Consider the following 72,089-nt stretch of genomic DNA (forward strand, 5'->3'; position numbering starts at 1 on the left):
AGAGAAACTTTGAACTCGATTTTCTAATTTTTTTTCCTTGGCTTTTTCAGTTTGGTGGATTTATTGCCATTTTTTTTATATGTTTAAGGTTACTTTAGATTTATCTTTCAAGGTTTTGGAACCCCTTGAAATGTCCACCCTTCCCATGATTATGATTACAAAGTTATTTCGTTTAATTATTGACATCTAGAAAAAACGACTCGGAAACGAAACTGTTTTGCACTAGTTTCCAGGTTGACGGTTCGACTGTATGGTTTGAACGGATGGCCCATTTTGACAACAAAAATTAAAAGTAAAATAAAATAATAAAAAATGGATAAAAACCATTGAATGGGTCAACAGGTCGTTGATTGATTCAACAATTTTTTGCTAGGGACCAGGTTTGGAGTAAAACAAAACTGATTGCTTGGACAGTTCTCGTGCCAGACGGTCCTACTGTTTGGGTCAATTGGGAGTTCTCGATGTGAAACAAAAGACAGCTATAAAGTAGAACTCAGAATTATCACTATATGATCATATTCTTTTATATGAGATACTTTATTAAAGCAATATTTAAAAAACGAGCACATGATGATCTCTTTTAAGTCTTTATATGAGTTTCAAGAATTGACTATTTATAATTGCAAGTTTCTTAATATAGAAAATAGCAATATGAGTTTCAAGAATCTCTTATAAGTCTTTTTAATATAGAAAATAGCAATATTACAATTCCATTCCAACCCTTACGGAACAGGGGCCCCTATGCTAATTCTTAAAAAAAATTGACACCAATTAAGATGGCACTAAGATGGTAAGGTCCATTGCCTGTTCTTTTATTAGTTCTCGGCCCGAGCTTTTAGGCTGGGCCCATTCAAAGTTTAACAAATTCCCAACCTGGACTGCCCAGTTGCATCCCTTTAATTGGGATATCCTACCAAGAAAGCACGTTTCACCCCTATCAACATAATTTATACATCTCATCATAAGACTTAGACCCACCATAAAAGTAGAACCCTGTCATATATGAGATGTGCGGTGTCAAATTATCTTGATAGGGTTTTAGAACGTATTTTATTGGCAAGTGATCCGTAAACGATCAGATATCGCTATTCCTTATGCAGGCAAACTGGAGTTTATATCCTCTACAGTTGTACTAATAATACTAGGTTAACTGTGATGCATTGTATCACATCAGCTCTACATACATGGGACCTACCCATCAGGATAATCAGGACAACGTGGCTGGTAAAGATTGGAGAAGTATCCCCCGGTTCTGATAAAGGATTTCTGCGTGATATACTTAGAGGTGCGGCCCATGTTGGGTCCTCACTCCTCAGGTCCATATCCATACATTTGAAATATCCTGCTTATTAATCAAAATTCCACATTAGATTACACAGCTAATCTAATGAAGTATTTATTATAGAGGGTAAAGCCCAGAAACTATCAATTAATGTAGCCCAAGAATAATGATAACAATTCTTCATCAAACACAGCAGACACATTAGGTAAGGGGTGATGGATTAGTTTATGGATTTCCGGCATCAAGCCTGTAAACTTGGCCAGATTTTTACACTCAAGATTTCGCAGATAGTATTAATGTCATCGTCATCATCCAAGTAAGGTTTTCCGACATGGAGTCTGTAAAGTCTTTTCTCTACTTTATTATTCAACTTGGCCTGTTGGCCATTCATCTGTAAGGTTTTCCGGCATCAAGACTGTAGAGTTTTTTTTTTCTGGCGTCAAGCTTGTAGAAGGTTTTTCTGGCATCAAGCCTGTAAATTTCTTTAGAGGGAAGCATCTACAACTTTAGTAGTGGTATGCAGAATCCAAGTGAAGTTGTCGTCGTCTCCAAGTCCCCTTGAAGAACAAGCTTCAGCCAAGAGGAAAGGGTCGGTAGTGAATCCGAGTCCGACTCGGAATGCATCTGGCATAGCAAATTTCGCATGTTAAACAGGTCACTAACATGCACTTGCCTATCTCAACAAGTAGTTCTTGAGTTCAACACGTGTTGCATTGGTACCTTGCTCCAATTTCCTTTTACACAAGTCTACTTGAAGAAGGAAAGAAATTACAATTCTTGCCACTTTAACTTCAAACTCGTGATTAAGGAGAATCTCTCCCATGACTCATTTAGCAATTTCACTCTCTAATACAAGCTACTCTCGACCTATCTTTTTTTCTTTATGTTATATATCATGAAATTTCTTGTGTGGAATTGTCGATGATGTAATAATCCTCAAACACAAAGCAGCTGTGCAACTCTGAAAATCCAGAATTAATATTCATTTCATAAACAAAATTAACTTTTGATAAAAGCCAAAGACTAGCTAGAAAGTTAAAGGTAGTGTAAGCAATTGGCCAATCAGGGGGTCTCTTTTGTGCATGGAAGGAAGATTTGTCGTGCCAAGTTTATATATCCGTGTCATGGAACCTACTTCTTGTTTATGGTTGCCCTTTTGGGCACAAAGATGGGCTTTTTGGGAAGCACCTAACAGATGACATATGACACTCCATGGATATTAATGGGCGATCGTCTGAATTCAAGTTGCTCAGCGATGCCGACCATCAAAAGCCCTGCAAGCTTTCTATCTCTACTTTTACTTTTGGGCTTAATAACTTTCCCCTTGACCCCTTTTGGATTCGATTGATTCCGTGTCAACCCTGAAACAAACCAACGAGCCAGTCCTCGGTTGGTATTTATTAGTGAAAAAAAGAAAATTGATTGCAAATATTTTTTTACCCCACACCAACACCAATGATAGTGTATCCATGTGCAGAGAGCTCCTAACCAGCATGGGCTGTTATTTTTGTAAAACAAACAACTAGATTAAGGGATGTAGTGGTAAAAGATTTGGGCGGGGATTGGGCAATTTCAAAAGGGAGAGAATACCAGTGGTAACAATCATGAATGTCTCCCACTATTTGACTAAACTAAACTAAATTAGACTACTTCCATTTCTAGTATTCGTATTTGATTTTTGTTTGTTTTCAAGAATCTCTCTGTTTTATGCTTTCAACGCTGCCAATAATGTGCAGAAAATAGTTTGTAGCCAATCAAACATTACAGCATAAATATGAATATTAGAAATGGAAGTAGGCTTTTACTATCTGGAAGATTGGTCCAAACCAGCACCTTAATTTACGGTCCATCACACGTATACATTCTGAGTCCTGACCAAAATTGGTTTGGAAAATGGATCTCAAAGAACCAAGTGATGGTCATTGTGCCACAGATTGTGTCTAGCTTGTGATTCATTGGGAAGGGATGAATTCTGAAATGGGATTTGTTCTTAACAGAGCGTATATCTCACACCCCCATCTTGACTTGTTCACAGTGGAGCGCTATTACTTAAAAGGGGCTGATCGGTGGTTTGATTATTATGTTTGTATGTGTGATCTGTGCTGTGATGCTTGGGTTGGGGGATCCCGTATCCTATATTCCTATGTTATGTAGCGTAGCCCTCTTTTTTTTTTTTCTCTGATCCGGGCTGTAACTGTGTAAAGGTAAAGAAAGCTGTTGCGCCTCAACTCAAAAATCAAAATTTATTTGGCCCAAGCCTGGGCGGGCATACTTAACTGTTGTATCTGACTGAAAGAAAGCCCATGATCCAGAACAACAATAATAAATAACTTATTAGAAGAAGATAAAAAGACAGTTTGGACCGCTGGACTTTCTAAAAGTCTTACACTGTACAATTTCTTCATAATCGCCATTCGCCAACAACTGACCACTCCCCCATCCCTTTACTTAAAACCTACTACACAAAACAAAAGGCACACTGGACGTCTGGACCGGACAAAGAGTGCGCAATCAACAAACACACTTTGGGCCCCCCCACCAACCCACTCCACTAGTCCACTTTCCATTGTACTCCTACCACCATCTGTGTTCAACCCTTCAATCAAGGAAGAAGAAGACCCTGCGATTACTGACACTCGCTACTACTCTTTAATTCTTTATACACACACATCCAAACAACAAAAAAGAAACCTTCATACGTGCAAATGAAACCCCATTAACAAACAAAAACAGATAACAGACCACTCCATTTCAATCTTCTCTGAAGAATTAAAGCATCGTCACTTGGTCCTGAACGGAATTGCCCTGATCACGATCTGATGGTATAAGGCTGCAAGTGCCGCTCCAATGAAAGGTCCCACCCAGAAGATCCACTGCATCATTTATAACCCAAATTTTAATCAAACTAATGAAGAAAGAATCATGATTCACATGGCCACCATTACAGAAACAGAAACAACAAGATTTTTCAATTAATAAAGCAAGTCAGCAGCTTCTTACGTGGTCATGCCAAGCGTGGGCCTTGTCGTAGATGATAGCAGCACCCAGACTCCTAGCCGGGTTGATACCGGTTCCCGTGATTGGGATGGTCGCCAAGTGCACCAGGAACACTGCAAATCCAATCGGTAGCGGTGCCAATATCTGCTCCATTTCATACAATTCCACTTTCATTATTAACATCTATTCAATAGTCCCAACCATTCATCACAAATACTGATTAAATCGAATCCAATGGCTCCAGATAGCCGGCTTCTAGAAAAAACCGCATATGAACCGCTTAAATCCTGGCTCGTCGCTCTCTTATCGCGACTGAGGAGCTGAGGACTGAGGATAATCCATTAGTCCGGTTATTTAAACCGTTAAAAAGCTCAGGAAACCGAGTCCACTCAGCCCATCAGAACGATTTTTTCTAGAGAGAGAGAGAGAGAGAGAGAGTAGGCTTACGGGGACATGGGAGTCTCTGGCGTTACGCTTGGCATCGGTGGCGGAGAAGACAGTATAGACAAGGACGAATGTACCAACGATCTCGGCTCCAAGGCCGTCGCCCTTAGTGTAGCCATGAGCCACGACGTTGGCACCACCACCTAACATCTCGTACTGGGTCTTCTGGAATCCCTTGACGACACCGGCACCGCAGATGGCACCAAGGCACTGCATCACCATGTAGAACAGAGCCCTGGTCAATGACAGCTTCCTTGCCAGCAGTAGCCCAAACGTTACCGCTGGGTTTATGTGACCCCCTGCCAAATCATCGGTTAGATATGTATGCCGAGTTTAACGACCAGGCCAAATTGAACTTGGAGACACAAGTAGTACCTGAGATGCCAGCAGTGCAGTAGACGAGAGCGAAGATCATGCCACCAAAAGCCCAAGCGATGCCCTGAATTCCGACTGTAGCACACTTGTTAGACGACCTCGACACACCCATCACGGTCAAGATGGTGATGTACAAGAAAAGGAAAGTGGCCATGAACTCGGCGATGCCGGCCCTGTAAAAGGACCATGATGAGAGCTCGCCGGGCTCGAACAAGGGCGCCGGTGGTGGCTCCTTGTAGTCCCTGTCGTCACTCTGAGCAGCCGTTCCGATAGGTTGCTTTTCAGAGTATTTATTGGCTCCAACTCGGACATCCTCTTCTTTGCCCTCCATCCCTCTTGCTTTCTTGGTTTCTCTGATCGGAGTTAAGAAACAGCTCCTCCTTCCTTCTACAAGCTTCCAGTGAGTGAAAATTGAAAAGTAGGAGATGGTCTGGGTGAAGGAGAAGACCGGGTTGATTTATAGCAGAAAGCTGGGATAGACGAAACAGAGATCGGACCGGGCGGAAGGTGGGGACCAACAATCCTGCACTTATCCATCATGTTTTATTTAGCACATTTCCACGACCGACCATTTATTCAGCTCCTTTGGTTCTTCTCTGTTTTACTAATAATTAAATTGTTTATTAATGTTTTATTATTTATTAATCACATTTCAAACGAAACTTTGTCTCCTTCTTAAGTTAAGAGGAGATGCTCCTTTTAATGGTGGATACTAAGGCCATGTGTTGCCCAGAAATTTTGACTGGACGTGGTTATTTTGTCATGTCGCCGGTCATGATGTAAAAGGATAGCAAGTGAGTTCACCGAAATGTCCCCATTTTTCCATTTTTTTTATTGTAAACACAAAAAACAGGGACAATTCATTGAAAAAAAAAAGTCAAAAAATAAAAGGGTTGGATCTATATATATATATATGTGGTTTAGAGGTGTTTAGTTGCCAAAAAATGACACATACAAATAGGGATAGGAGTGGGATACAAGTTCCGGGCAATAACAAGGGTGCGCCATGTGTTACGCTGATCACCACACAACATTCAAAATGTAAATGTTGGGTTAGGGCCCGCAATGGATGACCTTGTCGTATCTTTTATCTATCTATAACCTAACCTTCTTCCTTTTTAGGTTAATAAAAGGGTAAAAGACTTAAACCTGAAACATCCTTTTTAAGTTTGGGAGAATGACTGATCAGTCCAGGTCAATTTTGTACCTCCACCGCACCGGGGATGAATCCTACCGTGAATTGGTGCCAAATTTATGTGTAGAGTGCGGTTTATAGGGGCTATTAGTAGAATATAGGGAGCTGTCATTCAGAATTTTGTATTGGGTTGTGAGAAGATTTGAGTGGGATTGGAAAGTGTAAAAACTCACATTTTCATTGTTTGATTTTTTTTATATATGGAAACATAATAGGAAAAACATTGTAACGGGCTGGTTCTTCACCGCAGTTTAAAAAACAAATCTCCATGAGTTGCAGCGGCGAGAGTTGAGAAAGCAGATTTGGTGATGACAGGAAGAATAGGAGTACTGAAAAAGCAGATTGCCATCGCCAAGATTTGCAACAACGATCAGAGAAAGGGAGGACAACGGGAATAATAGGAAGAAGAAGATGATGAGGGAGAAGAGAGAAGAGGAAGATGGAGGGAGAGACAGTATATAGCGAAGATCACCGCTGCCCCTCATAGAAGAGAGAAGAGAAAGGGAGGAAGACGGGAAGAATAGGAAGAAGAAGAAGGTGAGGGAGAAGAGAGAAGAGGAAAATGGAGGGAGATCGCCGCATATCCCTCACAGATTGTCGCTGCCCCTCACATTGGTGAAGAAGGCCTGTAACAGTGGTTCTTTGCCAGTTTGATGGTAACAATAATTTCTTAAGTTTTTCCACTGGAGTCGTACGATTTTGGTGCGACCTCAATTCCACGATTTTGGGGTCTGACATCCCACATTTTTCTCATCCCATCCCTCTATTTCCCTCAAAACAAATAAGAGAAAAAAGAATATTTTTGAAATATTCCATTTTTCTCATCCCCATCCCACAAACCAAATGGAGCTTTAAGTTTTAAATCAGACTAAAACATCCCTTATTGAGTGAAGTCACTGGATAAATACCTCTCCTCCATTAATACTCCATCCAGATTCGTTTGAACATCACATTATGTACTGATTAATTTTTTCAAAACTCAAGTTTACCCATCGCTAAACTTAATTCTGGCATCAAAAAACCTTAAAAAATCAAAATAAATAAATACTTGAATTAGAATTATAGTTGGAGGATATGATAGTGGTAAAGATGTAAAAACAATCAAAGAAAATAACATGATGTTATTTCATCAAATTCGCCATGATTAAATCAGAAGGGCGAACAATGGACTAACATGCCTGGTTTTGAAGTAATAGAGGCCATGACATAGTTTATAATTCAAAAACGCTTATTTGATTCTGATCTCTCAAAACATATGGAAGCGTTGGTCGAGATAGATGATATTCTCATTGGATTTGTAAGCCTTATCCTTCTTTGTTATGTCCGGTATTTTTCCTTAGTTACAGTTGGTGGTTTTCTTTAAAACTTAAAGGGCAAAGAAGGGCAAAAATGTTATTTTATTGAATCTGTTATATATAACAGCATATCTTGTTGACAGAGGAGGTCTAAGTCCATTCAGAAACCATAAACCATAGGGGTGGTATAAGTATTTATTTTAAACCTTAAGGGAGTTTAAGTCTTTTACTCTCATTAAGAGAGCTTTGGACCCTACATCAAATAAAATACAAACAAAATGCTAGCCCTTCGGTAAAGGCATATGGCCATTTTTTGCTGATTTTTTTTAGGGTAGATTACAAATAGGTGGCGTATACATGGGATCGTAGTCAGGGTTTTCAAAATCAGATTGGACCGGAAAAATCAGGAACCAGTTAGGTGATCGGTTCTGGTTATCCCCAAAACCTGATTTTCCTTTAAAACCGTTGATTTTAGTCAGCAAACTGCTGATTCGGGCAGTTAACCATTCAAACTGTTTGAACGGTTTTGACCGGGTTTTCATTTTTTAAAAATTTTTTTTATTTTTTGTCAGAACGGGCTGATCGCTTGAGTCGAACAATTGGACCATTTGACCTGATAATCGGACTCCTCACCAATTTGATCTTCGGGTCGATTTTAAAAACCATGATCATGATAAATAAATACCTAAATTTTTATATGCAACATTTGAATACCCTATTTTTAGGGGGTGCTCATAAAAAACCGAAACAAAAAAAAAATCTGATTGATAATATATTATAAATTCAAAAATAAAAATAAAAAACCAAAGAACCAAACGGTTCAACTGCTGATTGGTTTCGATTTTAGGTTATCCAAAAATCAAAAGACTAGTTTGGTTTATAAAAATGGCCTCTGGTTTTGTTAGCCGAACCATATGAGCACCCTTACAAGCCTAATGGCTAGGGGTGGATACCAATCAAGCCGGCTTGAATTTGGACTCCAGTTAGCTTTGAGAATACGAGTCAAGCAAATTTCAATTAGGATTTGAATGAGAGATACTAATTCGAATTCGATTCCACTCAAAAAAATTCACATATTAAAGCTTCATTTGGTTTGATCTTAATAGTAAGCCAAATTTTATATAAAAGTACAAAAAATTTCGACTTACGAACTTACAAGTTGAACATCATTTTATTTGAGATCTATTCAATTGCAATTCACCTCGTATATTGATCTCAAATAACATGATTGTGTCCACCCCTACTCATAACTAACACAAAAAGAAGTTAATTAATATTCTTTACCGAGAACAAAAAAAATAATAAATAAAATTGAATTCTTCCGAAAGCGGACCGGAATGGGTAGGCCTTTGGTGATTTGGATGTTGTACCAATACCAAGTACAAATGAACAAGACGTTAACGGGGTATCGATCTCAATCATTCGGGAAGATATCAGCTGCTGCTGGTAGACCATTAACGTGTTCACGCTTCATTGGTTGTCGTAGCCGTCCATTGTCTTATTTTGTAGGATATCCGGAGTCTGTTGGACCAAATGTCCTCCTTTCCCGACAAACATATATGGGGCGGTGGTGAATAATACTACTCTCTCTCTCTCTCTCTCCCTCTCTCTCCATTTTTTTTTTATTATTTTTTTTACGTATGAATTTGTCTCTGGTCCTTTTCTTCTTCTTTTTTTTTTTATAAATTTCCACCATTATTACCATCTCAACAAACAAAAGAAAAAAAAAAAAATTAATAAGGCTGTTTGTCTATGCTGCATGGCCTCCTCCAGGTCAGCTGAGTTATGGTGATAAGATAAATTCCATATTCTATTCTATTCTATTAAATAAACAAATTTGATTCAACAAATCTATTAAGTAGATAAACTAATTTAATAATTTTCCAAAACAAGAAAATATAGTTTATTAGTATAAAAAAACTGCTCCTACCCGAACTATAGTGGCCACACATAAATATTATGGAGAGAGCTTACAAAATTTTCTAATAGGTCGGTTCATTCATAACCAAGAGATAAGAATATTTGACCAGGTATCCCTCTGAATTTGCCATTTTCATACAACTCAATTTCTCATACTCAATGTTTAAAATATGGGCATCGGGAACAATAATGATAATGTAATTTATTAATCATTTGGATAGTAATGAATATGATGGGAGAATTTAGGATACAGGGAAATTCATAGAAGTTCCAAAAATTCATCAAGAACATTAAACCTTATGGAAGAATTAAAATGTTGTATATGTTTAAAGAAATAATTATACATTTTATTAATATTTATAAAATACTGGTTTGATGAATGATTATTAATATAATTAGAGTTACCATTGTGGCCATCCACAAACTTGATCTCCGTTCTCATGTTTGTCGGTCCCAGATTTTACCATCACATCTAGGGGTGTACTGCTTTTGGGTTGGAGTTGGACCAATTTAGATGGATTGGACAGACCAACAAGACATTGTATTAGACCAATTCAGACTTCAGGGTCTAGAGTATTTATTTGATTGGATTGGACCTGGTCCATCTGCAATAGATTTATATTGAACTGGGTCGGATGATCCACTGATAGAAAATAAGAATACAGGTGTCAATGGACCATGCAGGTTTGGATTGGAACCATTCTAAACTAAAACCATCTTGAACAGATTGATTGGATGGTCCAGAAACCATCTTGAATAAATTGATTGAATGGTCCAGACATTGAATTGGACAGATCCAAAATGGTTCTGAGTATTGATTGGATTGGATTTAATTTGTTCCATCTGTAATAATTTCATTGGACCCAATTAAACTTGATCAAATCTGGTCCAATTGATACCCTTAATTACACCAAGTAATGGCCCATAAAATCAATATCATGCCTGTAATTGCACAGAATGTCTCAGAGGGAGGTTGGAGCTAGGTTGAGAATACGACCAATGCATTGTTTTAAGTAAATGTTTATAATATCCTTGATGAACAAATGATTTAAAAATTAATTAATCAGGTTGGTACACTGTGTAGGGAATAATAATTGAGCATTGGCGTATTTATTTCAAGGTCCAGCTCACTCTCATTTAAACACAACCAAATCCATTAAAATTTATATGAATAAATAATTTAGTCATGGTAAGACTGAAGAAGGAAGCATGTAATGATGTGTACTAATCTGTGGTAAGTGAAGGAATATATTATACTATTACTATTTATTATGTAGTGGAAAGGGCTTTGATTTGTCTTCTATGTCAACCAAATTCCTCTCTCTCTCTCTCTGTGCTGGGAGTCTTCACTCTCCAGCAATCAGCAATGGGTGGACGACTTCAAGTTGATGACATGTACAGTTAGTTGTACACTGAATCGAAGCATTTATGGACCGACTTTCACCGTCCAAACCAAATTCTATTCACCTAGTGATGTAAATGCTGATGTTTAAGCTTCATCTCAAAATTCAAATTGATTTATTATTGGGTTGATGACGCAAGTTGAAGTTGATAATGGGTGGGCCATCAAACAATGACCATACAACTCGTGGTAAGATGGGCGGCTGTTATGACTGTTGATATTGACTTTCCAGAAAACGGGAACTTTGAACTATGATCAACATATCTAAGGATGCAGCCCAAGGTGATCAAAGCCCATTGATCCATCGATCCTCTTTTTTAGTTAAAAAGAAAAAAAAAAAGAAGATAATGCTTAGAACCATTTGTAATTTGCCCATACCTCGGATTTGCAAATTTGATCAGTTTATTTATTTTATTTTTATTTTAACTAACTAATAACCCTTCTTCAATTTGAGGCAATTATTCATATTTTATACACGTATATTTCATGTGATATCCGACTCTGAGCCTGCTGGGTTTTTTATTTTATATGGGCGACTAAATTAGGTCTGATTTGTGATTATAAAAGAACCATCAATACTGCTGGTATACTTTTTATCTGAGAGTGGGGAAACTTAGCCATGTGTGATGTGTCTGCAACAGCCCACACTCAACTTTTATATAAATATATAAGCCAAGATATATTTTGTCATCCATCTTCAAAGTTCAAACTACTGCGTTTACTTTGGGGCATTTAGATTATCTTGAGTGGGACAAGTGGTGTGAAATAATGTGTCAGGTCTAGAATTTGGAATCCCCATCCTTGTACGCCAAACCAGTCATGTTGATGGTTGAAGACTTGAAGGGCCCTTGCTTGATGAATTTCTCATAACACCTGTGCAGACTGCAGAGACCATAGTCCATAGGTTTCTCCTCTCATCTAAGCCACACACAGCAAGGTTTAGCCCATCTTGTGAAGGGAAGGGAACCCACCGACCCAGATCCAGGGGTGTTCTGGGGAGGTAATCTCAGCTGCGGGAACCAAGTAAAGGTTCACAGTTCCACATGCTCATTTTCGAGATTCTTCTTCAGCAAATACCAGGTACCCAACATGTAGAGTGTAAAACCTTTATTTTGTATGTATTTGTACTCTTCCCAGCCTTTACAAAATGCCATCTCTTGTTTTTTTTTTATATTTTATAAAATGCATGAGAGAGGAATGGCTTTTATTCCCAAACTTAAAGTAAAAATTATATTGCACTCCATCGCAAAAATCTGAAATTACAACCCCCAGTCTATCTGCCCGTAGATTTCGCATCAATCCACTATCAAGATTCATCCAACCTAACGGTCGGTGGTATTAAAAATTCTGGAGTGGGCTGAACAGTCATTCTCCCAATTTTAATAAACCCCCCAACCCTATCCGTATCAGGTGTATCTATACTATCCATTTCGGAGTCCACCAATACACAGATACAATACGCCGATCAATATTTTAATCCTTGCTCATTAATGTGTGATACTCCATCAAATCGTCAACCACTCAACCCCCTATATTTATATTTTTATCAAATGTTTCCCATGCACGGCCATTCATCAGAACACTTTAAAAGGGAACAATCTTTAAACATTATTATCTTCTCAAAGGCTTATACAGTATTAGGATAGCATCCACACAAGCCACGATTTTCTTTCCCTGTTTTTTGCTATGTCAGAAGAATGTTAATTTGATTCGTTTCAAAAATATTTGCAAAACGAACTATGCAAATGAAAAAAACAAAAAAAAAAAACAACAAAGATGGGAAATGCCACCATATTTTGCTTGAAATTGAAAGATCAAAAGCAAAATAAATACTGAACTTGAAATAAATGAAAGTGTTCTCTCAAAAACAGAAAAAAAAAAAGAAAAAGAAAAAGTGGGAACACAATACTACCAAAATTCCAAATGGGCATCCCCGGTGAATTTCTCTGCTTTTTCTTCTTTACGCAATAATAAGAGAACCTCCGTTCACTGCAGATTTGTGTTTCTCTATTGATGAGAAACTGCTGTTCATAGCAAACCCAACAAACTCCAGCCCATTTTCGTGAGACTCTAAAGACCAAAACCATCTAATACAGTATGTGATCAGATACACATGCACTATGTTCCCCCTCCCATCATCCTCTAAGTATCATCCATCCAGCACCATCTCACTTATCTGAATTTAACACATGTAAAAAGGTTTGCACTAGGATAAATAACTGAACTGACTATATATATAAACTGAGAAAACTCAGTTACCATGTCACCACTAGGTGATTATATTTAGATCATAACTCTCAGGTTCAGAATTTGACTCAATTCTGCATGATATAGTCAGGCAGTCATCAGCACCCATTGGATTTGCCCAGACTGATAAAATATTATTGCATCATGATCTATAGCTGCAGAGCATGGGGTGTTTTGGAAAATCAACCACTTGTCTAGCAATTCTCATGGTCATAGGAGAATCGGATAGTTTAAGGCTTTGAAACACTATTTTTTGAGGTGGCTTTTAATAGTCACTTTGTTATTTCCACTTTAACATATAAAATTGATCTGAAACTGATACTTAAGTTGCAAAACTTGCAAATACATGAAAAGAAAAATATATTTGAGAGAGAATAAAATACATTATTCTATGATGATGACAATAGAAGCCGTGCACAATACACAGAGAATCAATTACCTTTACAAGGAACAAAACCAATCCACCCTACAATTCCATTCAATCTCAGTATGTAATGTTACAAGGAAAATAGCCATTTACTTCCGCACAATCCTCGTTTTCACACCTTCTGAAATTTAAAAATATCAAAAGCCTTAGGAACTAGGAAAAATCAACACTCAAAATCTATCTTCATGAATAAAGCATATCACGTAATACAAACCTTCAACTTCCTCAAATTGAACTTCCTTGACCAGTACAGAAGAAGTATTGTATTCAAATCTACAGATTAACATGAAAAATTAGGTAGCTAAACAAAATCATTTAGCAAAATGTCAAGGGAAAATAGGATAATAAGGAAATAGTAATGAAATCATTCTTTATCTTATCAAAAACAAAAAACAAAAAAAAAAGAGATGCACAAAATAATGGAATTAATGGGCCAATTGACTTGGTTTATTTAATTCATTCATTTTTTACGAAAAGTAGGGAAATTTATTGATAGAAGAAAACATGGTACAAGTCTTACTCTACTAATGGCCTCATATTGGAAAGTATGCACAAATAACTTGATTTATTACTGCTGAAAAGTATCATTTGATTGTCATTCAACAAATCCAAGATCATGCCAATTAAGAAATATGTAACCAAATTATGGATACGTTACAAATTGATGAACCATATTTTTCTAAGTTATTTCATTTTTTAAATTGATACTTGTCTAACTAAGGAGTTATTTAAATTGTTTCTATTTTCTAATTGAGACACCATTTTTTAAAGTGGTCTTGAAGAATCTAAGTTAGCTTCTGAAATTATGACACCCTTGTTTTTATTGACAGATCCCCTCTCTTGTCTTTAAACAATGGTATTACGTATGTAATTGACATATGTAAGAAGCTTTTACTTGATGAACATGGTATTATGTACCAATTTCTATGTATAAATTCTTGATGCTGAATATTAATGGCAAAGACAACATTCTTGTAGCTATTTCTTATCCAATATTAGAGGGCAGATAATGGGAAAGAAGGATTAAAGAAAAACAATAAACCCGGTGTTCCAACAAATGGGTAGTATAATTTTTGAGCTTTTCATTGACTAACATAGAGCACTATTTTACTCACCAATTAAATGTAGGCCACTTCAAAAACCAGAGTGGGATTTCATTTCTCCTGAAACAAATGGTTTCTACAGAGAAGAACATAGTGTATATTTCTAAGAGGTTATGATTGTTTAACCATGTCACTCATGTGAAGTGTCTACATCTTTTGACTTGTTTGGAAGGTTACCTAGGGCTATATTGGAGGAAGATAAATGGCTTTGGAGTAAGATGCTAATGCTGCTTTAAGTTGTTGGATAGCAGACCAATCCCCTGGGACCTAATAAAATGGTATTCTTGATGTGGTGTGCTTCCTCGAACAAAAATACATAGGTTCAGTACCAACAACCAATAAGATGATCATCAATAGCTGCATCTTATGTTTCGAAAGGGCAGAAACCACAGATCATCTATTAAATATGATCTTTAGATTATATCATCTGAAACCAGTATTTTCATAATTCAAGAAACCATTCAATGATACCAAGAAGTTATACGAGCTGACCTTGATTTGATAGAGCCGAAAGTTAGCCTTGAAAGAAAAATTATATGGTATCTATTACCATTGTCAATTAATTTGATATTTTGCATTTTCTATAAAAAATAAATATACATGTTTAGAGATCACATGTAAGTTGGATGTCCCCCTTCATGGTAATACAACATTTTACTAAAAGAACAAATGAACATGGCACTAGCAATTGATATTAACTCTTGAACATCATTATGTTTAGATAGCTCAATATGCTAGAAAGTATCTACAATTAAGTTTTGTAAGATTAATTAAAAATTTGACAAGCATCCCTGAGATGATCGCCATTTCACTTTTTATGCAGGGAGAGATGGTGTTCTGACTGGCCACTGTGTGAAGATTTCCCATCACTTTATGGCATTGCTACTAACAAGGGAGGCACCAGTTAAGAACTATATTGACTTATGTAACTCTAAGCTGGTGTGGTGTCATAATTTTAGAATACATTTGAATGATTGGGAATTGGAGATGCTTGAGGAACTCTTGAAAAGACTGAATGGAGTCCATATGAATGTCCATTTTTCCGAGGCTATTGAAAACAGGTCTCATCTTCACTAAATCTTGTTACAGAGCTCTAAGTGGTTTCTCCCCTACAATCCCTTGAGCTTGGATTTGGAAGGTTCAAGTCCCTTTGAAGACAATCTTTTTTGTGTGGTCTGCTGGGTGGGATGTGGGAAAAGATTTAGACTGTTAACACTTTGCAGAAAAGGGGCATGAAACTGGAGAATGTTTGCTGCTTGTTCGTAGAGGTGCCAGAATCATCCAACCATCTGCTCATACATTGTCCTGTATCTCATATGATTTGGTGCCAGTTTCTTCGGTTGTTCCACAGACAGTGGGTCTTTCCTTTTTCTATGGCTGATCTGCTGTCTTGTTGGAGGGTGGACAATTTTACCTTCCATCATTTGTTGGACCATTTGGAAAGAGAGAAACAGCAGAATGTTTGAAGCTAAGGCCTCTACCACAGAAGCTATTATCTGTAGAATTGAATGAACCTAGATGAGATGAGCCAAAGCACTAAATCAGTTCTCAGGAGTTACTCCTGTTTGCTTCTGGAATGAATGGAGTTCCATCATTTTTTGAACATACTGTATATGTCATGCAGATATCATAGTCACACTTTTTGTAAATTCTGAGGGTTTCTCCCTTTTTACAGTAATACAATATTTTTTTGCTGCTTATAAAAAAAAAATCACTATCTTCTTACATTTTTTGATAGGCCACTATCTTTTTACGTTTTTTGATAGGCCCAATGTTTTAAAATTGCAAGGCGCAAAAAAGGTGTAGGGGTCAATTTGCACTTGAGGCACACGGCACAAGGTGAGGCACACGCCTTTTTAAGCAAGGCACAAAAAAATAAAAAAAATATATTAAACATAATATTGATAAAAATATAAACTTAAATTTTAAAATAAATGTTTTAAAAAACCTATTATCTAAAATTAAAATACATAAATATAGCATGTAAAGCATATTCAAATGAGAATTTAAAAATAAAATCAAACATATAAAACCCACAATCTCTTTTTTCTCAATTGCATTACTTCAAGTAGCTAATGTGATGTAAAACATATTACATTCCTTATTCTACGAGCCTCCTTTGTGCCATGCCCCTCGAAGCAAGCCCAAACAAGTCCACGTTAGGTCTTAAATTCTTAGTTCTCACATAAAAAATAATGATTTTATAGTTTTAATTAGGATGAATCAATGAACAATATTACCAAATAAAGCAAAAAAGTGTCAATTTTTCAAAAGGCACACGCCTGGGCTGAGGCGCAAGGTGCACTAGGCACATGCCTAGGCGCACCAGGCGTGTGCCTTTTGAAAGGGCTGCGCCTAGGACCTGGGCGAGGCGCCTACCCTAAAATGCGCCTTTTAAATCAATGGCCACTATCTTTTTTTACATCACAGTTTCCCCTGCCCCAAAATAAATTCTCTGTCCACTCCTTGCCGAAGCATCTATCAATCTGTTAACTGATCTATAAACCCAAGTTGCATATACAATTCTGTTTCTTTTGATCTCATTATCTCCCTCATAATGTTGCTATACTGCTAAGGAGTTCTTTCTTCATCCTGCATCCAGCCCATCACCAATTGGGTTCTCCCTTAATTTACAATTTTGTATAGTTTAAGTCATTTTCCAGCCTAAACCTTTGTAGCACTGCTAAAATCTCTGCCCCTGTTGAATCCCATGGCCTGCTGGTTCAGAATGAGGATCTATTCTACTTTGTATATGGATAAAGCATGTATGGACCCACAGTATAATCAATCAATTAGGCATATCTATGGAAGTTGTCCTGGTCAGATATTCTTTTACACGAGCCTGAACCATCTTCACAATTTTGCTTATTACCTAAAGAAATACAAAAGATGGGAGACTACATGGTGTAGGTATTTCCAAGTCCACAATTAACAATACTCAACTTTGGACAATTCAAAGGGGTTCCACGAAATAAATGGTAAAGGATCCAGTTCGCATGGCCATGCCACATATAGAAGGACAATTTTAGCCTAAAAATGAAGAACATTTTTATGGAAATATTAGGACGTGAAAAAACAACATGAGTATCAATTACCTATTGGAGAAAGCCACCTCCAGTTCATACTCTGATGTGCTCTTGGTAACTTCAACTAACATTGTTACAATCTCTGTTTTCCTTGTACTGGCCATGAGACAATCATACTCGCTTGGGATGATAATGGCAAAGAAGTTATCGTTTAATTCACTCAAACAAAGCTTTTCAACAGCTGCAAGTGCTATACGCCGCTTAAGTGAGCCAGTTTCTGGGTCAACAATGTAAATGGCAAAGTCGGTAATCAACAAAATACGCCGTCTCATCTTCCCTGATCCAGTGAACTTCAAAACCCTATCAGCAAAGACCACTTGGTTATCACCTGCAGAAATTGAAGATATCCCATTAGCATATACAAATATAGAGCGTGCATCTAACATTCTTCATTTGGTAGATCACACCTACAAATTTTGTTGCCCAGATACTACAGAATTGGTTTCATACCCATCAGAAAACTTCAATATTCAGTACAAGTTCTAATTCAAAACTCAATCCATGACATGACCACTCTGTGTATACAAGATAACCTAGAAGAGTAGTAGCGGAAACTGATGTCACGCAATCTGGCAAATTACCCCTCATCAGAAACTGTCCTGCTAGAACATATAAACTATCTGATTCGAGCTTCTCTGCAATGGTTAGTAAGAAACTACACTGAACCTACAAAAATGAAAAGTTTCTTATCGAATGATTAGGGTGTTCTTGATAGGGTTTCTCCTCTTTTCTGTTTATAGGGTGCCAACATAATGCCAATAGTTATATACTTATATGCCAAAAATAAATGGAAAAAAAAAAGAGGAAAACGATTTCTAACCAAGCAGTAAGCATGCATCCTACAAGTTTGAGAAGCATTCATCAATCATCTACTAGGATATAAATTAATAAAAATATTCATCAACATTTCGTTCAACAGAACCAACTCGAAAAATAATGGAACTAAGACGAGAAAGTTGCATTGATGGGAGATGAGTACCACAATCAAATTATCATATTCCGATAGTCAAAAAGATACGAATCTAGAAGAGAAATCGTATCTTTTTACTGAAATCTAATAATCTAAGGCTTTTAGGAAAAAAAAAAAAAAATAAACATCAAGTTGTAGATTTTGGAGCATGGAATCGTTATTAAAGTAGTGGAAACTCGAAATTTTCTAGAAATGGCACAACTTATATGGAAAAGCATAAACTTCGCAAATTTGAGCTAACGATTGGAACTTAGAAAAAAGATGGATAATACAACAGGAAAACGTTAGAATATCAAATCTCTAGCAAGGAATCGAATTTTCAGATATACTAAGAAAGAGCTAAAGCAAATTTCAATGAAATAAGCGCACAAGCATATACCTTGTTTCTCCAAGATCTTCATGAGGTAAGGTTGCGAAGGAACGTCTAGATAATCCCCTTTGTAGTCTCTGCGAAACGAAGCTCTTCTTCGGACTTTGACACCCATAAAAGGTTCTTGCTCTTCCGTAACGTTCTCTGAAGGCTTCAATCGAAGTCTTTCGTCTTGGGGAGCTAGGGTTTCTGAGGCATCAAACTGGATATGGATTCTTCGCGATCTCAATCGCTCCATGCTTCCTGCTTTCGGAAGCTTGATGAAATGGATCGTGTACCAGAGAGCTCCGAATAGAAGAGTTGCAATTTGACGACGCGTCTCCTTGGAAAGGAAAGAAGCCTTTTAACTGTGGAATTGGTGTCAAAGGAATAATGTGAATGGATTCCAATCGAACGGTAGAATAAAAAATATGACAAGATTGACTGGAGGGGCCCATGCCAAAAATCAATCCTATCCTACCTGCAAGAAAGAAAGAAATTTATTTACAAAAAACGGAAAAAGATGAGGAAGTAGAAGGTAGCCAGCTGGTAGGGGTGGATTCGAGCCGAAACGAGTCGAATAATAAATAAAAAATTATATATAAAAATATTTTTTATTTGATATTTAAAATATTAAGAATTATAATAATTAATAATTATAATATTTTTATTATACATATATTATTTTTTATAATTTAATTATATATATCAAATATCAAATAACTCATGAAAAACTCGGCTCTTTACCACCCCTACCTACTCCTAGAACCAATTTGTAGTATTGGTTTCGTTTTTAATAAGTGTCTTTAAAAGAAATGCTGGGATCACACATTCACATTAATAGGACAATAAGCAATTGATAAACTGAGAAGTAGGGACAAGTTCAATGCAGATTTCTGATTTTCACTACAGATCTATAAACATTCAAAATGTCAATAATTCACACTCTATGCATCAATGCACCTACCCCAATAATACTTTGACCCAACAAATTCTGACCCTAGACTGAACTGTCATTCTCCCCCTTCTATTTTCAAAAAAAATCGATGGAAAGTATTAAACCTATGATATTTTTTTAAAATACCTATTTTACCCCTGTATGAGTTATTGTATACCTATTTTTACTAAAATACCCTTTGCCCTCTCTTATTATCTTGGTTCCTCTTTTATTACACTAGTTTCATCCAGGTGGGACTCGAGGTGATTGGGTAGAAAACTCTGGTTCAAGCCACATAAGAGAATGAGAACTAGAGCTCAATCTACCTCTCCAACCTTCTACTTTTGATGCAATTTTAAACCTTTTGCAATTACTTTCATGATGAATCGACAAGCTATGTAACATCAACATCCTGCTGCATGTAAAACAAAATGCTTGTGGCTGAATGGCTCTCTTCTACTTCCATTGATGATGGCGAAGAGAGAGAGAGAGGGCAGAAAAACAATGGAGATCCCATCCTATCTTTGTGAAGTTGGAGCGGATCTTCTTGTTTTTAAAGAGAAAAACTCAAATAGAAAAGCAAAAAAAAAAAAATTGAAAACATAAAAAGGCAACAGAGAGAAGGGGAGAGCTCACCGTGGTCGGAGATGAACACTGGAATGGAGGCGGGAAGCTCAGACCAGTTGTTGCTCAAAGAGATTGGGGCACGTTTCCGTCGAGAGCCCTCACAATTTTTGTTTCTTCTCTCTACGGTGACGATTTGTCTGTTGCAGATTGTGACGAGATGCTTCTCCTACAACCATTCAACTAGAACTTTTTAGTTGGAAAGATTGATCGAACAAATCGTTGAACAGTCAGGACTATTATAATTCCGATGAAGAATATTTCGAACACTACAACAGCTACAAACTAAACGAAAGGGAAGTAGAATATTCCGGTGAAAAAAAATGAACTCTAATGAAGAAACCGGCCAACAAGCAACTGTTAGGGTTAGGGTTCGAGTGTTTCAATAGTACAGGGAGTGTAGTGAGTTGCTCAAGTAAGGGCAAAAATGGTATTTTGTAAATAGCTCAGATGATGTTTAAGGATAAAAGTGTAATTCTATACGTTTTCTGTCTTGATTATTGAGAAGGGAGGTTTTTATCGATTTTTATAAAAATAAAAAAGAGGTTTTTGTTAAAGTTAAACTATAGGGCAAGTTTTTATGATTATCAGAAACTTCAGGGAAAATTTTTGTATTTTACCCTTCAAGAAAGCACTTAACAAAAAATAGGTTTAAGGTGGTTTTTTCTAATTACTTATTATCAAAAATTCTGGAGCGGTTCAGTCCCTAAAAAGTTTTCTAATACCCAAGCTACCCCGCGAATGGAGTAAACCCTTGTCTTCTCCATTCGCCCAGTTCGAATAGGGTAGTGGCAGCAAGAGTTTGGAGGGCGACTGGTGACGACTTTAGTGGCATGAAATCGACCGGTGGGTGGGTCGTTTTGCATTTCCAAACGTTCATCTTCGTTCAAAGCTTGATTTTTCTTTGTTTTTTTGAAGTGTTTTAACATTTGAGTTGTTGCTTGCGTGATTTCTCTCAGATCTGAAATTTTGGACAAAAACCCCACCTGAAACTCGCATGCGATCATTTCCTAATCCTACTACTTTGGTCATTTCAATGTTTTTTACCTTTTTTTTGTATATTTTAGTGAAAACCATTTTTTTTTCAATTTTTCAGTAATATATGAACTAAAAAATGATGTAATGTTGTATGTGTATTTGGTTTTATAATATTTTGTATGAACAACTACAATTTTTTTCTCGTTCTTGTTGAATATTACATGAATAATAAGTAATTACTGAATTTTCTTTTGTCTCGTTCTTGCATATTCCGAATTTTGCTTATTTTTTGGAATTTTAATATGAATAATTGGTGATATTTTTTTTTAATTCTTATTGCATTCGTGTGGTGTTTCTAGTATTTTTTTGATCCGTTTTTGTTGAAGATTATGTTAATAATGTGCTCAAATATGTGATTGATGACTTTTTTTTCTTGATTTTTAATATGAACAATAATATGCTGAAATAAGTAGTATTTTTTTGGTTGTGATGTTTTCTACATTTTTTATTAAACCAAAATTTCATTTATTTTTTATTATTAATATGAATAATATGATTAATAATTTATTTTTTGCATGAATACTAATAATAATTTATTTTTTATTATTAATGTTTTCTTCAGTTTTTGCATGAACAGTAATAATTTATTAATATTAAATCAAAATTCCATTTATTTTTTATTATTAATTATATGAACAACATTACGTGATTGTAACAAGTGTAGACATAGGTTGCCATGTGTTTACCATGAGCCTCTGAATTTTGAGTAGACATAGGTTGACGTGGACGTTTGAAGTAAACATATGGCAGATCAAGTGTATTGGTAGATGGCATGTGGCAAAAATAACAAGGTAATGCTAATGATGCCTCACTTATTATAAGTTTTTTTATTGGTTACTCGCCTTTACCGCTGGCCGTAATTGAATTTTCCGGCATAGTAAAATACTTTTTCTACCAACATTAACAATGCTTCACAAAGGTGACGAGAGCTGCTATACACTTGGACTCAATGAATACTTTGTTAAAGAGATCAGACTAAATTCGATTTAATATCCTATGGATGTGTAAAATATGGATTCAAATTCAATTTGTTTAATATTCAAATATCTGCAAATTTATATAAAATCGACATAAGTTTATTAGGCTTCAAAAAATGCATAAATAAAAGTATATATTAAAAATAAAGAAATCTAATCTACTATATATATCAAAGTTGGATGGGCCTTTGTTAAGGCGGCGTGGCCTTCTCTTCCCGCAAGAAAAGGTATTCATCATACTAAAATTGTTTTTTTTCATGCGAAAATAGCAGGATGGGCCTTCCATATGATAAAACCGAATAGTCTGATATAATAAGACAAAAAACACATTTTGGAAGACCACCGATGAAACCAAAGCCCACAGAAGAAGTGTAAATGAATCTCAAAAGACTATGAGAGGAACAGAGAATGAAAACCTCTGACCGTTGATCGCAAGTAGTATTGGCATCGCATTGCTTAGAAGACTCTGCTTCGCCCATTTATTCTTAACATCAACTGTTCACTTGAAAGTGAAAAGGGTTAAAGAGGACAAAAATGGAATGATGGATGTTGTAAAACCCATACTTCAAAGAGAGAAGACAGAGAAATGAAAGAAATGAAAAGCAGAACAAGACAAGTGGATATTGTGAAAAGCTACAAAAATTCTGCTATTACCAAATAATTTTCTTTTGCATGTTTAAGCTGGTTGGATTATATGCTATTTTTATTTCATTTATACAGGGTTTATTTTACAGATGTCCTAGAGGTTTCTCGTTTGTGTGTTCAGGTATGTTGGTTTTTCTTTACAAACTAATTTTGTTTATTGCTTTATTTGTTCATGTTGTTTTTAATTTCTTGATATTAAATTTAGGTTGATGTCTTTGTTTTGAAAAATTCAATGTTATTCATGTAGGACATAAATCAAACCCGAATTCCTATTATCCATCGTGAATTCATTGGATTTTTTTGCTACTTTGGATTTCAGACAGTGCTCATACTATCGTTCAGTTTTTGTTCTCTTTTTTGAATTGCTTATTATTCAGTGTAAAGATATGTAACTGCTTATTATAAATTTGTATAATAAATTTTATACAATTTAATTTTTTTGAATAATCTGAATTTTCATTTGTTAGTTATTATTAGCATTAATAATAATAATTAGGAAAATTCCCGATAGATACCCTATACTTTAGGTCGAGTGCCATTTTAGTACCTGAACTTTAAAACGCGACAATCTAGTACCTGTTGTTAATAAGTTCTACGGTGCTACAATTCTTCTTCGCTTGTAAATAGTAGTTTGTACGCTCCACCAAGTGGTTGGGACAACCTCAATTGCCCTAGCATTCTATTTCTTGTTCGTGACAGGAAGAAACCATCAGAGACTGTGCACTAGAGGACTGTCGCCAATGTCAACAATGGCCCTACAAAAGTGTAGAGTACACAACCACTGTGCTTGCTCCTATAGGCGTATGGATCGTCGTTGAGCCATTGGCACTCAAATTCTCATGTCAATACAAGAACCAAATCTTCAAGGTAATAGTGAGAGTTCCAGCATGTGGAAGCTGAGACCCCACCCGCTCACCATCGGTAATGAGTGGGGTGGTAGGATTTCTAAAAGACTCGGTAGGTGCCAAGCCTACAACAAAAGTTCTACTAGCATTATGCTTGGCAGTATGCAATCGCCACGTGGTCGTGGAGGTGGGAGTGGTTGTAGAGGTGGTGGAGACGGTGGCAGAGCTAGAAGGATCGACGATGGAGTGGGCGCTAGCTACGCTAGAATTTCTGTGTACGGTCCTAGTGGGAGATGCGGAGCTGAAGGCCCACACCTTGGCCATTCCAATACAGGTAGAGATGGTAACGAAGATGGCGGGAAGAGGGAAGGAGCATGGGAAAAGTGCTCTAGTAGTGTTTTTGGAGGGGGTGGCTCTACCGAAGGAGGTTGGTCGAGTACTGGTGCTAGCGTTGTAGGGAGAGTGCAGCGCAAGGGCGAGGAGAAAGGGGGCCCATATTCTAAAGGTGCTTTCAAATACATGTAATTGAATTCTATGATTTTAAGTAGGGGTGATAATGGGCCAGGCCGGTCTTTGCACTTATGATAAGGGTTATAGCTTAGGCCCGAGCCCGGCTCGGCCCGGGGTTCTAGGCCTAAAACATAGGCCCTAGCCCAGGTCTATACGAGCTCGGGCTGGGCCGGGCCTGATTCCAGGCCAATGTCACTCATATATAAAACATTACATATCTATATATTAAATGACATAACATACATATAGACATATTTTATACATTATATAATATAAAATAGTACATGTAATATAAATTATACATGTCATGTTATAATATTTATATATAAAATATATAATATAATGTAAAAGCATGTATACATATGTATATATTATACACAAAATGTGTAAGTTTAAATATATGTAGGCTGGGTCGGGCTTAAAGTATTAAGCCCAAGCCCGGCCTTAAAATTTGTGGGCCTGATGTGGGCCCCGGCCCAGGCCGGGCCTGAACACAAAACCCAGGCCCAAGCCCGGATTATCTGGACCAGGATTGTGCAAGCCAGGCTGAAATGATCACCCCTATTTTTAAGTACAACCAATACTCAGTTCAAGAAATTTTTTTGTTTGGAAAAACGGTCAAACAGGTCTTCTGCGTTCTAATATGAACTATTTCTCATCTGTGTTCTTTCCACTTGCTTCTTTCTAAGCTTGCACCATAGATAGTTTTATTTTTTTTATTTTTTTTGATAGATATAACAGATTCGGACTCTAAAAGAAGTTTGGGTTTTAAAAACATGGGTTTGTCACTTCCTTTATTTTGGGCTCTTGGAGGATAGCGAGTGGGGAGCCCTTTAATTTGGGCTCTTGGGTTTTCATCATGAAATGATGGTTCGAATTGTTGAGAGCTTGGGCTCTATTTCATTTTCTTGAGAAAGAAGATGATGAACAACATGTCTTATTTCCAAGGGTAATTTTGATATTTTTCAAAAGTCTTAATCGAACATGAGGTCATGCGATATACATAACTGACAGTCCATTAAGTGTAGGTAGTAGATTGTCGCATTTTGGAAGTTCAAGTACTGGATTGTCGCATTTTAAAGTTTGGCTACTAAATTGGCACTCGGCCTAAAGTAAAGGGTACCTATCTGGAATTTTTCCTTATTATTATTATTATTATTATTATTATTAGGGTAAAATACAAAAACCTCCCCTGAAGTTTCTAATAATCATAAAAATCTCCCTTATAGTTTCACTTTAGCAAAAACATCCCCTAGATTTTTAAAGAATTTGATAAAACCCTCCCTTCCATCAATGTCTAAGATGGAAAACACTAAACGAAAGAATCAATTTTTCTAAATACCTAATTTACCCTTTTGCAAATTAGTTGCATCTATTTTTAGTTTTTTACTGAAATAATACCCTTGCTGACATATTATACTCTTTCCTCTCCTGCCGACCTCTTTACCCCTGAACTCCACCATTTGAAGAATAGGAAGACAACATTCATTTCACCAATCCAAACCCATTATTCAGCTCTCTTTTCTTCTCCTCCCTCCTCATTGTCCCTACATAACACACTGAATTGTCCTCGGAAGCTCTCTATGGGGGTGGTTCGGTGTTGTATTCCAACGCATGAAATTAATCCACTCTCTCTTTTAAACCATGAGAACATGAAATTAATCCAGCAGTATTCCAAGTGAATAGAACATGGAATCTGATGAATCTTTGATTGAGATTTGAGGGACCATACACTACTATACTAGAAAAGCGGAGGTTGTAGGTTAACCAGCATCTGTCCTGCAAACTGCAATGAAGATTGAAGAATGATCATAACTCATAACATAACATGACCTCTCTCTTTCTCTCTCTTCGTTTGACGTTTGAATCTGACCAATGATCATCACCATCGATCTGAGTGTAAACTTGATGGCCTGTCTTCTTCTTTAGATGACACTTGGTTGGGAATGGCGACCACCGTGCCTCCAACAGTGGTGTTATATTTGCCATGGAGATTCAGGCTGTGTGGAGGCAGTTCAATGCTGTGTAGGGACAATGATGAGGGAGGAGAAAAAAAGAGAGAGATAAATAATGGGTTTGGATTGGTGAAATCAATGTTGTGTCCCTCCTCTTCGGACAGTGGAGTTCTTTGCTGACATGCATAAAGTATAGTAATGCAAGAACTAGTTTGTTGCTGCTCAAAAACTATGAATCTTGATATGTTCCTTCTTTACAATTCCGGCCTGAATGAGGAATGTCAAACATTTTTCTATTGATCACCTTGAAGTTTAATAACTTGGCCTAGCTTTGGGTCCTGGACAATAGTACCATTGCAACAAAATTCCTTCTTCATATCCTTGAGTATTTTGAAATAATTGAATTCCTCCCTCAAACCTTGCACTGTTAGGATGTTCCAACCATTTCTCTGCTATATATGCACATGCACATACTCCTTTGCCATAGCACCTCAATCCTTAGCATTTGCCTCTATAAAGGGATGGAAGGTTGTAGGAATCTGGATGTCGTATTCAGACATGAACCTTGGACGTTGAAAGTGGAGGACTACAAATGGAGTTTCAAATGTATGACTAGTTGAAGAAGAAAGAGATCGACGGGAGAGGAAAAGGGGATAACATGTTGATAGGGGTAAAATAGGTATTTAGAAAAAATGATTAACCGATTTAACGTTTTTTGTCTTGGTCATTGACAGAAGGGAGGTTTTCATCAAATTCTTTAAAAATCTAGGGGAGGTTTTTTCTAAAGTGAAACTATAAGGGAGATTTTTATGGTTGTCAGAAACTTCAGGGGAGGTTTTTTTATTTTACCCTTATTATTATTATTATTATCATTATTATTATTATTATTATTATTATTATTATTATTATTATTATTATTATTATTATTATTATCCATGTGGAACTCCATGTGTGGGCCTACATGAGCTCTCATGTGTCATGATGTGGTGATATGGCGATTTTTCATTGAAATGTATATTATAATTATATAGAAAGCATTGTTTATATGTATGAGTAAAGCGGGGGCTAAAAGTGTCATTCAACATAATCACTCGTGGGAAAAGTAACTCACCAAACATCCCCGCTTAATACATGCTTAAAAAACACAATAAGTGATAACACAAGTGGATTGCCAAACACCCTTAAGTGGTTATTAAAAGAAACACTTCTAAAAAATACTTGTGCAACAAGTACTTCTTTTAACAATTCACCAAATATAGCCTAAGTCATGCCAAATGTATATTCTTAGCTATTCTGATTAAAAAACAGGAAGAAAGAAACAAAGAAGTATATGTTTAACTGTTCAAAGAGGATGGAAGCGGACAGCCCTTCAAATCATCAAATGACTCACTGACACCCAAATTTTGGCTCTCTGGATTTTTCACTAAAAATATATTATAAGTGGTCTATGTGGCAGAAAATAATTGGCTCCTACTCCAATTGGAGAACATGCATCCTACCCAAGGCATTTTATACAGTAAATTTAAAGTTTAGGGTTACGGTTTAGGAGCGACTTAGGGATTTAAACTTTAGATTATAAGGTTTAAGGTTTAGGGTTAGGGTTTAATAATTTAGGGCTAAGGTTTTTGGGTTTAATGTCAGGATTTAAATCTGAAAAATAAAAAGGTGGTAGGAGCCAATGTGGCACCCACTTTGCAAATCCGTAAGCCACTGTTGTTCAGCCCTCCCAAACGGGCACTCTAGAGGTTTCTCCAGAGCAGATCAATCAAAGCTTCACCCATTACTGAAGCATGAGAAGCAGTGATGATTCGACTTCATTCATGTCTATTTACGCTCTAGCATAGTTAATGAGTGGCCCATTAATTCCTCAGTCTGGAAGGTTAATTTGGTGCACCCACAGAGTTTCATGGGTTACCCACTCATTTACTTCTTGTAAGGTAATTCTTTTGATACCCCCTTTTTTTGTTAAAAAAAAAGAAGAAAATAAAAAAGAAATTCGTTAGAGAGGGAAGTTTTTCCATTGTCTAATTAAGTTTAAAAAGAGATCAAAGATTGTCGTTGTGGACTCGTCATTTAATGGCAACCTATTAATAACAGAAACATGGGCTGTAAAAGATCAATTATGGATTTCCTGGGATGGAAGTATGGAATTACTACTAGTCTTTCTGGATTTCAGCTAATTCACGATGTGGACTCTGGTTTCTGCTGTAATCGAGGCTTTCCATTAGCCATGTCTTAATGGGATAGACTGTTTAATTAAGTCGAGCCTTCTCACACTCACTTAAAGAAGCTTTTCATTGATAGAGTACATACTGGTTGTTAGTCATTATTGATTTCTTGGGAGAAAGGTAGATACATGTAGCCATGTAGGGCTGTCAATGCATGGACCGGATCGGATATTGGTCCAATCCGATTCTACTATATATGGAACAACCTGCACCTCCTAGTTAAAATTGATTTTAATTTTTAATTTAGATTGGGTCAATTCTAAATCCGGTCCATTGACATCGATCCGTACTCTTATAGTCTTATCTTATGTTAATGGACTGGATATGGATATTGGTTCAACCTGACCTATTCTAATATAAATCCATTACAAATGGACCAGTTCCAATCCAAATTGATTTTGATTTGGACAGGGTCCAACCCAAAACCGGTCCATTGACACCCCTAACTCTAGTGTAATCTGAACTCAGATGTTGCCACGTTGGACTCGGTAAAAATGTAAAATCAAGAAATGCACAGTAGAGTACACTAATTTTCTCTGTCAACCCTACCAAAAGAAACTTCTTTCCATTTCTTCAAATACCTGCCTAATTCAATCTATAAAACACTCTCAATAATTAACAAAATGTGGTAAGAAATCCTTATTTAGAAACACTGATGATGAGTGATCTAAACATCAAAAGCTACTGCTACTGCTCTGAGAGAACTGAGAAGATACCATCTCTATCAAATCCATCTCTTTCTTGCCATCTGAAGAAGATTGATTCCTCAGCAGGTCTATGTCTGGGTTTTCGAAATAGTAGTTCTGACTCATGGAGGATGAAGAAGTAGCTCCATTCAGGAGATAGGAGAGGTAAAGATCTGAGTACAGATGTGATGTCTTGGTATCTTCTCCAGAGATGTTATCAACGTACGCGTTTGTGATCGGGGTCGTGGAAGAGTAGCCACTACATTCATCCGCCTCGATAGATGTCTGAGAGTCAAAAGGGAGAGGATTTTGGAAATCCCAACCATGACCTGTATCTTCATTTGTAGACTCCACAATCGTACCATCGGATGACTGTTCATAGATGTTCTCAAAGAATTTTGTGATGAAATGCAATTCCTCGTCGTATGTCTGGACAATCAATGTCAGAAAATCCTCTGTGAGGGTGGATTCAGATGTTTCTGGGAGTGTAACACTTAACTGTTTTGATGGGGTCGTGGGGAGTGTGGAATCAGTGGCCTTCGTGTTAGTGGGAGTAGTCGGGGTTTTATTGGTGGAGTTATCCTTCAAAATCTTCTCTATGTACTCTTGTAGTAGAGATGGCTTTGATTTTCCTCCTTGAATTGCTGCTTTTTTGAGCCTTCTCTTTGAATTTTGCCTTCTTTTCGTAGCATTCCAGTGGTTCTTTATCGCATTTTCAGTCCTTCCAGGGATTCGCTTTGCGATTTCTGCCCATTTGTTTCCAATCTTCTCATGGGCTTCAATCAACAATCTCTCTTCTTCTTCACTCCATGCATCCTTCTACAAAAGGTAACGAAAAGAAGATGAAAGAACAAACATAAAGCATGAATGGCGTTTTCTAGGAAAGCCCTTCAATATCACATGAAAATGAAGACTAAACTGAAAATAAAAAAGGAATGTGAGTGAGAGATGCTAAACAAGAAATGAAGGCTGACCAGAGAATTGTCGGGTTTACTATGGAAAGTTTTAAAATGAGCACACAAATTTAGAGGGGTATGCTATGATTAATATTTTATAAATAAATAATATCTAATAAGAAAAAAAACTTGGTTACACAGTTGATAACGGTACTATTCTATCATATGAATTCTAGTAATGATTTTTTTTTAAATCTGTATATATATTATTAGAAATTAGAATGTATTTTCTACATAAAGTTCTGCATATATAACATATGTGATGCATATGTATAAGAATTATAGAAAAAAGAGAAAAGTTTTTAAACAATCCAATTATGTTGTGTTTGTTTTGTCTCCCGTTTTAAACTTGATATTACTATAGTGTTTTGGAACTTGAAAGAGGTTATATTAGTGAATATAGTTCTATAAAGGAGAACAAAACTAACTTATCTTTCGTATTTGCCTTATAAAAGCTGTAAATGGAAATGTAATGTTTGCACAGAAAAAAAAACAATATTTTTTCTACAGTTATTACAACTAGCTAAGAGCCTCTACTAACTAATAAAATCTCTTTCAACCATAACTGTAGGGCCTATTCGTGGAAACATTTCAATATAACTGGATGACATCTCTTACAAAGTAATAGGGTTTTCTTTTATCATTGTATAACCTGTAAAAAAAAATAATTATAACAAACTAACCAAAATGCATAACTTCTTGTACATAAGGATATCAGTTGTTGCAGAAAATCAAAAACCTACATGTGAAAAGGAGCCAGGATTTCATGAAGAACTTCAGAAACAAAGCCCAGATGAAAAAAAAAAGTTGTGATGGAAACCTTATTCAGATCTCATGATCAGTGCATACAGGAAAGAAAATACAAGGAAATAAAATGAACATGTACAGAAAAGAAAATAAATATGCCCACGAAAATAATGAAGACAAGCAGAAGAAACCTTGATATCAGGGCGGAGATGATTATGCCATCGTTCTCGACACTGCTTCCCAGCCCGACTAACCAACTTCTGAGCAATATGAGCCCATTTCTTCACACCATATTGCTTCACCAATCTTATCAATAATCTTCAGAAAAAGAAAAAAAAAAACGTACAAATTAATATTAATCTTCAATTCAAAACAGACTTTTTAAGTTAAATGTGTATCAAATCTATATAACAGTTTTGAGCATCACCTGTCTTCTTCATCCGTCCACTGTCCTTTTATCAAATTAGCAGAAGATCCACCCTTGGTTCTCTTACCTAAACTCACTGCTTCCTTCTCTCCCAATGTCACCTTCTCTATTACACCCAACTTTTCGTGATTCCTGTTCTCACTCGTCCAGTTAAATGAGTCTCCATCTACAAATAACCCATCTACGAAGCTCATATTTTGAAGATTAGGCAACGAAGCTCCAGTAGAGTAACCATCGGTTGCACCACTAGTAGTTGAAAGATCAACGAACCCATCTGAAGAAACGAGCGTCTCTCCCTCAGTTACATTTAACTCGGTCGGTTTCTGTGATAAATCGCTTGGACTCCAAAGAAACCTCTCAATGGCTGTTAATGGAGTAGTACTAAGCCGAAACAAATGAAGGTTCTGTTTCATGACGGCAGCTTGAAGAAGATTAAAATTAGAAAAGAAAATTGCTTCTCAAATTACCTGCATCAAAACTGCACTCGATTTGGGCTGGCTTTTCCTTCTCTTCCAATCCATGTAAGAGAACACGGTTATACAAGACAGAACTCTTTATTAGTCATTTGATAAGCCACACTTGGGCTGGTTTTTAACAACCATCGATCTTGGGTGCATCCAACGGCTGAGGTTTGACAGCGTCTGTAACGCCTCAGCTTCCTTTGGGACAAAAGCTGAAATTAGAGGTAGGGGGGTTAGTCATTAGTGGGTTCATTTTTCATTATATTAAGCACGTATTTGATTAATTTATTTTGAAATTACAAAAGATGAGGGAGAAATTGGAAACCCTTTTAGCTTTTATTAACTAATAAAGTTTTAATTATGAGAAAAGAGTGAATTCAGGGAGCATTTCATGCTTCATCATTAATCATTGGATTAGTGCTGTATTAATTTCGACTGTGATATTACTGATATACCCCTAATAGTCATGCTGCTATATTTGGAAACTGTCCGAGTTTGAGTAAATCATGGATGATAACGAAGCCCAACTGGCGTAATTCATGAATCATGACTCAAGAAAGACAAACCACTAGTCATTGCTCTGAATTTTTTTCTTGTGAGCTTCTCATAAGTCGCATACTTTAAGGTGGAACGATGAGTTCAAACAAGAATACCATTAGGCTATATTTGATTTGATAAGCAACAAGCAGAGGGAGTTCAGGGAAAGTTTTTGAGTAATTTCACAAAATTTCTTAACAACATTCACCTCAAAATTCTCTTTCTCTCTTATTTTCTACCAACCAAATACAGCATTATTGTCACATTGTCTAATTAATTAATTAATTAATGTTGGACCAGGATTATAACCCTAATCCACTCTACATGCTTAAAGAAAAGGAACGTTAGATTTTACAATTAAATTGGCGGGTAGACCAGCATTTATTACTTTTGAAAATAGAAAAAAGAGAAATAAATATTTCATAAAGGAGCATAATTAAACTGCATTATCGTTATTGCAGTAAGATAGATGACTGACTATTTTTTTTCTCCCTAACGACAATTAGCATTTAGCAGGTTCAATTTAGGTATCTTTGTAACCGATTTTGTACAAGCATAAATAAATACCATGCGCTTTAAAGATTTTGTATTAATTAGTAATTAGAATTTTGACTAGTTCGTCGGTCATCTTTCTTATGCTTATGCCTTGTGGGAATTCCCAGGTGTCTTTGTTTAAAGCTTTAGATATTTTACCCCGCTACAGTTAGGGCTGTAACTTCGGGTGGACCCATCCCAAGTAGGGGTGTCAATTGGATCAGGTCTGTTTTGGATCCCATTCAGTCCAATTGGACCTGGTTCAGTCCATCTGTAATGGACTCATATTGAACCAGCTCGGGTTGGATCAATATCCGATCCTTTGACAGCCCTAATCCTAAATCCAAGCCAATTCAGTCCTAGATTTTGCACGTTTCGGGGCTTTTTGGACTCTAGACTTGGCTAGAAAGTTTGAGAGCTTGACATAAACTTGGGTTGAGGGCCTCAAAAGCTAGATTCTTCCAGATAACTTAACCCACCTAATTTGAGGCCCATTCCCTTCAACAAAGAATAATCACGTTACATCGTCCTTTGATGAGGACATAATTATATTTGTTATATATTTTATGTTATGCATAGCGGGGACCCCATGCGATGCACGGAATATGAATTTTATATCATTTGCCTCACAAAATATATAAGTAAACAATAATGTAAGTCATAATAAATATTGCTATTAGAAAAAAATGAATTTAAAAAATCTCTAGATCAAGTTACTAAATTTGCATTATTATGTAAAAAATAAATTAATAGAGTTTCAAAGATAAAAATAATGTTGAACCATCCTTACAATGTCATCACTGTTGTTGATTCTGCAACAAAATTTTTGTAATCATTAATATAATTTAGTTAAATAAATCAAAATTTATATGAATATAATTTTAATTCACTTACCAGGTTCAAAGATCGTATTCTTCTACAATGAAATGATTCAAATATAACTTTGTATTCTTAATAGAAGTAGAAATAATTTGCCCTGTTGTCATGTATATCATGCATAAGCAATGATGCTATTTATTGTTATCTATATAAATTCAAAAAGATAGAGATTTAAATTACCATTGTAATGTCTCACTTGCACATAATTGTGCAATGTTCTTTCAATTCTGTAATATGTAAATCAATAACATCTGCGAGATGATTTCATAAAGTAAACTTTGTTGACACTAACCTGTTATATATAATAAAGTACGTTAACATTAAATAAAATACATATTATGAATAAATATTATATATAGTACATATATGCACCCATGATCCAATAAGAGAATGCTTCTCTTTTTTACATTTGAATACAATTTAGAAGTAATTCCCACATAAATAATTATTCTGATGACATCTATTATGTATAATAGGGTTAAGATAAATAATATTTAAAGAAACTCATTATATATACTATAAATAAAAATTATACATACCTACAAATATATTCTTATCGGCATATTCAAGCATTTTGTCAAAAGAGACCAAATTATACATACCTGCTTATGGTATATTCAACATCAGCACAATGGATTTTCAGACGTGAAATACAATATATAGATCCTTCATTAAGTAAATGCCCAAATTTCTCAATTTCCGTATTAAACAATTTAACTTCTACATCATCACCTTGTAATAGAATAAGGTAAAAATTGAGTATCTATAACATCTTGCATATTATTTAATATATTAAACATACTTCAATATACTTAGGAGTGTAAAATTACCTGAGAATCAAAAATATCATTTTGCAAACCTTATAGATCATATCAGTTGACCTGCATGTATGGATATTCAATTTTTTATATGGAACCCAAAGGTGCATCTTACAAATTGGCGTAGGATGGAATACCATGTTGTTAACACATTTAAATCATAATTAAAATAAAATTCTTTAATGAGTATAAAATTAAAACATTTACATAAGAAAATTTCTCAAAATATGAACAAAGTGAAATGTTTATAAGAAATATAAATTAAAACTAAACTCTGTCAATTTTTTAAATAACGCTTTAAAAATCAATACAATATTTTCTAATTAAATTTTAAATTTCGTTCTTTTTTTTTCACCAGTCACAATGCTCCATACAGTGTGACCTGAACAATTAAAAATTTAACTTATATTAGTTACAATCTAAGAAAATGAAAAAATATTAATATGTTATGATAAAAAACATATACTTACTGATATTGCCAGTAGAGCATGTAATGATTCTGGGGTTTTGATTACAAGCCTGGAAATGGATTTGAGACTTACAAACTTTGCCAGCCCTATAAAAAGACGAAGGTAACAAAGAACCACATAGAGAGACAGTTGGAAATAGAAATGAAAGTGTCATTCAATCGACAATAAATGCATAGGAAGATCCCTAACAATACAAATCAAATAAAAACAGTATGAAATGGATTAAAAGTTCGAGTTTTTGAGCAAGCCAAAAACATAAATGGTGTTGAGATCCTAAAGAATGAACCGAGAGACAAACTGGCGTTGGGCATACCTAAAGAATCATCCAAAAAATGTAGTAGCAACGATGGATGAATGGACCTGGGCTTAGCTTCTCTTCTTTATTACTTTATGGGCCTCGTACTAGACCTGGTGTGTTTTATTGGACCTTAACCAGTTAATGTTAGTTTTGTAGCTGTTTGGTGGGCTTCCGGCTTAGAGCGCGTAGATGTTCAAGTTGAAGCTAGTCAAAGAATTTGTGAGCCCGTACACTGGACTATTGTTTTCTGGCACTACTTAGAAGAAGTTTGCTGTTTATTTTTATTATATGTTTTGTCACTAAGAAAAAAAAAATGAAATAGGGTCTGTGTGGTTCACAGTTAAAATTGGAATCAGAATCAGAATCGAAATGGTCGACTATTTGATTCAGACAGGAACCGTATTAGAATTGAAATTGGCTGGAATGGGATGTAATCCCCAAAGGAGGGGGAGGGAAAAATCATTCCCTCATGGAGGAATACTATTCCCTAGGAATGAAAATAATGGGATTTCAATTCCACTCAACCAAATAATTAGAATTGAAATGGTCCAGTCCAATTCTGATTTCAAATTCCTATTCCCACAAACCAAATAAGCCCTACATATTCAAAATCAACATTAACAGCTGATTTGTTCGTTCATCCAAAATCTGTTATTTTCCTTGTTATCCAATAACCTCGGACTGTATAGCCAACATGAGGGGAAATAAAAAAAAAAATGTTCTTGGCATTATTTTGGAGAGAAGCAAAGTGAAGATTCAAGTTGCAAAGCAGAAAGAATAAACTTTATTTCATGAAAACAAAGGACTTGTTAAGGACAGGTGGAAACTGTGCAAAGGGTTCGGCGTTCAAATTTGGCCCCTTAACATAGAAGCCTCGGCCCATATTTTGAACTGTGCAGGAAAATTGAGTTTTTAGGCCTAATGGTAACTAAAAATTCCAAAGTTAGTTTTGGTCCAAATCCAAGACCCAAAGCTTTAACAGAAGAAGCCTTACCTTGCCTTTAACGCTAAACGAATTAATAATTGATTTTCTTACAAAATTTCAGATTACTTGTTAGATGTTAACGAAAAAAAAATCAGGTTCATTTGATTTGCAGTTGGAAACTTGGAATCAGAATCAACTAGGGGAATGGCATTCCATTAAGAATAGGAATTGGAATTGGAATTGGATTCTGCATAACTAAGTGATCGGAATCAGAATTCCGATTTTAGACCCTTGTTTCCAGAAACCAAAACAGACCCTCAGATTATCTTTTGTTTTTCTCTTTCATTTTTTTTTTCTAAGGCAAAAACAAAGCATTCAATTTATTACTTGAAATATCATTTACAATGAGAGTGCAAGGAAATGTGAATCAGGAGACCATGTATGTATGAATGCTTTGAATTCTATAAACAAAGCTTCGCAATCCAGTGAGAATCACATGCATGCATTCATTCATCATGGGCACAGAGAAATGATGAGGTACCCGAAAATAACCCAGGAATCTTCACTGAAAAACTTTGAATATCTAATATTAGCTGTAAAATCCATCAATACATGGATGATATGGATTGTGGGATTGAACACGTGACAAATCCAGCTGGCCAAAAAGGCAGAAATATGGAAAGCTCCTTAATTGATTTGATTCAGCTCATTCATGGACCATTTAAACTTATCCAGGATTAGGCCCAGGCTCTAAGTCCTTGGGTTGGGATGGGTTCAGATTGGTTCAAAATTGGTAAGCTAGCCTAGAAATAATATTCTAATTTCTACAAACATAAATTATAGCATGTATATTTATTTAGTTAAAATTTATATAAACTAAAAGACAAAAAACACCCCCAACACCCATGTTTTGACTTTAGTCATAAAATAAAAGTGGTTTTCTTATCCTTTTACCAGGGATGAATCTGATTGATCGAAAATGGGATGTACCCAAATGAGCCTGCTTTCAGGAATGTTAACTTAATAGTTCACTTTTTGTCCTCTAACTTTCCAATTAAAACATGGATGCATTTTGAATATGCCTAGCAATACAGACATATCTATATACCCGGTGGGGGCATATTCCACCTCATATTCCACGTAGGCAGTCCAGACTCCAGAGGGTAGCCCATCTCATCAGATGGATTTTCTACACGCTAGCTACACCTTTCAATCATTCAATTGGGTGAAACTAGATGGACGGTAATGTAGGTGATAACATTGAATATTGGAGGGAGATAATAATATATATATATATATAAGGGACAAATAGCTACCGAGACAATTACATCAACAGTTGTCCAATTATTCACACTAGGAGACAACATTGGACATGATCGATAGAGTCGACTTGTTGCTCTTGGCAACTGGGTCTGCTGCATCACAACGCTTCAGAAGAGGAAATAAAGAGAAGAATCCAGATCCATCATCCCTTTGTCTGTGATGGTTTGGTGCAACAGAGTCATGCAATGTATGAGAAAGTTAACTAGGATCACTATTTAACCATTATGGTGATGGCCGAGGGGCCAGGTCTTTAGTTAATAAAACTCAAAAGGTGATGGCCAAAGAACGGGGTGTAGCTTTTGAAATGACCATCTCTTGGCTTGTTTTGTGCGGCTTTTAGTGCTTTGTCTAAATTCCAAAGCCCAATACAAATAAAGCTAGCATAGCTAGACAAACAACATATGTTACACCGCGTTTGTTTGATTCATAAGATAATGACCAAATTAAGCCTTCCTCTGTTTAAATGTCTTCAACAAGTGATTAAATCTAAAGATTATGATATCAGGAGCCACTACAACCACCCATTCTAAACATTAACATCATATAATACGATTAGAATATTTTGATTTAATTTTTATGGTCTAAACATGAAGCCAAGGCAAGCATCAGCATTATGCAATCACCAAATCTGAAATCTGATTATATGATCTCAAGTGAATTGTGATCTGCTCCATACTAAGCGCTCTTGACACCAATTTCACAGTCACATCCCACCATGTAATGAAAATATCTCCCATGAATAATAACATACAAGTATGGAATGTGAGGGGCAAATACAGAGTATTCCTCTTGGACTCAAATGTGCTATTTATTTAATGGGATTGGAGTGAAATACCATTAAAATTAAACCCTAAACTTTTAGTAATATTGTAATTATTGTTTATAAACTATAAGGGTAAATGGGGGTAATCATGCAATGTAGTATTTCCCCATTTCCTACAAACATTTGATTGATCAAGACTAAGCCCTAACCCTAAATGTCTTGCTCTCAACCCTAACCCTTTCCCTCCAAAACCCTAGTTCTCAGCTCATGTCTTTGGGGAATGAACGATGAACCCGGGTCAACACCATTTTCATCTTCCATTCCAATGCATTGTACATAAGCAAAGTTTTAAAAATCAACTTGGAACTAGAATCATTCTAACCATCGGTTTCTAGGTCGACGATTTGATTGTCTGGTTTGAACAGACAGCCTGTTCCAATTTAAAAAATAATAATAATAAAAAATGAGCAAAACCATTAAATGGATCGAATAGATCAATGGTTTGACTGATTGGGTCATCGGGTCACTAACCAAATCAATGGTTTGTATGCAAAAACTGGGTTAAGGGTGAAATAGAACCAATTGCTTAAATGATTCACAATGATACGACCGCAGAATGAATTGCAGTTCGAAAACACTGGCTTGAAGCTTGCTCGGCTTCTTCATTCTTCCCTTCACGTAGGGGTCTGGTCGATGCTTGAGATTCTCCTCCACATGAAGCTCACCCACTATGACTTACATCTCGCCATGCCTATTTGCATGAACACAATCTACGCTAAAGCCAAGTCTCATCTCCTTGCTTCCATGCAACGAGAAGACAGACACTCACACAAAGTTGACATATATGTAGAAGAAGCTGTGCGATATATACCGAATCAGAGATAGTTTCTAGGATTTATCCTGATGCTGGATGGTTGGAGGTCGGAGCTTATTGGGAAGTAGCTAGCTAGCTCATTCGCCATTACTTACATCTCGCCTCACCTATCTATCTACATTGACTTAACACAATCTGCTTTCGATCAAGTCTTATATCTCCTTGTAACGAGAAGACGCAAAGTCAACATATAGATATAGAAGAAGCTTTGTGATATATATCGAAGAAAGCTTGTAAGATTTTCCCCGATGGGGGCCAGATGGCCAAATTAGAATTTGAGTTGACCTCCCATGCATATCCAATCTGATTTCAAATTTAATTTAAATTAAAACATTTCATTATCGAATGGAACTCAGATTTAGATTCATTCGATCATCATATGCCAATCCAATTATAGCCTATGAGTACTAACTATTAATCTGTTTCTTTAATTTAGGCTCACTTTGGAAGAGTACAAATTTGGAATTCTTCTAAACCTTATTGCACCGTAAATATTTGGATTATTTATAGTCTTCCCAAACTGAGCCTTAGTGCCTTAAAATATTTAGAAAAAGATTCCGTGCATGATCAGTGACTGATGATGAGTGAAACTTCTAGCTGCTAGTTTCGACAAATTACACACATGCAAAATTAATTGAAGATGAAGTTTCTTGTTCATTAGGAAATGAGAAAACTAACAGATTCCTGCTATTTAATTCATCCAAGCCGATTTTACGCTTTCTTTCTTTCTTTCTTTTTCCGAATGTTGGAAAGGAATACATTTATCTTAGTCTTACTAAAATTCAAAAACAGAGAATATTTCCATTTCTTGATCGATCGGCTCTGCATCTGCAAAGCACGTGAACACACGTGGGTAGGTTCACAAATTAAATCACATGAAAACCTATCTGATTGGACCTCTCCTTCAATTCATTATCGTCTGAGAAAGACTGGGGATATATAGTAAGTGAAGAGATATGTCCAGATTTTCAGAAATATTCCAACTATTATACTACTACTACTACTACAGGTATAAGTGGTATCATAGTGTTGTTTACAATTTCTTTGATTTTCTAGCAAGTTTTTTCTTGTTTTAAGTGTAACCTGATAACACAATACACACATACAAATTTTATAAATATAAAATTAAGCTAATAATCTACCACCGTTGGTTTTACTCTGTCTTTTTCTTGCAAATTGCTTAAAACCTAAACTTTTACATCTTTTCATGAAAAATGAAGAATCAGGCAAGCTTTGTGACAATTACATGAACGGTTCCCTGAACTCTAGACATGACGACAATGAATTTGATAGAAAGACCTTGGAGACTTGGTTTATTCTGCCAACTTCTGAACTCTGAAACCAGACAAAGAACCCCTCCTTGTCTGTGTCCATCAACTGGGTGTTTCCTTTGGGATACTCCAATAACTTAAGCTTGTGTGTATCCATCTGCAGGTCGTCTTCTTTTGGAAAATCATCTCAGCAATGATATTTGCTTTCTGCACTAATTTAATGGCCGGATGAAGCTCTGTTTATGTGTCGAAGGAAAAAAATATTAATAAGTAAAGAAAAAACAAAACAAAAAGCTTCCAAACGGAGGGACTACTTACATGCAATACAGAGGGTGAATTTCACAGAGATGGTTTCATTGTGACTACAGTCGTTACGTGTGAGAGGACGTTAATTATATCTCTCCTATTAATCGATAAAGCTTTCTTTGTAGCTAATATCTTTCCACCCTATGCCAAAATATCAGTACTCAAATAATTACATAAATGTTGGGTAGGCGCAAGACATGATTCTAGTAGACAATTCATGGCTGCCACAATTTTAATTTGCAAGGGTATATAAGTTACCCACATAAGATTCAATCAAATATGGGCCAAGGTTCTGTCTCTGTGAACTGTAACTAATTAACTATTCCATTCATTGAAAGGATTTACCCTAGCTTTACAACACCCAGCAAAAGTGAAAAGTTTTTATAAAACTTCAATTGCAAATTACTTAACAATTCATCCAATCAATATCTATCACATACAACTCAAGTTTGCCTAGTAAATGGTCTGCTCTATTGCTTAGAAAAGGTTTATTAATTTGGAGATAATTTTCAGTCTCAATTATCATTCCAATTCATTAGAATCTCATACTCGAGGATTAAACACAGTGGGTTCATTCAACTGATTTTTTATATATTTTATTCATATTTAAAAGCTTAGAAAAGAATGCATAGTATTTATTATATAAAAAATATAACAAAAATTAAATTATAACCCTTAAATCTAAAAACCATTTAAATTCAAAACGTCTTGACTCTTGCACACGAATACACGAATCAGTTAAATTCTAGAACCGCCGACAAGAGCATGAAAGGACTAGATTGTCAAAGAAAATGAATCGCAGGAAAAGAACACGATACATGGCCAAATGACATTGCTAATGTGAAGGAGAAAATTAATTAATGTAGTAGGCACGTTAGGTAAGCATAATGAGTGAGCATGTAATAGTTGTGTGATACATGTCTTAGTTAATGTGCGTTTTATTTAAATATTTTTATTTTGTTAGACAAAAAATATCCATTATTTTATTATTTTTGTCAAAATAATTAAAAATAAAAAACAATAAAAAAAGAAAAACGTAAATGAATTCCAATTCCCAATATGTTTAGGTTTTCCTTTTTTGATAATCTATTTTGCAGCACATAGGTGGTCATTCTTCACTAATGCATACAAGTGCAAGAAACGAAACAAGAATGCTTTATCCTTAAAACACTATTGGTTTATATCCCTCAGCTTAAAGATTTGGCTATATTGTTTTGTTCTAGCGCTTAGATTTTAGGGAAAAACTACCATGTTAAGATTCTAACCATGTAAGGTTCTAATATTGGTACGATGTGCCATTGTATCTTGGGAGTACCAATACCCATTTTTAAGCCACTTAAAAAACTATTTTCTAATAATTAAATAACATAAAACTAATGCAAAATTTTGAAAAGCAAATAAGAAAGATGTGCATGGTTCAAAGTGTTGATATTCAATACACCCTTTTCAGCTCATTGGGGTGTATTGATACTAATTTTGTGTCTCATATATCAAACAAGCCATATAAGTCCTTAATTTTATGTTTTCCATGTCTTTATTGTTTGTTTATGAATATATCCTTTGGCTTTCGCTTGAGGCTTACACTTAAAAATGCCTTGAGGCTTATGCCTCAACGTTATGAGACCCAATTGTCTTGCCTCTGCCTTTAACCTTTTAGAACCTTGGTTTAAAGTATCGATACACCCAGGTGTATCAATATTTTAAATCATTTCATGTTTTTTCTTTTTTAGTTTTTTTTAATTTTCATTTGTAGATGTTTTTATATTATTTCATAAATAAAAGAAATGATTTTTTGAAAAGAACTTTAAACAGATGTATCAAAAACCTCATAATAGATACATCTAATACAGAACATTATTGTATTGATATTTAAACCTTTTAGGGCCAATCAATTCAGGACCGATCTATCTTAACCTAGCCTATACCTGATTCATTAACAAATGAAAACCCTATTAGCCTACATCCCATCTGTCTTGTTGTTTAACTACAAGTAAGGCGATTAAGATAAGAATACATTATTAAACTATTATTCAAGTAGCATGAGGTAAGAGGTGATGACAGAGTCAAGGGAATGATAGGATCGGATTACGGGAAGAGTTCATCAAAATAGATGGTGCGTACATCCAGAGATGGATTTCGCATAAAGTGATAATACTTATTTGGTTGCTTCTGAAGCAAGTGGGATGAGAGTTAGTTCTGTCGATGTGGTGATGTGATTCTAAAGGAATCGTAGACGATAACCCACTCATGGAGGAAGTTGCCTGTTACATCGTGCAGGTTGCCAACCGGGCCTCGATTAGGTCGGTGGAGGCAGGTTGCTCTTATGCCAACCTAACACCTTCTAGGGCATTTGCAAGTTGGCTTACCGAGGTGGGGTCAAAGAGATCGAGATAGGTGCAATGTATCTGAAGTACTCTCGAAGTCAATGTTTACATCACGCTAAGATATTGTATGACGGTTTTGGAATGCCACGTGCCAAAATTACGTGTTGCGATGTAATTGCGGGCCAAATTGCCACTCATAAAAAATGATCATGACTAAAGTTTCGACTGCATTTTCTTTTTCGGCTTGGGCTTTAACTACAATAACTACAATAACCCTATATAATCATCAAATCATTCCTCAATTCATCATGTCTAATACATACATACATACATACATACATACATACATACATACATATATATATATTGTTTACGTCACGCTAAGATATTGTATGACGGTTTTGGAATGCCACGTGCCAAAACCATGTGTTGCAATGTAATTGCGGGCCAAATCGCCACTCACAAAAAAATATCATGACTAAGTTTTGACTGCATTTTCTTTTTCTGCTTGGGCTTTAACTACAATAACTACAATAACCCTATATAATCATCAAATCATTCTTCAATTCACCATATCTAATATATATATATATATATATATATATATATATATATATATATATTATTCAGGCCAAAGCCCCCTACAATCAGACATGTGGCACACTTACATTTAGACATTTGTCCTTCCAAGAAGAGAGACCACTAATAACTTGCTGATTAACAAAATCCAAAGCCAACTACTCTAAGTTAACTACCATGTAGACACATGGCCATCTCTGATTTTTTTTCTCTTACAGATTTCACATACGTGTGATATTGTAATTCTTCAGACATGAGAAGTGGGAAGTTCCCACTCTCAATCTCTTCCAAAAAAAGTAAGCATAATATGAAACAATTTTCAATCTTCCTGCACATTCACTCTAACAGAGCACATTCAACCGTCTCTACCACACTCTCAAGGAATGTGCTTTGTGAACCTAGAACTTCAGAGGAGTCTGGAACTCAGAGAACTTTCAAGGTGTTTACCAAATTCTCTTCCTGTACTCTCCAACTTCAAAGAACTCAGAGAACTCTCCAACTTCAGAAGTCTGCAACTCAAAGAATTCTACAACAACTTTGCTACTCAGAGAAGTCTTAACTTCAACATTGGTGTTTCATTGAAGGTCTCCGGTTCAACTAACTTCCAATCGATTAGTCTATTATCTTGCTAGATTTTTTTGTTAGTGTTTCTATAGTTATTTAATGCCCAACCTATTATCTTTGTTTCTTCATTAGTTTTGAGTTAGTAAATTCTTTGTTTTATATATGTTTATAGTTCTCTGTTTTTTCAATCTTTGTTTTAATGATCACCGACCACCGGCAATCGTTTATGGCCAGCCGCAGTGTCATGGTGTTAATAGGATAGATTTGATTTATGCTCGATCATCAGGTTACAAACCTGTTGTGGCCATTCAATGCTTATTTCAATATGTGTTTTAATGATCGCCAAACACCGGCAAACATTTATGGCCAGTCATGGCTTTCTATTTATAGGATAGAGTTCATGCTCAGTCGACAGTTTACAGAGCAGGTTGTGGCCAGTCAACGATGTCTTCATGCCTTCAATTTTTCTGTACTTTTTCTTCTTTATTTCTTTTTTTTTCATTCTTGGTATGTTTAAGTTACTTATTTTTTGTTGAAATGGGGGATAAACCACCCATCTATTGCTGGTTGACTTACTGTTGAAGTTTTTAATTCGTCGTTGTATCGAGCGGCGAATTGCAATGTTTGGGTCAAGAAGACAAAATGATTTTGCTAATCGGGTCGGGTCGGGTTGACCAAGATTACGACGTGATGGTTTAAATCATAAGCCTAACTAATCTGAACCAATTTTTGAACCTAGGTTCAATTAATTACTCAAATTTTAATCCTAACAATAATTACTCAAATTTAATATCAAAATTAATAATCATTATTTAATATTCTTAGTACTTAATTACAACTATTTAATTGTTTTGCTGACATTACTTACAGCTAATTATTTCATTACCGATAATTAATTACTGATATTTAATAGTGATAAGTAATTAATGAGAATATTTAATTATTTAATATTTATTAATTACTGATATTATTTCATTATCTAACAAATAATAATAATTATAATAGTATCATCATCATCATCATTATTATTTTATTATTATTATTATTATTATTAATTTTATATTTAATATCTTATTAATACATTAATGATAATTAATTTCTACTTATATATATATATATATATATATATATATATATATATATATATATCTTCTTCAAGCTACAACCCCCCACCATTCAGACATGTGGCCTTCTCATTTTTTTGAAAATCAAAACACATGGCATTTTTTGAGAAGTTGTTAAAGCCCACAACCCACTACCGCCATTCAGACAAGTGGCCTTCTCATTTTCTAGAAAGTTAGACATGTGGCAATTTCTAGAAAAAATCATAAAAGATATTAGTTTTAACATTAATTTTTAATAAAAATTATAATTAAGAAGTTTTATTTCCAAAAATTAATAAATTTATAACAATTAATATCCACATAGAAAGTTATTGCAAATTTATTTGACAAACATGATCCATTTTGGGCCATATTAATCTTTCTAATTCAATTTACTAATTCAAATAAAAGAGTCATTATCAAGGCTCTCTCTCTCTATAGATAGATAGACAGACAGATAGATAGATAACCATTCTGTTTTATTGCAAAATAATCAATTATAAATTTCACAATTGTAGAAGGCATGTCACACACTTTCATTTTCTGCCACGTTTTGACAGCAGAAATTGAAAATCTAGAAATAGGTCATACAAATTAATTAATTAAATAAGAACATAAATCATCAATTAAAAAGTAAACCCAATTTAACTTATCAAATTAATTAAATAAGAAACGTAAATAAAATTTCCACATAAGTATTAGTGAATCTCAAAACAATAAAATGGCCAGTTAGATAAAATGGTGTGGGGCCCATTCTTTAGATAAAGTGGACTATTAATTACAAATAAAACCAGATTTAATCTTTTAAATCAATAAAAAACTTGACCCGTACTAATTACGAAGTACGGTTGTCAAACAAAATAGATTAAATTAATGGCCCTAAACACGACTACTTATAAAAAAAGTATTCACCCCCAAATATGTAGGCCTATATATAATCTTTCTAATTTATTATTATTTTTTAATTTGAATAAAAAAACTCTCAAAGGTATAGGTTCCATTTTTTTGTCTGAAATAAATTGTCAATTATAAATTAAACATTAAATAACAAACTTAAATTAAATATTTTAAATAAGGGAAAATCTATGATATGAAAAAGATATGGTATGGGAAATGTTTTGACCAATGTGAATTTTGATAAATAACACCACGTTTAGGATTTCAATTGACTGGTTAGAAGTTTTTCAGATATCATGTCTTTTTCATATCATAGTCCAACCCTTCAAATTAATAATAAATTTCAAACAAAATCACACCTTATACTTAATGCGGTGTATCAAACAAACTTTCTCGAAATATAAGAACAAAAAATATCAAAATACTAACTAGCCCCGTATTTAATACGGGGGTCATTCTCTAATTTTTGTTTGAAATCTCTCTCTCTCTCAACTTGTTTAAGTTAACATAACAACCCTCCAAGTCTCTAACCACGTAAAATAATGGGACGGAAAATCCAAAATTTCTTTACAAAAACACTGAAGAGATAGAGTCAAGACAACTACCGCCTGACGTGGCATGCATAAAACAAGAAAAGAGAAAGGAGACTGAGAATTACTTAAAATACGAATAATTAAAATGATGGATGGCAGGAAAATCTTTGTTAAATTAAATGCGACCAATTAAAGTTGAAAGCAGACTTGACAGTTACGTTGAAAACTCTCGGTTTCGTATAACGCCACGGATTCATCATCCAACCCTGAGTCCCGAAAAAATCGAGGCTTGATGCTGGATATTATTTTATATTTTGAAAAAGAAAATAAAATTAAATATTCCACCATGAACCTTTCATTTTGTTAATACCACCACCATCAAGTTGGATCCTTGAATTTCAACAACCATTCCAACCTTGTAGCCTCTAGTTGATGTATAAGCGGCAGAGTTTTATCTTGTACAGGGAGGGATCACAGCTTTGTAGATGGACGTACCTCAAAAGGCGTAACCTGGTAGTTGTTGTTACGTTGCTTAAGAACCATGCATTGGATTATTGAATTCGAAAAGCTCAATTGGATTAATAAATGTCTTTCTCCTCTACCAAATCCAAATACTGGGAATATTTATATAATACTAGTATGGATTCGATATTGGAAGAGTCAAAGAGATGATTGTCATATTACCAGACAATTTCCAGAAGAACATGCTCTAGGTTGCTGATTTGGAGGACAGTGATGAGCATGTTTTGGGATGCGTGACCAGCGTCGGTGGCTGCTTGTATTGTAGTAACCAAAGAGTAGAGAGGGCGGGTTCGATATGTGATGGGATCTGCTCTTTGCATCGACACAGTCACATCCCATGGTGTATTAGGAACATCTAGCATAAATAGTGATTTATGGAACACTTAAATCACATTTGTGCCTCATATATACATCTCAACATACATTTGAGAATATCTTTTCAAGTTATTAGTGGAAGATGTTCCTACACTTGCCAGCTGCCAAATACCCGCTACGTCAATCCCAATCGACTCTTCTTATGTGCTTTCCACATTAGTCGAGATAATAAAACTTTGGCTGTACGTTCTACAGAGTTTACGTCCTGTGACAGCTTAAAGGATAAGCGGGATCAGTTTCTCAAGTGTCCAAGAATGGAGGCTGAGCTTAAGAATTAAGAGTGTGAATGGATATGATAGTCCCATCCCTTCATTCACACATGATGTCATTGGGAAGACAGCGTGCTTATACATTAAGGGGGCGTTTGGCAGATTTTTCCATATGGTCTTTTTGGCTTTTCAATGTTTGAAAAGTCAAGATTTGATATTTTTTCATTTGGCAATGAAAGACAGAAAATTTAAGACGACCCATACTCCAAAAGGCTGGTGCAAGTCTAAAATGGCTAAAAATAAAAAAGCTTCAAATGAAGTTTCTCATCTTACCACCCCAAAAAACAAGAACTTGTCAAATAGTTACTAAAGCAGCCCGACTACTGTTGTGCCCTAGCAAGGCAGTTGTCCATCCAAAGCGGGAAAATGGCCCTTGCTACCATCCTCCACCTATACAAATACAAGGGCGATTAACACATATTTCTTTACGCTGAGTTTGGAAGGAGTTGTAGAATACAAAACCTTATATCTTGTATTATTTTGTATGCATTTATGTTATAAACTGAGCCTCTGCTTCAAGAAAAATATTGGTAATTTGGCACGATCTAGTAAATAAAAGTCATGCGGACGCGATCTGCTTGTAGGATGACAACTCAGCAAGGAGAGCCTAATCTGCAATATGCGGAGTTCGGACGTTTGGCCACCTTGGCATAATGCCACCTTAGCGCCTAATCGAATTCGGGGCCCAGGAACCGAAGTGACACGTAATCAATTTTAGTAGCTTCCTAGCAGACTCCAAATATTACGAGATCACACAGCATAACGACAAGCCTTATCTTTTCCCCGCCAGGATTGGGCAACAACAATAAGGTTCATTGACCGATACGTTACTCCCCGATTTTAGGCCACAGATCTCGGAACTGTTTCGGGAAACCCATGATAGCTCAGCTATATAAAGGCATCAATCCCTCCATGGTCCAAGTACACGCGATTACTTGCATCCAAACACTCTAACACTCAAATTCTAGCTCGCAGACACAACAGAATACTGACTTCCCCATCAGAGTGACCTTCCCGGGTCATCCACCCCGGTCACTCTAATCTTTGTTTTGCACTTTGTTCCAACTCATCACATGAGTACATCCAGGAAACCCTCCAGCTAAGAGCTTCCAAATCGTGCATCATCAATTGGCGCCGTTTGTGGGAAACGATCGAAAGGTCACACCAATTTTTTATAGTCTCAAACTCAGTCTCAACCTCAATGGCATTATCTAGCCACAATGGTAAGGGTAACATGAACATCACTAGGTGACAAGAGCAGAAGATAGTCACTCCCCAAGGACCCTCAGTGACAATCGGCCAGTTCACCATTCCTTTGACCGCATCCGGGGTCCCATCACTGTTCACGCCCCATACTACCCAACAGGTGAGTGTCCCGCTCCCCTAGGTGAGCGCCGCATTTTCGGAGCCTTTCGTGATTCCCCCTGGGATCGGGCACACCCAGTTCAGCAACCTTGTCTAGTGCGTTCGGACAATGCAGATTCAAATGCAACAGATTCATCAATTCCAGTAGTACTATTTTTATCAATAGTATCAGCAGCAGTTCCCACCACTACAACCAAGTTAGGGCGAACAACCAGCACCAGAACGCCTGCCAGTCTCCACCCCGCAGGGAGAGAACTTCGCTGGTACCGGTCCCTCCTTCGAGACGAACCCCGCCGCAGGGTGTCATAGGTGACCGACGTACACCCCTTGCTTCCCGAAGAGAAAGCTCGAGGAATAGGCTCGAACCCAACCAGCCCCAGAGGCGCAGCCGGTAGATTTCCCATGTGGAGCATCGACCCGAGGTCTGAGGTCCGGCTCCAAGGGAGACCCCTTGGTTCCTCGCAACAGCCAGCATCAAACTTACGACGAAGAGGAAGCGGCGAGGAGAATTTCTGAACCAGCTTGCCCTACTATTCGAAATAAAATTGAAGGGCCTAACAACACGGAGACCAGCAGTACGAATGTCACACCACCAAAAATGCAGCAGCGACAACGTCGCAAGACTCGTCGTTCATCAGCAAGGAATGATTCAGTAACAAAGCCCAGCCATCTAGCAGATCAAGGTCGGGAAAGAGAGGAGGTGAGCTCGGTGGCCACAGGAACAATGCCTACTCTTTGGAGCCGGCCTTCCCCCTGTCACCCCAGCTCTTAGAGGCCCTAGTGCCGAAAGATTTCAAGGTCCCGCCGCTAGACAAGTATGATGGGTCCTTTGATCCTAATGATCATGTGGGCGTATGGCAGTCCCAGATGCACCTCGCCGGGGCCAACGAGGCTTGTATTTGCGTATCTTTCTCCACCACGTTCAAAGGAGTAGCTCGGACCTAGTACATAAACCTAGCACTGGGTTCCATAAGAAGTTGGGCGCAATTCGCAGATATGTTTATGACCCATTTCATCACTAGTAAGAAGTGCTCGAAGTCAAAGGAGAGCCTTTTGAACGTGGTGCAGGGGAAGGGAGAGTCAATCCGCAGTTATATCAAACGCTTCAACGAGACATGCCGGTAGATATTGGACCTTAACCCAACAGTACGTTTCACCACAGTGCGCAAAGGCATCACCCACAAAGAGTTCAAGTGGTACGTCGTGGCCAACAAACCCAAGAACATCACCGAGTTCCTCCCGTTGGCAGATCAGTTTATTAGCATTGAAGAGGAGATAAACCAGAAAATTGACAACCAGCTAGGAGAAAAGAGGAAGAGAAAGAGAAAGAAGGGACGCACAACAAGAAAAAAAAAAGAAGTAAGTCCCCCAAGTGAACAAGCAAGTCCCCGAGCTTGAGGAGCAAAACCCCCTCGCGAAGTTACAGGTCGGGTCAGCATTCCAGGACCCCTCCAGTGGAGAGGATGAACTATACTCCCTTGAACGCGAAGCGAAGAGAGATCTTAATGGCAATCAAGGATTCCTCTATCGTTAGATGGCCACCCAGACTCCGTGGAGACCCAACGACCAGGAACCCGAACGTCTATTCTCACTTTCATCAGGACCATGGTCATAACACAGAAAACTGTAGAAACCTCCGTGATGAAATTAAAGAACTAATCCGTCGTGGGTAGTTGAAAAAGTACATTCTACATGAGGAAAAGGAACAGGGGAACTGGCATGGAGATCAGAAAAAAGAGACCCCAGAGAGCAGTAGACAGAACGAGCAACCACCTCGCCCACTACTAGAAGAAAGACCGATCCGTGAAGTGATTAATATGATCACCTGTGGATCTATTGTAGCGGGGTGCACAATAGCGGCTAGGAGAACATCATTCCGATAACTAAAGCATGGAGTAGAGAACCTACCCAAGTGATCTCAAATCGAAGAACCGATCTACTTTACCGAGGACGATACCCATGGGATCTAGTATCCTCATGACGACGCCCAAGTCGTGAAGATGGTCATCAATGACTTTGAAGTAAGATGGATCTTGGTGGACTCAAGCTGTTGGCCGATATCCTCTTCAAAGAAACCTTTGACAAGCTGCAGCCTGCAGTTACAACGGAGCGACCTAAAACCAGCAGATGCCCCACTAGTAGGGTTCAACGGAGAGGAAGTTATGCCTATAGGTCGTGTCATAGTGCCAGGGGAGGTGGGCATGTGGCCAAATATTGTCTGGTTCAAGCACACATTCTTGGTGATCACTACTCCATCCCCATACAATGCAATCATAGGCCGGCCTATTATGCATGTTTTACACGCAGTAGAGTTGACTTACTATCTTGCGATGAAGTTCCCAACAGATTGCGGAGTGGGAGTAGTACGAGGCGACCAACTCAAGTCCCGGAGGTGTTATGTTGTTGCCCTTAAAGGAAAAGCAAAGTTACCAGAGGACGTCGAACTAGAGCGACCGAAAGATTACAGCGAGGAGCGAGCTACACCGATGGAAGAGACAGTCCACATACCGATGTCTGAGACCGAACTAGCTAAGACTCTCTAGATCGGTGCACTCATAAGCGAACCGCTCCAAAATCAACTAGTAAGATTTTTACTCAACAATTTAGACGTTTTTGCCTGGTTTGCGACAGAAATGCCCGGAATTGACCTTTGTGTCATAACTCACAAACTGAATGTGCACCCTTTAGTTAGGTCAATCCAACAAACAAAACGAAACCTCGCCTAGAAACGGTGGAGGGTAGTCGATGAGGAGGTCAAAAAACTCCTCGTTGCAGACTTCATCAGGGAGGTCCAATACCCGAGCTGGGTCGCAAACCCAGTACAAGTGAAGAAAGCCAATGGCAAGTGGCACATATGCGTCGACTACACCGAATTGACTGCCTGGTAGACGCGACCTCAAGGCACGAGTTGCTGAGTTTCATGGACGCGTACTCCGGCTATAATCAGATTAGGATGGACATGACTGACCAAGATAAAACTGCTTTTGTAACCAAACTAGGGCTCTACTGCTATAAAGTTATGCCCTTTGGTTTGAAAAACGCTGGAGCAACCTTCTAGTGACTTGTAAACAAAATTTTTGAGTCTTTGATTGGCAAGAAAGTGGAGTGTTATGTTGACGGCATGGTCGTGAAGACCCAGTTCTCTAAATCTTTAATTAACGATTTAGACGTTATTTTTCAAAATTTGAGAAACTATAATATGAATTTAAATCTGAATAAGTGTGTCTTCAGAGTCACTTCGGGAAAATTTTTAGGCTACATAGTCAACCGACGTGGTATCGAAGCCAACCCAGAAAAGGTAAAGGCAATTATAGATATGAGACCAACTCGGAAAATAAAAGAAGTCCAAAGGCTGACTGACCGGGTAGCTGCCCTAAGCCGTTTCATGTCTAAGTCGGCAGGACGATGCCTTCCCTTCTTTAAAGCAATTAAAAAGAATGAGACTTTCGAATGGATTGAAGAATGCCAGCTCGCGTTTGACGAGCTCAAAAAGTATTTAAGTACTGCCCCAGTTTTAACCCGACCTGGGGAAGGAGATGTTTTGAAGCTATACCTCTCCGCAAATGACGAGCCAGTCAGCTTGGTACTAATCAGGGAGGTAGACTGGGTTCAACGACCCGTCTACTATGTAAGTAAGGTACTGTAGGATGCAAAGACCAGATACCCCAACATTGAGAAGCTGACATGCACGCTAGTGGTAGCAGCTCGAAAATTATGCCCATACTTCCAAGCCCATACCATCGTCGTCCTTACGGATAGACCTCTGAGGCACATCCTACTTAAGCCCAAGGTGTCCGGGAGGTTGACGAAGTGGTCCATCGAGCTTAGCGAGTATAACATCCGGTTCGAGCCACGACCAACGATCCAAGTCCAAATCTTGGCAGACTTCATAACATAATGCACGTTCAGCGCACCGGCCCCTAAACTGACTGAGCTCGCTCGCACGTCGGAGGCATCAACCAATGCGGCACCGGTCCCGGTCGTAGTAGTACTGACCTGGGACGAGGAGCCCTGGATCCTCCATGTCGATGGCTCATGCAACCAGCGAGGAAGCGGTGCGAGACTAATACTGTATGGCCCAAGAGAGGTGAAGTTGGAGTATGCTCTCCAATTCGGATTCGAGGCATCGAACAACGAGGTAGAGTATGAGGTGCTAATTGTTGGGCTCAACTTAGCAAAGGAAATGGTGAATACGAAGTGGCTCTCAACTGGTAGTTAACCAAGTCAATGGTGAATACGAAGCTCGTGACTTGACTATGGCAGCCTACTTATCCAGAGTTAGAGAGATCCTACCAAGCTTCAGCTCCTGCTTCATCAGACAAATCCCAAGTTCCAAGAAAGCCAAGGCTGACGCTCTATAATGACTAGCAAGCACGAGCAACAACACTATACGAACTGTGCACATAGAGGATCTACCATGGCCTAGCATTCTAAGGGGGCAGAAGAGGCCGCTCCCGTGTTGCAAGCGGAATCGAGTTGGATTGACCCGCTCGTTGATTATCTGCTCTACGGAACACTACCTACAGAACGCAATGCAGCTCGGAGGGTAGAGCCTCAATCTGCCAAGTACGTCCTCATAGACGGACAGTTGTATAGGGGATCATTCACGCTCCCCTACCAACGTTGCCGACAACCCATAGAAGTTGAGCTTGTACTTCACGATATCCATGAAGGTTTATACGAAGGACACCTGGGGGGGTAGGGCCCTTGCCCAAAAAGCATTAAGGGAAGGCTACTATTGGCACACAACGAAAGCGGACAGATTCGAACTCGTCAAGAAAGGTGATAGATGTCAGAAGCATGCCAACATCCTCCATCAACCTACAGCTGATTTGAAGTATCTTAGTAGCCCGTGACCCTTCGCGCAGTGGGGAATCGACATCCTCGGTACATTTCCTCCAGCAACCGGATAGAGGAAGTTCTTAGTCGTGGTGGTAGACTACTTCATGGAGTGGGTGGAAGCCAAACCGGTAGTAAGCATTACAGCCCAAAACGTGCAAAATTTCTTCAGGAAAAACATCGTGTGATGTTTCAGACTGCCCAAAGTCTTGATTTTGGATAACGGGAAGCAATTTCAAGATATTAAATTCCAAAACTACTGCACTGAGATGGAGATTCAACAGAACTTCACTTTGGTAGCACATCCACAAGAAAACAGGCAGGCCGAAGTAACGAATAGAGCTATCCTCTGTGGGAAGAAAGCTCGCCTTGCACGAGCTAAAGGGTTGTGGGTGGATGAGCTACCAATCGTTCTTTGGGCCTACCGGACTACCATCAAGACAGCGACGGGTGGGACCCCCTTGAACCTCACATATGGTACAGAGGCGGTGATCCCGACAAAGGTCAAAGTGCCCACATTGTGACTTGAGGCTTATGATAAGGAAGCAAATAATGACAGCATACAAGTAGAAATTGGCTCAATACTATAACGCTCGGTTCAAGAAGTGGCAGTTTCATGTCGGCGATCTAGTCTTACGGAAAGTTATGGTACCTGAGCCCGGCGTAGGTAAGCTCAGACCGAACTGGGAACGTTTGTACCATATAAGACGAGTGTACGGGGAAGGCACATATGAGCTCGAGACTTTGGAAGGGAAGCTGGTACCTCGAGCATGGAACATCGACAACTTAAGAAGATACTACGTATGAGCCCACAACTCCAGGTATAAATTACACATGAGATCACCGAACTGGTCAAAAATACGACGAGTTGTAGAGAGGACTATAAGTCACTCCCAGGAGCCTAAGGGCTATGGTGGCGAGCTGATAAGAGACCTCGGCATGATAAAAGTCCTAGTTGCCTCATCGGCATAGGCAACTTAAAACCCAGTCGCTTTGGCATGGGCAAGGCAAAGTAACCCTGACAAAGACAGGTCGGGTATGTACCCAACATTATCTGTTCACCCTAGCATACAATGATGATTAGATTATTCCTACTAGCGTCGAGCTTGCAGCTCGGGAAAAATCTATACGTAGAAAAAATTTCACATCTATTTGGTTTAGCTCGCCAGATCGGGAGTAATGCATACTAAAATTTAGCACACAAAGATTGCAAAATACTTATATTTCATTGATAAAGAACTCCAAGTACATCAAAAAACAAAAAAAAAAGAGAGAAAGATTACAATTGTCTAAGCGAGCTTGGAGGCTCGGAACATCGAGCATTATAAAAGGGGGGTCCAAGACAAGAGGCGTCAGCCAGTTCGGGGCTCCTCATCCTTAACGGAGACTTCAATAGGAGGATATGTCTTCATATGGTCCTTGGTGGCACCGTTCTCCTCTCCCTCATCATCACGTAGGTCGTCATCGCTCTCCGCCTAGGAGTCTGGATCCGTGGCGGCTTCAACGGCCATCTCCTTGGTGATCTTCGACGTGGTGATGGTGCTGAGGTCGAGATGGGGAAATTCACGCCGGGTCAACCACCTACTGAGCTTGAACCCCTTACGGTAGCCCGCTGTCCCAACCTCGACCAACCTTTCCCGAAGCTCCACCGAAGACTTGTACTCCTCAACTAACTTAACCTTGGCCTCCTCAATCGCCTGAAGTAGGATTTCAGTCTGTTCCTTCACGCAAACCTCGAGGTTCTCGATCTCCCTCTTCAATGCCGCTTCACACTCTTTGAGCTCCTTCTTCTCTGTCATCAGCAGAGTTAGCAGCTCCTTCTTAGCTCGCGCGTCGTTCTTCAGTTGGTTGATTTCGTTGCGAGCTAAGTTATGTTCAGTGTGGGCATTTCAGGAAGACTCCTCGGCTTTGAAAGCCCGCTTTGGGTTCACCTCAAACTGGTAGGCCAAGGTGTGGATAGAGGAGTTCACATGCCAAGAGAAGAAAACAAGCATCAGTATACGAAAAATCTAACTATAAGGCAACTTGAAAGATAAGCTCAAGAACATACCACCATACAATGTGAGGTCACTCGGGCCCTGAGCTGAGCAACAGGCAAGTCTGCCCAATGAGCGACCTCCTCAGTAAACACCGTATCCTTGTTCTTAAGAAGGCCGAACTTCAGAGTCAAATTGCTCCAGACTGGAGCATCGCTGCATGAAGTGGTGAAGGTCGTTGGAACAGGCTCTAAAGACGTAGTCTCCCCAGGTATGCGGGGTGGGGTGGCCTTGCCCGGGTCCTCCTCAACCAAATCGATTACAGAAGGCTGCTCGGCGACAAGTGGGTGTTCGGGCTCAGAAACAGCGACCTCGGTTTTGGTAGCTTCAGTCTCAACGCGAGCCTTCTTGGAGGCTCTCTTCTTCTTCTTTTCCCTTTTCATGCTCCCGAACATCTCATTGGTAGGGATGTTGTCCATGAAAACTACGAAAAGAAACGAGCTAAGTCAGATACAATACCGAAGTAAAACTAATGGAAAAAGTACATAAAGTAGCAACCACCAGGAGGACTTAGGCTGGCTTGCACGAGTTTCTCCTTAGTCACAAAGTTTTTGAACTTCAGGCCGAGCTTCGCCAAAGATCGGACCTCCTCCCTTGTCTTCAGGTCCAGTTTAACGTCGGGGTCCTGAATGGCTGCCCTCCAAAGAGTTGGGAAAGGCCACCCATCAGTGTTGCAGACCACGAAGTAGCGCCTCTTTCAGGCTGGGACCTTGTTAGGGAGCTCATGTAACAGTTTGTACCCGTGACGATGAGACAAGTAGTAAGGTCGCCTATGTTTGGGCAGAACGCAGGACGAGTTCTTCTTAATGGAAAGGATCGAAGAGAAGACGTCAAGGTCAAGGGGACAGTTGTAATCATGGAAAAGGGAAATGGTCCCTACAATATTACGGATGGAGTTCGGGTGTAGCTGGTCTATGGTAATGTTAAAGAATTTAACGATTTCGATTATAAGAGGGTGAAGTGGAAGACGCAAACTGGCTACGAGCTGCTCCTCGAAAACCTTGATCTCATTGTGGTCATGACCCCAAGGAAATTTGCCTAAGAGGATGCTATACACAAAGTCGCTAGGGAGTCTGTACTGAGCTACTAAGGCTAGGAGCCTATCCACTGTCATTGTCGACGGGCCGAAGTTGTCTAGCAACCGACCTCGGTGTGAGGTGGAAGCTGATTTTCCAGAAGCTTCTCACTCCTGCCGAGGTGAGTCTGCCTTGGGCGGATTGAGATCCACATCCTATCTCAAAGTGACCACTTCAGAAGGATGAGGCTCCACGGTCTAAGCCGAGGTACCCACCTCGGCCCCAACAGACTCACCGCACCCGTCTAAAAGACTATCTAAGCTAAGGCTAGACATATTAAAGGAAAGGACAAAGGAATCAATAAAGCAAAGGAAGGTGGACTCACCAAAAGGAAGACCGAAGAAAGAGAGTCGACCTCGGACCCTAAAACAGCTGACACCGAACTGGAATACTTGAGCGCAACTTAAAAAATTGTGGATTTGCGGATTTGTGGCAAAGAAAATGGGCCCTTTGGCCTGTTAGACAGTTTTTTATGCCCATAGCTTCAATCAGAATGATGTACACTATGAGTTTATTGTAAATGAATAAAAATACATATTTGATTCATGTTCCCTTGGTATGTTTCTATCTAATACCCTTAAACTGGACACTTAATGAGACTCATGTTAGTTTAGAATGTTCACAGTCAGTGGGTCGGTCTGGGGAGACCTATCCTGATAAGGCTGACACTGTTGTGCCACCAAGTCAGTTGGGGTGGCCTGTCTCAACTGCCAGGGTGAGACCCTAGGCGCATACAGTATAGGATTAATTGAATCTTTGAACTGAACCAGATTTCCAGTATTGCCCTAGACCTTGGAGATTGATGGGCAAAACTGGAAAGTTACACCCGACCCCTAGACTCGATTATGATACTCCACTAGGTGTCGGATTTGGTTGTCTTTGATGTACCAATCAGTGAGATCCTTAGCGGGGGTCAAAACATGGGTATGTTGGGACAGTCTGAGAATTCATCTGAGTGGGTGATCATAGTGACAGGATCAACCCATTTGTCGGACAAAGGTAATGATCGGGGATGCACTTTCACTAATGGGAACCAAGACTGCCGACAGCCGATTTCAATCATTGAGATTTGTTTTGCAAAGTATATTTTATATAAGATATAAATGTATATATATTATGGTTTCTAAAAGGATTGCAAAAGGTTTTAATTCTCGGGATCCATAGCAGCCGAGGGAGAGGTCCTCTCTTGTCGGGCAGTGTATGATCATTATGGGCTGAGAGGTTAAGTGTAAGACCATTGAGGATAATACCTGATGGGCTAATCTTGCATCTGCCCACAATCCCTTGGTATTACAAGGTGGCTTGGCCCAGGGACCACTTAGGGTAAGTGTTGGGCCCATAGAGCCCATTTGATGGGTTTCAAGGGGTGCACTGTCTATAACAGTGTATTCGGCCAGGCCTTGCAACAAAGGCTGGGCCGAACCCATGTGGCCGATGTGTAGATCAATGCTTGGGTCCCACACCGTACAAGAAAAACCAACTAGGCAGTAGTTAGGAAGGTTAAGTGAGCACATAAGCTTAATGGGCCTAAAGCCCATTTCGAACTGGACTTATTTAATAAGTTAAATATGGGCGAATTCTGAGATGGGTCAGCAGATAGGATAGGGTCTTAACCCTATCCACTCAGAGAGTCCAGACCTGAATCATATTCAGATCTAGAAACCTCCAAATGAGATTAGGAGAAGGCTGATCTAATCTACAGATAAGATAAGGGTCGATCCTTATCACCTAAAGAGAGGACTGATCCAAATGTGATTTGGATAAGCAGCTCCTAATTGGATTAGGAGCTGATCCTTTGGGTTTACAAAAGAAGGAGGGGGCGACAGCCTTTAGAAGAATAACATAATCAGATCCTCTTTAGAGCTGAAACACAGAAGAAAGATTTATGCAATCCCTGCAAAGATCTTTCCTGCCGCCTCCTTTCTGTAGCCGCCAGACATCCAGTTCGATCTCCAGTTGTGGGAGAAGTCAAGATTTGATCTTGACATCAGTTCTTTGAGAAAGAATTGATAGGAAGCTGTGCTCACGTGCCATTCTGCTGTTTCTTGCGAAGGACATAATTCTTGGAGAAGAATACTGCTGATTCTGCTCCATCTTGTACTACGCTATCTTCAGTGGGAGCAGTCTTTGGATCCTTCCTTGGGCGTGAACACCTTCGTTGGGGGATACTATTTCTCCGTATCAGATATAATCCTCTCCTACTCCTTTTGGTTCAGATCTGGTTCAGTTTATGGTTCAAGAATGATCATTGAAAATATGATTTTCTAAATAGGGAATGCGATTCCCAATTGAAGGTAGTGAAATTTTTTTGAAATTCGCCCACCTCATTCTACAAGATTTGGGCGTCCATACAATGGATCTCTCATCCCTTCATGGCCCCTATTTATAACCAGTATATCCGGGAATCAACAATCAAGATCAACACGATCAAATGGCTTCTAGGAAAACCGATTGCACGCCTCCCGAGGTTGAAATCAATTTAGCGCGTGTTATGACATCCGCGGAGTCTATAATCGGCTTGATGTCCACGCGTACCGGGTATGTGATTTGGGTCACTTTCTGGTTGAGTCGAACGGGCGAACAGGTCCGACCAACGACTCCCCCTCCACATCACCTAAACTTCATGCCAAATCTACCTAAGCTCGTCAGGAACTCCCTGCGCCGGTTCAGGACCCCTACCACGAGGAGTGGGGGGCAAATGATGAGGGGTAATTTGGCACGGCCAAGTAAATAAAGGTCACGTGGATGCATTCTGCCTATAGGATGGCAACTCAGCAAGGGGAGCCTAGTCAGTAGTATGTGGAGTTCAGACGTTTGGCCACCTCGGCACCTAATCGAGTTCGGGGACCAGGAACCGAAGTGACGCGTAATCAATTCCAGTAGCTTTCTAGCAGACTCCAAATATTACGGGATCACACCGCATAACGGCAAGCCTTATCTTCTCCCTGCCCAGATCAGGCGGCGACAATAAGGTTCATTGACGGATACGTTACTCCCCGATTAAAGTGAAAACGGATCTCATCCATTCAGGTCGCAGATCTCAGAACTGTTTTGGGAAACCCGCGATAATTCAACTATATAAAGGCACCAATCCCTCCATGATCTAGGTACGCACGATTACTTGCATCCAAGCTCTCTAATACTCAAATTCTAGCTCGCAGCCATAACAGAATACTGACTTAGGCATTGGAGCGACCTCCCTAGGTCATCCACCCCAGTCACTCTGATCTTTGTTTTACAGTTTATTCAAATTCATCACTCGAGTACGTTCAAACAACCTTCCAGCTAGGAGGTTCCAGATCGCACATCATCAAAAACCAATTTGTTCGGATATGTCTGATCCATCTATAATGAATTTATATTAAACTGAATCGGGTTGAATCAATATCAAATCCATTGAATGAAGAGTAGGGATGTCAATGGACCAGGCTTAGGTTGGACACTATCTGACTTAAAACTAATTTAAACAGATTTGACTATCAATAAGTTATTGAATTGACCAATCCAAGCCAGGTCAAAATATATTAATCGGATTGTAGTGTACCTGGTCCATATGCAATAGACTCATATCGAATAAGATCGGGTTTCACCAATGTCCGGTCCATTTACAGCCCTACGTGGACCGTAGCATTCTTTTTTTGCTCCAAAGAAAAAATCATGCGTAGTCTTTTCCTCGACATGAAGGAAGAAGTGTTGATTTTTTTTTTTTTTTCTTTTTTGTATTTAAAGTGTAGAGTCGGACAATGTTTGGTTTATATATTTGTTTTAGTTTTTTTATAGAATATATTTGTTTTAGTTGGTACGTTCGCTTGTTTGTTTCATGAAAAGGATATATAAAGTTGGGTTGGGTGCGCGGACTCCTTCCCAAACTATCAAGAAATATTAATTTAATAATAATACTATCGTCTTTATGTACATAGGCACCCACTAGAATAGATCGCATAATGTAACAAATATGCCAGTAAATTTACTAAAGGGAGAGAGCGACCTACGGTGAATTAATTTAAAACAAGATTGCTTTTTGTTTTAATGTGTTTTACTTTACCTAGTGAGTGAGTTGCCACCCAAATATTCTCTCTCTCTCACACAGCACTATAAGCCTAAAATCGGTTCTCTAAACCAATTTTGAAGAAACAAAAAATTGAAGAACACCCAATATGCTTTTCATGCATATCCAGTGCATCAATACTTTGAACCTTTTATAGCATGATCAAAACTGGAAATAGAGGCTCAAGTTTATAATGGTTTCCACTTGCAAATAGAAACTGATAGGGGTAGAAGTGACCTCTAGTAAAATCCAGACATGTGACAGCTCTAGAGGCACTCATGCCTTTGCCAACGAGCATCCACCCCCACCTTCATGCCTTTGCCAACGAGCATCCACCCCCACCTTGGGCAGCCGCTCACCTCGGGCAATTAGGGCTCGGCTCAAGCGACGAGTTAAAATCAGCCCCCCACAATGTCCCACAGCACTTTCCTGCCATTTATTAAGATCATCGTGGGAAGATGCTTTCAATTCATGACGGGAATATGTTGGGGGACATTGTAGGGGGTTGATTCGATCTCAAGTGACCAAGGCTCACCTTGGACAATCAGGCCTTTACTATGGTTGAGCTGCCATGCCGCTAATGGTAAAGGGCAGCTCGGTTTATGAGCTGAGCCATATGCATAAGATAACACACTTCATTGAGATAAATTGCACTAGAAGATACACTCTTGTAGTGGAAAAAACCATACAGCCTTTAGGCCTATGCGGTTAGGATAAGCATTTTGTGTGCAAGTGTCGTGTATTGATTCGTTGAATGGCTCCATCAAGGTTAATGGCATTGAATCATGATCTCATGTGTGCATGGTTAGGACTTGTGTGGCTCTTTTCGATCAATGGGGAGGCACCATTAATGGGTCAAAGGGCGATTGTGCCGATGATGTGTGTAAGGCAACCACAACCTTATGAACAAACCCACATATTAGGACGATGGGATAGTTCAATTCAATCAACTTAATCACAAGGCAGGTAAAGTGTAGGGGCATGCTGAGGCCAAGCTCATGTGGAAAGCCTCCATGTGCATTGTGCAATTCCTGTCCATGCATGCATTGTCCCTTTGAACAATTGTGTGCTTCACGAAAAACCCTAGTAGCCATTAATCAGGACTATCCTATAAGGAAAGTTGGTCTTCGAGAGTGACAATGGTAGGCACCCAAAAAGACTTACCACCCTTCTTCCTCACAAGGATGTTAAGATTTTAGAGGTTTGTGATTGTGAGGAGGTAACGTAATTGTTTTCGAAAAATCATAATAATAGAATTTACAATAATATCACTGGATACAGGCAACCAAGCATGTTAAACTAAGCATGTATAAGAAGTGTGAGTGTGTGACAATGTGATGTCTTCCCATTGGTACAGGCTTGTACAATCTATTCAAGGATTTCAACCTCAAGTCTTCCTATGATGCTTATACCGAAAAGGCAAAAGAAAGCTTAAAATCAAAATGCCTGAGTAAGAACATCCACTGTGTATTAGAAATGGGCGGCGGGAGCTGCTCCTCACAAATGGGCGCCTCATATACACATCCACTGTGTATTAGAAACATTTTTCATGAATATTTATTAATAAGTTGGGGAAATGTTATGTGCATGTGAAGCGTCAGTTGTGAGAAACACACGTCACATCTCATAGATCCTGGATCGGATGCAACCAAAAAGCATTTTGAACACCCTGACTAGCGCATATTCGAAATATCTCCCGTATTTATGTTTTACATTTACGGAAAGATGTTCGAGATGTGTGGCTTGGATGCGTATTAGCACGCTTTTTTTTTTTTGGAACATGCAAGATCCCTGTCTCCGCCCTATTTCTTGTGTGAACAGTATAGAGCTAAATCAGCATAATAGCAGGCGAATACAAATCAAACAACTTCAGTTAGACTATTTTAATAATTTACTTAAGTTTTGCATCAAATAATTCTATAAAATTAGGAATTAAAAAGAGAAAGGGCACAAATTCAAAGAGGAGTGGAGGACCCCTAAACAGGATGGCACAATTTTGACCTTAGTATTGCTGTCAAATTGCAGTACTTCTGACAGTACAGTACAGAGTCAGATAAGGGGCAAGAAGAATCCAAAATGGCGACAGCAAAGCCCACCCTCTTCTCAAGTAATTGAGCTGAACATTTAGATTTAGGCACCTACAAATTCAAATTTGTTTATGTGGCGTGCAGGTGGGAGTTTTGTATGATTGTATGTGTAGAGGGACTGAGGGGATGAACCAATTTATTTATTTTTTTTTTTTAAGAATCTTTGTATTTGTATTTGCAGCACCACTTGCAAGCCTTAGCACATGGCCACTACATCTTTGTTGACTACTACTACCGGCTAGAGAACCACAACGACTCTCACAGTCTCACTCACGACTGTGACTATATAACTATTTGTGGTAAATTGGTAATTAGCATCAATATTCTTTCTTTGGTTTCGACAATGGTGAATGTACGGCGCTACAGGGCGATTCGTTGGTACTTGGTGGAAATGTTTAGTTACACGTCGCCTCTTTATTTTTTTTTGTTAAGACGGAAAATAACCAATCAACTCAGATCAGAATTTTATAATCCAAAGTATAAGTATAGGATGAATGCATCCTGACCGTGAATTAATATTAAATTCAGAATTTTGCATCTGTGTATTCGTACTTGTCTGTAAGACTTAAGACTTTAACAGAGGCAACACCCTCTCTCTCTCTCAAGTCTCAACTTTCACCACGTCGTCGGTCATCGTAACTCTCGTAATTCGTAATAAGGATACAAGCCTCCACGAATCTGCCTCCCAAACTCATGATAAAAGAAGTGCCTCCACGAATCTGCCTCCCAAACTTATGATAAAACGCCAATGACACCAATATATTGCCATTTGTTTGGTGCTCCTACCTTCAAAGGTCAAACCACATGTGAATCCGTCGGCCTTATATCTCTTCTCTCTGGACTTGCCACCACCCTCGCTTGTTGCACTTCTCCCAACAGCAACAACCCAATAAATTAAAGAAAAGAGGGGGCGCCAACGTCACACAGTATATATATCCCCCGCTATATATTGCGAACATCTCCCCACCCCACACCGTTAGACGTTGTGGGGCTCAGATCTGAACTCAAAAGGAAAAGTAATTATATATATTCATGAAGGAATCATAAGAAAACAAAAATATCAACAACATTTCTCATTGCTACTAATGTGATCTATTCTTTTCTCCTGTTTTCCATTTATTCTCGTTAATATTAACAAAGAAATAAAGAACAGAGAGAGATGGCGGCCTCAGCGTGTTACATCAACATGGGTGTATACTGTATAGGAATATCAGGCATCAGCCAGACTTCTGTCTATTTCTAGTCTTCGTAGTGGTCGTTGCTGTCGATGCCGTCGGGGCCGTCGAGAGGAAAACATGTGTCCTCGCCACCAGTGTTCCACAGGAAATGAGCGTAACTGGCCGCGTAAGAACTGTTGCCTGGTTCGGCCGCTATGGCCTCCAAGTACGTCTCCTCCGCTGCGCATAGATCCTTCCGCACCAGCCACAAGAAGCTCGCGTACCGGCTCAACGACTCCGCGTCCCCTGGTTCTACCCGGACTGCTCGCTTGAAGTATTCCTCCGCTCTGTTTAACATCAATACAATTCATACAACAAATTAGTGGAGTGAATTACACACAAATGCCACCAAATACCCTTCATAATTAAATCTCTAAAAACTCCACCAAATATTACTACTATTTCTTCTTTCTTTTCCCAACATTTTCGATTCCCTTTCCATTTTAATCAACAATACAAAATAACCTGACGTGTTTACTTCTGATTTGGTGTTTCTAGCGGATCCGGACTCTTGACAAAATAACCCACACTCACTAAACAAGATTTTCATTTAATTTAAATTCAACCGAATTTGGTAGTTTGAAATTTACCTGTCGTACTCGTGCATGACAAGGTAGAGGAATTGAGCGTAATTGGCGAGGAGGAGAGGATTATTAGGCTCTTGAGACAATGCTTGCTGATACAGAAGCTCTGTCCTAAAGTAGTCCGTGTAGTCTTCCGGCTCAACCCCCACCGTAATCGGTGAAACCAATCGTCGCATCGTCTCCTTGTCCAGAGTCTCGTCCCCCATCACCGTTGGCATTCTCTCTGCCTCCTCCACGATCGCATTCCATAACTTTTTCTCTTCCTCCCCTCGTACTCCCCAGCTCTCCGATTCCAACACCGTTCCCGACTCGCTACCATCCTTCGACGCTGTCGGGTTCCCAAATGATGACACCTGAGATATCTCATCTGGCAGAATGGTCTGATGCTGGTTCGACGACGATGAACCATCAAATCGTCCATCACCGTCGGTTCCACTGGCCACCGGCCGCACCTTATCACCACCACCACCACCATTGTTCCCCCCAACGAAGGCGGTTTTCCCGACCGAGGATGAAACAGAAAATGTCTTCATCGTCGAAGAATCGAACCTGGGCTGCTTTTGACTCCGCACGTCATCAGTCAACGATACGGTCTCAATGGTAGCAATTGAAGATTCCACAGCCGGAGATGCTGCTGCCATGGCAGTATTATGGCCCATAGAGTACACAGTGAAGTTCGCAAGCAGTATCATAACGTAAACCATAAGAGTCGGTGTGTGCGAAAACACCTGCTGAAAGAGCCAAACAAACGAGGCATGCATCTCTTTCTGCACTCGGGCCACAATCCCTTGCACATCTTCATAGAAAAGAATCTCCCGCATCTGCAAGGTATAATTGTGAAGCTCCCGGATGATGAACACCATCGAAGAGAAGGCTTTCTTCACGGAGCAGTATGCTGACTCCCCTGCTTCTCTGAATCCTTCTTGCCATTGCCTTTTCTTCTTTATCATACGAAGAGACAGAGGGATGTCGACGCTGTTCGCCTTCCGCTCTATGTTGGCCGGGATAATTTCGTCTCTTTCCAGCCATCCTGGCGGTTCCGAACTGATTACCAGCCAAGGAGGCTCTACCGAATCAAGAAGCTCCAATGGGGGAAATATTCTGGGACTTTTTACAAGGTTTATGCTACTATGGATTCTGGAAAATTCCTCGTTTAATACACTATTACTACTGCTACTGGTGCTGCTTTCTCTTACTTTATCTCTGGAATTGGCTACTTCGTCTGATTCTGTTTTTGTAACGTTGCTAATTTCGCCGTCGCCATGTGCAAGGTGGAGCTTTAACGCTAATTCTTGAATCTGCTTGGCGAATTCTTCGTCAGAGAATGATCCATCTAAGCTAGCGCTGGAAGCTCTCCTCAAGGTTTGGCCTCTGGATCTCTTATACTCGCAAGACCTAGACCTCAAGAGCTTGGCCGATGACCCATCGAACAGAGACGAACGATCCTGTCGATGAACAAATCGGCAATGAATAGCCCTATCGTTTCCACTTTGTCTTTTAGAAGGGGATAAGATTGGAGAGGCGTAGGTCTGAGAAGAGGAAGGGGAGTTAGGAACAACAGACTGCGACCAATGCAAACAGGTAGCAGCAACCTTTACCCCCATTCTTCACCTAACGAACCCGAATTCGCAACGCAGAAGAAGAAACAAAGGAAATGGAGATAACAGGAGAAGTCTGAAGACTTGTAAAAGATGTGGAAGAAAAGGAGAAGCTTCACAAAACAGAGGCCAGCAGAAAAAGGAGTCAAGGTCCCGGAAAGCTTGGGTAAAAGGGATCTTTCTTTTATTGAAACGGACTTTCTCGCTCCTCTTTCCGGCTCTTTTTCGATCGGATCCGGAGAAAACCTCAAAATGACTTTCTTCCACGCACTTCAACCTGCAATGAAAATTGCAACCATCATCAGTCAAACTTCTACAAGCTCTACAGGTAGAAATGCTATCTTGTTCTTAGCACCTAATCCTTTCTAGGAATTCTCTGGCTCAACATAAAAAACCTTATAAATTTTCTAATTTTCTTTCAAAAAAAACGGAAGGTTCTAAAGACGAAGGCTTCAGATTTCAAATCCAGTCACAGATTTAAAATTACACACAGAGATGATAATAGGAGGATTGGAGGATGAAACTAGTGGCCATTATCCCCCCAAACGGCCAAAAGAGAAGCTTGGATCGATATAGCGCAAACAGAGAACACCATGTAGACAGAGAAATTTATGAAGCGGGTAATTTGGAAGAAGCTAGTGACACAAACAAAAGTCAAGAAGGATTCAATATAGAAAGAGAAAGAGAAAGTTTTGAGGAACAGGAGCTCAGTAGCTTACTCGAACTTTCTACCGGGATCAAATGATTCTTACGATAAGTTCCGGTGAAGGTTTGAGGCGGCGATCGAGTAAGCGGACTACGACCGTAGCTTCACTTATCTGATGTCTCCTGAAGGGAACTTCGCTCTCTTATATACATGTGAGCACGCTCGCTCTCTTTCTCCCTCTATCCCTCCTGCAGGAAAAATCTCCAAATAAGCGTATAACAAAACCTACTGTGTATTTGCTGCATGCCGTAAAAGAGGAAACTACGCTATCGCCGTATCGGATACGGTTTTCATGGCTCCAAATCCAAAAGGGTTGATCTCATGACCATGGTAAATCGGTAATTTGCTCTTAGCAATCGCCAGGCATGAGCAGATATTTTTTTAGGCTGAGCCGCAGTGCCGCAGAGGGTTACACATTGAAGGTAGAGGCGGTTAGTCCAACCCCACGAGTCCACAACCTGATGAAAGAGGGATTGAATCAAGGACCACAACTACCGAGCTAACTGACATCTTCCTGTTTTACTTTTCTTTTGAATGTTCTATCAGCGATAACTACAAGAGATTTTTTTTTTTTTTCCAGCGAGGCAGCAAACTAACGCTCACCTTTCAGTTTTTCACCATGGGAACAGAGAAGCCTTTCAGCGATTTTTTTGTTGTTTGGTTGGCCGATTATATCGATTTTTAGGAAATTAGCAAAATTCGATCCCTAAAATCGGCTTGGCAAGGGATCACCACTTTTGGTGATTCCCCGATTTTTGTTGGGTGAGGTGGCATCCTGTGTGCTTCAATGAAAAATAATCGCTTTTTAGTAATCACCGATTTTTAAAAAGTTGGTTGACAACTTGACATGGAATAAATGATATCAAATAATAAAAAAAAAGAGTGATTTTTAAAAAATCATTGATTTTAGTAATCACCGATTTTCACAAAATCAGGTTTGAGGAATCTCATCGATGCCAAACATTACCTTGGTAGAGATGACAATTTTCCCCATTCATGATGGATACCCAATTTCCTAGACCCGATGGAATTAGGGATGGGGATTGCTTTGGCAGGGCAGGGATAACGATTAATAGAGATCCCTGACCAAGGTCAAGGTTTAGGATGGGTAATGAGGACCCTATCCTCGATGGGTACTTGACTTCCCTAACTCAATGGGGTCAGGAATGGAAATTGCTTTGGTAGGGCAGGGATAGGGATTAATAGGGATCCCTGATTGAGGTCAAGGTTTAGGATGGGGAATGAAGTCCCCACACTCCTGATGGGTACCTGACTTCCCCTACTCAATGGGGTGAGGGATGGGGATTGCTTTGGCAGGGTAGGATAGGGATTAATTGGAATCCCTGACTAGAGTGAGGGTTAGGGATGAGGAATGAGGTCTCTGCCCTCATTTTAGGGATTTGGGTCCCCAATGGGTTAGGATCAAGGTCAAGGATGGGGAATATAATCTCAGACTCAAACCCACCCTGTTGCCATTCCTAATCCTGCAACAATGGTAATATCAGCACGAATTGTAATCTTGACTTTATGGGTTCCACCCCCACATGACTGTCATTTTAAGTGCTACATGGAAACACAAACCACCATTAAATGGTAGAAAAAAATGTAAAATGAGCTAGCCAATAACTTGGTGGTATTGACACGTGTAAACTAATATTTAACTTGGGATGGTAATTTTCTCCCTAAAACTGGACTTGCCTTACCCCACTTAGAATGGGGCAGTTTTTTTTTTTTTTTTTTCTATCTTAAACAGGGAAAGAGTAGGGATAGGGCAAATATTATTGCTCCAAAACTAAAACGAGACAAAGATGATTTTTACATATAATTCCCTCAACCTACCTTGAACTAATGGTAAAAGAATAAAATATTTTTAGATTTAATATTAATTTCTAAAATACCTCTAAATTCCCCTAAATTCTTAAAACCCTAAGATCCCATTACTCCATTTTTATAATAATTATAATAAATTATTATAATTTATTTTCTAAAGCGCTCTAAATTCTCATAATCTTATTTATAAAATACCTTGAAATTAAATGCATTTTAAATTTTAGATGATTGCTTTGGAATGTCTCTCTCCTCTGCCCATTCCCATTGTCATTCCTAATTTCCAATATATAACTCTTTTTTTGTGAATGTACGTCAACATTTAATTTAAAAACCCTCCTCACCGAGCCGGTGAATGAGAAGAGGTGACAGATTGATAAAAGACCCAGGAGAGAGGAAAGGTGGACTGATTTATAATTTTGTACGTACATTAGTACATGAAACATTACCGCCTATGAAAAATAAAAAATAATAATAAAGCTGTCAAGTCCTCAGAACCAAAATTGTAAGGTAGTGCCCCAAGAGTTAGGGGAGGGGTGGGGGTGTCACAGAAATAATGAAGGTACGAAGGCCAATTTTCATCAATCTGTGCACTAAGAATCGTTGAGATTCCTCCCGGCCCTCTACCCAGAATGGAAATTTGAAAAAAATTCTTTTGTTTGGCAAAGAGTTGGCATCACATTTAAGAGAATGGTTTACGCAGATTAAACATGTGACCCATTTTGGCTGCCACCCGCATATCAATTGCCATTATTAACGTAGATAATCTTCTTCTTTTTTTGTTTTTAATTTGGAAACACTGAAAGGTGAAAGTTAAAGCTTAAAATAAAAAAAAAAAGAAAGCTTATTTATTGTTTTTATTAATATTAACGAGAAAGAAGATTCAAGGAGGGGTCTTAACATACTTACATGTGCTTAAATTAAATCCAAGATGTGTTTTATTAATATATATAAATAATAAATTTCTACGGCGTTCAAAATATTCCATTTAATTAGGTGAGAGGAAATTGATAATGAAAAAAATATGTAGGTGGGTAGAGACTCAAGAGGCATGGACGGCCCAAATACAAAGCCACATAGTAAAGAGGAGTGCACCAGTGGTGGAGCCAGGGGGATCACCAACTTGGCAACGTCTGCATCGGAGGAGGCAAGAACTGACAAGAAAGTCAGTCAACTTGATACTACAGCGAAGGCGATGCCCTAGTAACGGTGGAGGTTGGGATTTTTTCTGTGTGGTGTGGCCCTTTTGCGCTCTACTCTCTAGCTAGTAAGAGCCGTGTCTGATTTCCTTCCATCCTCCTTGTCTTTCTCAGTTCTCCGGTCTCCCAACTGACCCGGAGGACAGGGGTCCCCTAAATTAAAGATTCTTAGATCCATCAGCTGCAGTTGCGTAAATGAAACAGAGACGACGTTCACGGTATGTCAGGGTACGGTCCGATTATAATAGCCGTCCACGGCGGTCATGTAGAGCAGACCTACTTTGCACGACAGCGCATTTTGCCTTTTTCCAAGTTAAAGGTACACATCGTCTCTTCTCTCCGCGCATCCCCCAACTTTTTGCCCAGTTTAGATCTACTCCCAATAAAACGCTCCCAACAGTCTCAACTGTCCACTGCAGTCGCATATTAGGAACATCTTCCCATTAGTCACAATCACAAAGGGAGAGATGTTCTCGGCATGCGGCCGCAGTAGTGTCACAAGTGACTCCTTCGCCGCGCCATCAAGCACCTACAGTGAGCCATCTGAGTGCCTTCATGGTGTCAACATGTGTGTCATGGGTGGGCTTTACTTGTATTTTGTAAGGGGGACCGCCAATGGCGTTATTGTAATTACTTAGTATGCTTTTCTATCATTTTGATGTTTCCTATTGTCACTCCCCCAAAAGCTTAATGTACTCTTTGAGGGGAGGTAGGTAGTCGAGTGAGCTCATAAGCGTGTAAAGGTTAAGCACGAGATCCCCTCGACACTGTACTGTGTGCTTGTGCTTACCACCGATTTATGCAATACAAGTAGCCTTTTGCTAATTCGTGTGCCTTCTTGTTGCCTTTGTGTGTGTGTTTGCTTTGTTTCGTAGGCTTACTCGCCCATTTCGAGTGCCACACGGGGCCCCAACGATTACCCCCGTGACAGTTGGTATCAGAGCAGGTGCTCCTACAAATACTCTGGACCGTCTTCGTCCCTACATCAACGCAATGAAGAGCAATCGGGGCGTTTCCGATGACACACCACATGGGCGGACTCAAGCCCACGACACCGACGAAGCTCCACTTGACGAACCTACCAAGACACAAGCCCCAAAGGGGCGTACAACCAAAGCTAGCAAGCACGACAAATCAGTCGACCAACTAGCTACCGTGGACATGCGCCTCCTACGTTGCGAGGTGACAGTGGGAGAAACCCGAGACCGGGTTGAT

At 38.5% G+C, this 72,089-nt stretch overlaps 4 protein-coding genes and 1 pseudogene across 5 annotated transcripts; all 5 read right to left on the reverse strand.

Annotated features, from left to right (window-relative positions):
• Positions 1 to 3,586: 3,586 nt before the first annotated feature.
• LOC104601229 (aquaporin PIP1-2) lies at positions 3,587 to 5,552 on the reverse strand. Its single transcript, XM_010264497.3, has 4 exons — positions 5,099 to 5,552; positions 4,727 to 5,022; positions 4,283 to 4,423; positions 3,587 to 4,155 (listed from the first exon to the last, which is right to left on the reverse strand). Exons 1-4 carry the CDS (start codon positions 5,427 to 5,429, stop codon positions 4,063 to 4,065), a joined length of 861 nt encoding a protein of 286 aa, XP_010262799.1. The 5' UTR covers positions 5,430 to 5,552; the 3' UTR covers positions 3,587 to 4,062.
• Positions 5,553 to 12,716: 7,164 nt separating this feature from the next.
• On the reverse strand, positions 12,717 to 19,447 carry LOC104601231 (myosin heavy chain-like protein). Of its 2 annotated transcripts, XR_016081959.1 has the most exons (5): positions 19,123 to 19,447; positions 17,783 to 18,101; positions 13,799 to 13,857; positions 13,597 to 13,705; positions 12,717 to 13,086 (listed from the first exon to the last, which is right to left on the reverse strand). XR_016081959.1 is itself a non-coding variant. In XM_010264498.3 (4 exons), the coding sequence occupies exons 1-4, from the start codon at positions 19,349 to 19,351 to the stop codon at positions 13,674 to 13,676; spliced, it is 639 nt and encodes a 212-aa protein (XP_010262800.1). In that variant the 5' UTR covers positions 19,352 to 19,447; the 3' UTR covers positions 13,501 to 13,673. The 2 variants fall into 2 exon arrangements, 1 of the variants encoding a protein (XP_010262800.1); XM_010264498.3 differs by lacking the exon at positions 12,717 to 13,086 and having other exon boundaries at positions 13,501 to 13,705.
• Positions 19,448 to 26,845: 7,398 nt separating this feature from the next.
• On the reverse strand, positions 26,846 to 27,183 carry LOC104601332 (protein translation factor SUI1 homolog pseudogene; annotated as a pseudogene).
• A 2,327-nt stretch (positions 27,184 to 29,510) lies between these two features.
• Positions 29,511 to 32,122, reverse strand: LOC104601334 (transcription factor MYB64). The gene is made up of 4 exons (XM_088896970.1): positions 31,668 to 32,122; positions 31,432 to 31,558; positions 30,107 to 30,356; positions 29,511 to 30,037 (listed from the first exon to the last, which is right to left on the reverse strand). Exons 1-4 carry the CDS (start codon positions 32,078 to 32,080, stop codon positions 29,526 to 29,528), a joined length of 1,302 nt encoding a protein of 433 aa, XP_088753096.1. The 5' UTR covers positions 32,081 to 32,122; the 3' UTR covers positions 29,511 to 29,525.
• A 32,620-nt stretch (positions 32,123 to 64,742) lies between these two features.
• LOC104601232 (uncharacterized) lies at positions 64,743 to 68,265 on the reverse strand. Its single transcript, XM_010264499.3, has 3 exons — positions 67,862 to 68,265; positions 65,551 to 67,419; positions 64,743 to 65,247 (listed from the first exon to the last, which is right to left on the reverse strand). The coding sequence occupies exons 2-3, from the start codon at positions 67,146 to 67,148 to the stop codon at positions 64,983 to 64,985; spliced, it is 1,863 nt and encodes a 620-aa protein (XP_010262801.1). The 5' UTR covers positions 67,149 to 67,419; positions 67,862 to 68,265; the 3' UTR covers positions 64,743 to 64,982.
• Between the last annotated feature and the right edge of the window lie 3,824 nt (positions 68,266 to 72,089).

The sequence above is a fragment of the Nelumbo nucifera genome, chromosome 2 (genome assembly GCF_055504915.1).
Source record: "Nelumbo nucifera cultivar China Antique chromosome 2, China Antique-T2T, whole genome shotgun sequence".
NCBI classification, from domain to species: Eukaryota; Viridiplantae; Streptophyta; class Magnoliopsida; order Proteales; family Nelumbonaceae; genus Nelumbo; species Nelumbo nucifera.

Excerpts from the sequence above, each read along its gene's own strand:
- LOC104601232 (XM_010264499.3), bottom strand. The coding sequence starts at position 67,148 with ATGGGGGTAAAGGTTGCTGCTACCTGTTTGCATTGGTCGCAGTCTGTT. Across the intron at positions 65,248-65,550 it reads GTCATGCACGAGTACGACAG|AGCGGAGGAATACTTCAAGC; the intron begins GTAAATTTCAAA and ends GATGTTAAACAG.
- LOC104601334 (XM_088896970.1), bottom strand. The coding sequence starts at position 32,080 with ATGAAACAGAACCTTCATTTGTTTCGGCTTAGTACTACTCCATTAACA. Across the intron at positions 30,357-31,431 it reads ATCTCCGCCCTGATATCAAG|AAGGATGCATGGAGTGAAGA; the intron begins GTTTCTTCTGCT and ends TACCTTTTGTAG. Across the intron at positions 30,038-30,106 it reads TTTGAAGGATAACTCCACCA|AGTTAAGTGTTACACTCCCA; the intron begins ATAAAACCCCGA and ends CCCCATCAAAAC.
- LOC104601229 (XM_010264497.3), bottom strand. The coding sequence starts at position 5,429 with ATGGAGGGCAAAGAAGAGGATGTCCGAGTTGGAGCCAATAAATACTCT. Across the intron at positions 5,023-5,098 it reads CTGCACTGCTGGCATCTCAG|GGGGTCACATAAACCCAGCG; the intron begins GTACTACTTGTG and ends ATGATTTGGCAG. Across the intron at positions 4,156-4,282 it reads CCCACGCTTGGCATGACCAC|TGGATCTTCTGGGTGGGACC; the intron begins GTAAGAAGCTGC and ends TAAATGATGCAG.
- LOC104601231 (XM_010264498.3), bottom strand. The coding sequence starts at position 19,351 with ATGGAGCGATTGAGATCGCGAAGAATCCATATCCAGTTTGATGCCTCA. Across the intron at positions 18,102-19,122 it reads GAAGATCTTGGAGAAACAAG|GTGATAACCAAGTGGTCTTT; the intron begins GTATATGCTTGT and ends CAATTTCTGCAG. Across the intron at positions 13,858-17,782 it reads GAGGTGGCTTTCTCCAATAG|ATTTGAATACAATACTTCTT; the intron begins GTAATTGATACT and ends GTTAATCTGTAG.